At 46.8% G+C, this 71,179-nt stretch overlaps 1 protein-coding gene and 2 pseudogenes across 1 annotated transcript; all 3 read left to right on the forward strand.

The window, feature by feature from the left end:
* The first annotated feature begins 1,389 nt into the window (after positions 1 to 1,389).
* PDCL3 (phosducin like 3) lies at positions 1,390 to 9,992 on the forward strand. The gene is made up of 6 exons (XM_045828113.1): positions 1,390 to 1,508; positions 3,422 to 3,551; positions 6,282 to 6,372; positions 6,669 to 6,812; positions 7,562 to 7,770; positions 9,630 to 9,992. Exons 1-6 carry the CDS (start codon positions 1,503 to 1,505, stop codon positions 9,773 to 9,775), a joined length of 726 nt encoding a protein of 241 aa, XP_045684069.1. The 5' UTR covers positions 1,390 to 1,502; the 3' UTR covers positions 9,776 to 9,992.
* Positions 9,993 to 33,363: 23,371 nt separating this feature from the next.
* On the forward strand, positions 33,364 to 34,516 carry LOC123811268 (annotated as a pseudogene).
* Positions 34,517 to 67,517: 33,001 nt separating this feature from the next.
* Positions 67,518 to 70,915, forward strand: LOC123811269 (annotated as a pseudogene).
* The last annotated feature ends 264 nt before the right edge of the window (positions 70,916 to 71,179 follow it).

Here is a 71,179-nt window from a genome sequence, read left to right on the forward strand (position 1 = left end):
AGGTAGGACCTCGGAATGGTAACAGAGGTGTTCAGGGAAACAGTATTACTCAAGAGAGACACCCATTAAGCTGGTGAAGATTAATAAAGACAACCATTCAGAATCTTTAGAGATTGACCGAAGGGCTTACAACAGGTTGAGAAATGTCAATTCAACAAAATCAATGGAAACTTAGTTGGAATAGTGAAAATCCACAGTATTGAAGCTGGGGACTGCATCCATGTCCCTACAGCTCTGCCTTGTTGAAGAGTTGTTCCAGTGAGCTCAGCAATCAAGCAGCAGTTCACGATGTCCATAATGAATAAAGCCTCCATTTCCACCAAAGCTCTGTGTCACAGTAGAGATGCTCTCATGGGCTCAACAGATGAATGACACCTCACATCTTGCCTAGCTTTCTAGAGCTAAAGATGGGTAGGCTTCACAACCAGTGAATTTCAGAATTTATCCTCTTTGGATCTGTGCCACACAAGATCCATAGTGGGGACGTACTTGGGAGTGGCTGCAGCCCGGTGTGGGACCACTTTCCAGCACCACTCCCACCCCTACCTTGCCTCACCACCAACACACACACGCAGCTCCTGGTCTGTAAGGAGGATGCAGGTGGAGTAGTCAGTCAAGAGTGAGTTCCCCTCTAAGCCATGAAGGCTCCAGCTTCAGCATTAGAGCCTCCATGGCTTAGGGGTTCCAGCCAAGGGCAGGAGAGCAGAGAAAAATCTCAAAGAACGGCAACACCAGCCCAAATGTCCAAGGAGGGATATTGATTTAACTCAAATTCGTAGGGCTGCATAGGCAGAAGCCTGGCACCTATGCCCTTCATTTTACAATTCAGACTCCGTAGACTTTTACTCAGTGCCTCCTGTGTGCCCATATAAGGCTAAGGACTTTTGCATATAGGCATCACCTGAGGCTCAACCAGGTGAAATGACTTTTGCTTTCCTGTTTTTGTTTGTTTGTTTGTGTCTGCTATGATCGCCGGTACATTTGCAGAGCCTAAACAGCGCCTGGTAAAAAGCCGGCCTCGATAAATGTCTTAACAAATAAATTGCCTTACCCGACGCTGAAATGATAGTTTTAACCCCAGATGACTCTGTATTATCATTTTTAATTGTAACACTGCATCACTGAAACATTTCTAACTTCTTGAGCCTAGACGTCTTTTGCATAATTAGGTCTAGGGTTGGATAGATACCGGTACCTCCTCCACCCAGCCTACTGCTCTAAGGCCGAAGACCAGCCCTAATAAGGTAGCGCCCAGTAACTTGCGGCACTGACAAATTGTAGGCACCTCGGGTTTCGCCTGTGCTCACTTTAGCGCCGGTTTCCGGAAGAGCACGCGCAGACGCATTGGTCTCCCTTGCTCCTTGGCTCCGCCCAGCTCCCTTCTGGCGGGCGGGGTGAAACCTGGGCTGGGAGAAGGGGCCGGACGGCAGCTGCGCGCATGTGCAGAAGAGAACTGAGGGCCCAGGCACACTGACCCGCCTGGCTTAAGCAATTGAGACAAGATGCAGGTAAGCTGTGGGGCGCCGGGCTTGTAGGCTGCGGTCGCTTGCTTGCCCCGCCGGGTCTGCGCAGGCGGTGGACCGTCCGGTCAGGCCCAGTGGGAAGTGCCAGGACCCCAGGCACCGAGGAGAGCTTGCTAGTTGAGGCCCGGTGCAGTGCGGGAGAGCGGGCGTGGTCCCACCTGCTGAGCGTCTCCACCTCGGTGTATCCCAACCCCAAATATCTGTCCTTTGTAGCTATCTCTCCTTGAGATCTTATTCCACCCGACAAAGTTACCTCTTAATTATTAACTCTCTTAGTGAGCACATAAGCAGATGTGTTTACGGACCCTGTGCACGGACCGGGAAGCTGAGGTTTGGAGAAATGGAGGATCCCGCCTAAGGGTCCCGTAACTTAAAACAGTGGTGGAACCCCTGTTCCTGACTTCACTTAGAGCTGGGGGAGGGGTTGACTACACTCTTACCCCTAACATTGGTGCTCAGGTTTAGGTAGGCTCTCCTAGCTTCCAGAGCTCAGCCCGGGGGTCTCCTGTGTTCAGTTACTTTCTGGCTTAAAACAAGATTCCCTAGCATTGTCCTTTTATTGTCTCTGGAATTTGACCGAACCCCAAAGAAAAGTGAAAGAAAAAGAGTGAAGACACGATGGAAATGGATGCTTTTATGAACAAAAACATGCGACAACTAAGTTGTCAAGGACCGTCCTCCAAAGGTCATTCTGCTGCCTTCCAGAATTCTCTGTGGTCAGGAATTCTGATTTCTGGCTCAGTGGGAAATGGAGTTAGTGTGGGGTGGGTTGGGGCAGGAGAGGATAATCCTCTGCAAATAACAGCGTGTCTGCCACAAACCAGACCCTCTTAAATGGTGATGAGGAAGCTCCAGGGCTGCTTTCCATAGCACTCGTTGGTTACGAATTTCACATCGGGGCCATTATCGATGTTCTGTCAGGCTATGCAGAACCAGTGTTTTTGAAGCAGGGTTCTGGAGCTAAGAGCCCACTTTGCCATTTATCCTTCTGACATTTAATCCTGGCAAATTTGACTTGTTGCAGCATGTCCATGGCTTCCTAAATGTCGTGTCTGTCCTAAGGTTCTTAGGGTTAACTACGTAGATACAGGTAAAGGGCTTCGAAATGTACCCTGCACCTAGAATTCATTAACTGTTAGCCATTGTGAGCTATTCCATGGGGCCTCAGCTCTCTCTCTCTCTCTCAGGTTTGGCCATTAGAGAATTTGTCAGCCTAGCATCAGGCTCTCCTTCTGATGCTTCTGACCCTACTGCAGCCTCAGGACTTTGAGATACTCAGTATTGCTGCTCTTGGGCGGTTTGAACATTCTTGTCTCTCTGCTTGGAAAGTAATTTCCTAAGATCTCACTCCTCATGTCTGATTTCTTCTTACCCTCCAGAGATGGTTAAATGTCACTTCTCCTAGGGGAACATCCCCACCCATTCTGTGAAATTCAGCTCCCCTGTGACTCCATAGGTCAGCAGCCTGTTGGCCATTGCACTTGCCACAGTTTGTAATATATATCTGATGTTTTAATGCCTGACTCTTCATCTTGACTGTAGTGTAGATGGCTCTGGCATCCACCACTCTTCCCTACTGTTGCAATTATTTACATATAGTACATAGCTAATAAATATCTGTTGAGTATTGGACAAAAACCAGGTCAGAGCCTTGGTTCCAGCATTGAAGCCGATCTGCACATCATATCTTGATTTTTCACCCCAAGAATAACTACTCAGTGGTTGGGGGTCGGGGAGCAGAGAGGAAGATGGGAAGAATGGAACAGGAGCTATGGGTCTACAGATCACGGAATAATTTGAATTTTTTTTCCTGTCACCTTCCCTATTTGACCCCTTGCCCAATGTAACACTCTCCATAGTGGACTCATGGTCTGTATCCTTGGTCCCCCCTGCTCTAGGACCCCAACGCAGACACTGAGTGGAATGACATCTTACGCAAAAAGGGCATTTTGCCCTCGAAGAAAAGTTTGAATGAACTGGAAAAGGAGGCGGAAGAGCAAGAACAGCGAGTTCTTCAGCAGTCAGTCGGTTAGCTTGCTTTTACTCTTTTCTGTTCTGTGTCTTTCTGGACAGGAAACAATTTTCTAAGCCTCTAAACTGCTTTGATAGAAGGATCCTCCGAGCAAGAGTCAGGGTGCCAGGGATTGAAGTGCTGTAATGAACATTGGGACCAAAGCAAGTCATGGCATGTCTCTGCCTTCAACTTCCTGGGCTGTAGAATTAGGGGACTTCAGAGGCCTCCGTTATTTCCACAGTTTCTTGTTTGTGTCAGATAAGCACATGATAATCCTGAAGACTTGACTTTCTGGTCTGCTATTCACTTTGGATAAGGTCATGGAAATTTGCTCAATGTTTCTAGTGTTTGTATTCTCTCTTTTTTTTTCTTTAAAATTTCTATCCATTGAATTGAGAGAGAGAGAGGAAGGGGGAGACAGGGAGTGAGAGAGAGAGAAACATTGATTTGTTATTTCACTCATTTTTGCATTCACTGGTTGATTTGCATATGTACCCTGACCAGGGATGATGCTCTAATCAACTGAGCTTTCTCCTGAGCTTACACTGTATTGTTTTTGTGCTTTTATTGAAAATATTTAAATAACTTAATTTGGGGAAGGTTAATATGGAGCCAAGAAAAGCATTTTCTCAAAGGTAGCTGTACCTCCTGAATTGGTATCCCTAGGTGTTTGTAAAAACCCAGTTCCTACTGAATCAGAATCTCTGGGGGGTGAGGCCCAAGAATCTGCATTTTAAACAAGTTCCTCAAAGGATTTCTGATACACACCAGAGTTTCAGAACTGCTGATCACAGAACCAATATTTTTGTCCCCTGTTTACATATTAGACTAATTTAGAGAAGGATTTGTTACAAAGCATTTATCTAGTGAGTGGTTATTGAATGATTACTGTGTGCCAGATAGTGTTGTAGGCAGTGGGGCTTTAGCCACACACAGGCCAGACAAAAATCCCATCCTGGTGGAACTTACATTGCAATGAGACAGACAATAAATGATACATAAGTGAAATATAGGAAAATAAGGCAGGAAAAGGGCCTTGAAAGGGTTGCAGGAGTACAGGTCTAGATAGTGTCGGAGAGGATCTCACTAGGAAGACAGGCAGGTAGAGCTGAGGGAGGTGAACTGAGCTACGTTAGCAAGTGAAAAGCATGTTGGAAAATCTGGAAGGAGGCCAATATGATTGGGAGAGAGGAGGAGTACGTTCAGAGAGGTAACTAGGGGTCAGACCATTTAGGACCTTGCAACTTTTAATAAGGACCTTGATTTTATGTAATGAGTTGGAAGTCATGGGAGTTTGAACAGAAGAGTGACATGCGTCCTCCATGTTGACAGCACCATCCTGTTGCTGCCTTCCTCAGCATGGACAGTGGGGGGCAAAGCAGGAAATAAGGAGGCTAGCTTGGAAACTACTGCAGTAATGCAGGCAAGAGGTACCGTTGGCTTGGACCAGAGTGGTGGTGCTGGTGGAAGTGGTTAGAGGTGACCAGATCTGGACATTTTTTGAAGGTAGGGCCAACAGGATTTGCTGATGGATCGATCCTTTGAGGGGTGTGAGAGAAATAAGTCTAGGATGACTGCAAGGTTTTGGGCTTGAGCCACTGGAAGGACGGAGTTACCTCGCCTGAGATGAGGGCTTGGAGAGAGCAGGTTTGAGGTGAGATCAGGAAGTTCATTTGGGACATAGTAACTTTGAGATTTTTATTAGATAAATAGAGGTAGTAAGTGGGCCATTGGTCATGGTTTCCTTTAAATCAGAGAATATGGGCTGGAGGCATAAATTTGGGAATTGTCATCATATTGGCAGTATTTAAAGCCATGAGGTACAATCACCAAATGAGTGGGTATAGATAAAGAAGGAAAGGAGCCAAGCCAGCAGAGGGTCCAAAGGAGGGGAGAGTCACAGGGGGGAGCAGAAGAGGGCAGTCCTTCTCAGAGGAGGCAGAGTGGGGTTGGATCACAGGCTGTTCATCTCTTAAGAAATGAGGGTCATTGCTGAGGTTGATAAGAGCAGTTCTCTGTAGTGCTGGGATGGATGCAGGGACAAAAGCCTGATTTGGTGGCCAAAAACAACTGTTTATGGCAATAGCCCTGGCTGGTGTGGCTCAGTGGATTGAGTGCTGGCCTGGGAAGCAAGGGATCGCTGGTTCGATTCCCAGTCAGGGCACATGCCTGGGTTTCAGGCCAGGTCCCCAGTGGGGGGTGCTTGAGAGGCAACCACACATTGATGTTTCTCTCCCCCTCTTTTCCCCTCCCTTCCCCTCTAAAAATGAATAAATAAAATCTTTAAAAAAAAGAGTATTTATGGCAGTACCAACAAAATACAGATGTTATGGCAGGTCCTTGTGCTTGCTGTGGGAAGACACCCACTGGTGTCCTTTCACCTCCTGGGTGGGAAGAGAACTGTGATGCCTCTGCCCAATAGTGTGTGTGCTTGACGATCAGACCAGGTGAATTTGGGCAAGTACAGTGTTTGTTTTATAAACGTGGGGAACTTCTCCTCCATGTCCTCACTGTGGTGTGTAGGTAAGAGAGTCAGGCTTGCAGTTATCAACACACTAGTTCCATCTTTTAACACCCTCAACTGCTTTGTACTAGTATAATACCTTAAATGCTTTGCATTCTGGTTTTGGTGGTCTGGGAGTCTTTGGTGTTGCATGCACATCTTTATGAGAAAAGTGAAGGAAAAAATGCGTGTATGTTCATCCTTTAAATTTTCTGGTTTCTGCTGACTTAACTATATTCAGTGAAAACTTACGAAGATATGACTTTGGAAGAATTGGAGGATAATGAAGATGAATTTAATGAGGAAGATGAACGAGCTATTGAAATGTACAGGTTAGTGCCACCCAGAGGGACTGTTTGTTTTTTTGTGTGGCACTAGAATGTGTGTCCCTTGAAAAATGAACTTTTTGATTGAGATTTCATTTGGAAAGAGTTGTAATTAAATAATAATATTTCAGATTCCAGAGAACTGATCTTAAAATTTTGCCATGCAGCAAATAAATAAACCTGGACCTTTATGAAGGTTGTTGTCTGAATGTGTGTGTGTGTGTGTGTGTGTGTGTGTGTGTGTGTGTGAGAGAGAGAGAGAGAGAGAGAGAGAGAGAGAACTCACTCCTCCTGTTGTGCAGGCAGCAGAGACTGGCTGAGTGGAAAGCAACTAAACTAAAGAGTAAATTTGGAGAAGTTTTGGAGATCTCAGGAAAGGATTATGTTCAGGAAGTTACCAAAGCTGGAGAGGGCTTGTGGGTGATCTTGCACCTTTACAAACAAGGGTGAGTGATGTTATGCTCTGTCTTTAAATGCTCATTTGACTACATATCTTGAACATCCTGGGTTTAATTCACATCAGAGGGTGTTACATGTGTTTTTGTTGCTGATTTGCCCAAATCTTAATGCCCTATTTTTGTCCTTAGACTTTCAAATTAGTATTTGTGACTAACACAAATGCCTTTGTTACGGTGTAGCAATGAAGACTTGGCTTTTATTGATAATAAATTCCTAAGTTATTGTCCCTCTAGAGAAACTCTTGTTTTTTAAAATTCCATGCACGGATCAATCTCACAGGTGGCGAGGGCGACCTTTGCAGTGACTGTCCATGGCAGGTGGCGCGAGGTCTTCCAGCGTTTCTCACCTGCAGCCTCGTCCTCAGCCGCAGAGTCCATTGCCGTGCAGGACCCTTTAGAGCAGGAAATGCTCTCTGGCCTGCCTTACAGGTTCTAAATGTTGAATGTCTGCCATGCATACAGGCATAACAATTATCTTTTACATTGAAGCTGTTTTTCTGACTTATTATTGGGTCAAATTAAATTGAATTTGAGTTCTTCATTTTCCCTAAACATATTAGAAGCTTCTTTAAAAATGTTAATTCTTTTTGGCTGGAGTAACAAAACCACTTGTGAGGTTTTACTTAGGGTAGCAGGATGGCTAAGCTTTGTTTTGGGTAAATGCAGAATCATAGTTGCTTCTATTTCTGCTTTGTAGGATCTTCCCACTCACACCGTTTCCTGTTTCCATTTTGTAGGATTCCCCTCTGTGCCCTGATAAATCAGCACCTGAGTGGACTCGCCAGGAAGTTTCCTGATGTCAAGTTTATCAAAGCCATTTCAACAACCTGCATACCCAACTACCCCGATAGGAATCTGCCCACGATATTTGTTTACCTTGACGGTGATATCAAGGCTCAGTTTATTGGACCCCTCGTGTTTGGTGGCATGAACCTGACAAGAGATGGTAAGGGCCTCTTTGAGATGGTCTAGAGCACATGAGACGTGGCCAGTGCATGGTGGAGACGGGAGGAAGCACATTTAATCTCTCTTCTGAGACCAAAGGGGGCAGATACAACCGGGCTGTAATCGTTCTCAGTGAAAAGAGGCCACAATGGACTTTGAAATATATGGATTTAATACTAATGTCTAATATGTTTCTTCATCCCTGTATTTGAATGTTTTAAGTTGTAGCTCAGGATCTCATTATTTTTGTTTAATTCACATGATCATGTAAGGACAGATATATATGTATATATATATACGTGTGTGTGTATATAATATATAGGTAAATGATCTCTATAGAAAGGTTTTCTGAGTTGAATGTCTTAGTAGCTTTTAAATTAAATTAAAATGTTATTTAATTCTGCTTCTTAACTCCTGGCAGATGTCTTCTCCTTTTTACCTGTTACGCACGGAGGTGTCAGAAATACATATACACACGTAATGTGAGAGGGACTGAGGTCTGAGGGCTTCCTGCGAAGTCAGGTTCTTTATCTCTTTATTGAGACAATGTCTAACTGTGCTTTAGTGGTTTTAAAAGCATGTTAAAATATGATTATATACTATTTTATATAACTGTATAAGACCTTCAACTGAGAAAAGTATAAACATACATACATACATACATACATACACATATACACACATGTATGTTACATTAGTTATTCACTGTTCCAGTGTTCAAAGGCTTACAGCATTTTAAACTAAATACATGTTGGCATCATATTTTGGTCTTTTGACTGTGCCATGAGGGGAGAAAGGTAGATGAACAGTAGTAGTTACAGTCTTTATTTCCAGAACAAGTCTTATTTGAGGATTAATGAACTTACTAAAACAATGATTACTACATGAGTGAACAGTAACATTAAATACATACACTTACAGATATGAATGTATGTGTACATTTAAATGTACTCTTGAGTCAAGACTGAAATCTTCAGTTTGGGGTTTTTTTTGTTTGTTTTTGAAGAAACTGGTTGAGTTTTTGTAACATTTAAGTAGGTACCTAGAGCTGAAAATACTAGTGGTATTCATCTCCATGAGCACTTTAAATTAGTATGACTTCAGTCAATTTGGTTGTCAGATTTTAGTGGAAGTACCTATTTAACAGCATCACTTTAAACCAGACTGTTTGTTGTAGAATCTTTCATCCAGTTCCCTGATTCTGCATCAGTCCTCTCTGCAGTGGAAAAGTGCGTCACTTGATTTTGCTTCATAAAGTCTAACACCTGTGTGCGGTTCCACTGGTTATAATAAGAGAGGGAAATACAGGAACTGAGCCTTTAGTCACTGATTCTTCATTTCCTGGTATTTTAAAAAAAATTATTAGTTGGAACAAATGTGTCCGTTCAAGGATGTCATTTATCTTTTGACCCTAATAGATTGAGATATTGGACATGAGGTTTCAGAATTGCCTTTTGTTAACTAAAATTAGATTTGATGATTAGATAGTCAACAGGACTGTGAGAAGTATTTCCTTGAGATGTTTCAGGCTGATTTCGCCTCCGGGAAACCGTACAGTCTGAGAAGCTGCAGCCGTGAGAATACGCTTCAGTCTCTCAGTCCCCACACAGGTCCCGATGTGTGGCACATCTCCCTTGAGCTCATTGTGTGGCCATGTTTCAAAGTCCTTTTGTTTTCCTGCTTCAAGGTCTGATTTTTTCCCTTTCTTCTGGATACCTGATAATTCTGGTACTAAAATTAAATTGTCCTCAAATGTTGATGATTGTAGTTTCTACAGGGCAAAAACCCAACTTAACAGACTTGAGGGTGAGGGCCCAGTGCCGACTGTCTTAGGTAATTTGGTTTTACTTTATTGCTTAGACTTGGAGTGGAAATTGTCTGAGTCTGGAGCAATCAAGACGGACCTGGAGGAAAACCCTAAGAAACCCATCGAAGACGCGTTGCTGTCCTCAGTGCGGTGCTCCGCCCCCATGCGGAGGGGCAGCGACTCCGAGGACGAAGACTGAGGCTGCGAGGGTGCTGAACTTCCTGAGGTCACAAAGCTCTGGATTCTTTTAAAAAGGAAAAAGTAGGAAAGAATCCTTTGGTTTTTAGCCTTTTATAATTATGTTTTAAATCTCATAGATCTCAGAAATATCATTTCTGGGAATCCTATTGACTTTCTTAGAACTCTTTTTAAATTAATATTTTCTTAAAATAAAAACCAACTGTTGGTATGGCAAATGTCTCCGTTTTCCTCACTTATCTAACTACTCACTGTTTATTCACATACAGCTACATAAAAAGGGATATGGAGTTTTTTAAAAAGTGTGAGTAATTTATACAGTGGAAAAATTGCAAACTCTGCAGTTACATTATTTTTTTATAAAGTTAGCAACAGGATTACTCAAAATGAATGATTTATAGGAAAAAAATCTTAGTATTTATCCTATTTAGAAGAAATAGGTGATAATTTTTATAAAAACAAAGACTGTCTTAAAGCAATAATGGAAAGATCTCAATTTACTGCCATTTATGTTAAATATTTTTTCCTTGTTAAAATAACTTTTTTTCTCAAACTGTTGAGATGTCAGCTAATCTCAAATAGTGAAAAAAGCTCCCTTAGTTCTTTTGTTTTAAATATAAACATATAAGCATGCACACAGATGAACAATCTCAATCAATTAATAAAAACATCAAGATATTTTTCTGCCTAGACTGCTCTTAGCATTTCTCACTTCTTATCAAATCAACATTAACAAAATAGTTAGGGCAAATATTATTCCCTAATATTTGTGTTGGGTGATGTAGTATTTAATGCTGGATTGAATTTTAAAAATGTGAATCAGAAGGTGTAGAGTTACGCCTTCAGATTATACTGTAAAATTAATTTTTGCTCTAATTCAAAGAATGGCAAGCAGCTGTGACCCATTTAATCTGTCAGGAGTGTCTGATAGTGAATATTTGTTTTTCTACACACAAGAGCCAGCACTGCTGACAAAAAAGCTCCTCTGTGTAACAGTTTATCTTTAAGGATTTTTTTGCGAACCTTTAATTGCAGGGTTGGTACAAGCTTGGTCAGTTCTGTCGCTTGAATGCTGGTTCCGTGGGTTTTTGTAGGAGAGCTGATTTCGTAGGTTTCCGTCAGTGGATGTTGAGTTGGAGAGCTGTGGGGGGAGCAGGTGGAAAGCTGGAGCACTGACTGCACCTGCCGAAGAGCTGCAGTTGGCACAGCTGCCAGGAAAAGACAGAACTCCGCTCGGACGTTGCTGGCAGGGTGAGCAGTGTCCACAGTGGTGGAGCCCATACCAGGTGTGATCTCAGTATTTGCTGTGCCGCTTTGAGCTATGTGAGTATGTAAATTTCCTCATGATCTTGCCTCCAGGCCTGACTGAGGCACTTAGTTTGAACTTAATGAAAGCTCCGGTGCCCATGGACTTGGCTCATGAGCCCTGCGTGGCCACAGGGGACCCAGGCCCCTGGCTGCTATTTAGTCATGCTGACTGATCTTGATTTAAAAGAGAGAGACTGTCTTCAGCCAAAGCACCCTGAACACACCTGATCTCATGTAAAAAGAGAAGAGAAGCATCTCTATTCTAAAATTAGTACTGTGATTTAGAACCTGACCTGCAGATTTCTATAGGCTGGTAGTTCTGGGAGACTTTCCTACAATGTTCACCATTAACTTCTTTCTATTTCATTCGGAGCATTTGTGATGTGGCAAAGGTGATACAATTTGGTGCTTAAGCATTGAGTTCATCTAATTCTGCACCTGAAAAACGTAGTGACCAGGGAAAACAGGCAAGAATGGTACCTAGCGCCTCTCCGAGGAGTGAAATACTCTAAGGCTATAGTCAAATACAATGTATTCATTATTTTCCTCATTTGTAGAGGAGAAAAGGGGTGTTGATAGACCTAGTATACTTACTCCATGGCAAACCTGTTTCATCCTCACTTGCCAAGGATGCAGACTGTGGTTTTGCCAGAGGCCCCTCACACGGGCTTCCTGCGGGGTGGAGGTACACCAGGGAGGTTGGACTGGATGGGAAAGGCACTTTATGAGAGATGTGAAACGGCTGCTTAGAAGGGTGTCCCCTGTCACCAATGCCTAAATTTTTTTAGGGGGGGTGTCATTGATTACCTCCAGCTTTCAATTCAGTTTTCTTATGTACTGAGCCTGCATTTGGACCAAGTGCTTTTCCAGTGTGACAGGCTAAACATCAAGTGTGCTGTGACTGTGTTTCCTACTTCAGAAGCATGTTCTGGTGAAAGTGGTTTTGTCCTGCTTATGGAGACCGGTTGTTACTCATAAATGCAGCCTTCTGACAAGTGGCTTTCAACACACATTCCTGATCGCGTTTACATTCACCCAGCAGACGGTCCGGGCTCTCTACCCTCTGTGTGCTGCCCCCCACTCAGCAGCTCCACGGGGGCCTCGTCACTTGTGTGCTGAGAGGTCTTCCCTCAGCTCGGCCTCACCACCCCATGCCAGTATGGCAGCCCTGTTTTCTGTTTCATCAGTCTCAAGTGGAGATGCACCTACTCTCGAAGTCCAAACCCTCCTTCTGTGCTTTCAACCCTTTGCTCTCCCATATTCTTCACGATTTTGTTCCAGTAAATCATCATCTTGATTTCAGTCTCTCCCTGGATGCCTAGCCTCAGGCAGTAAAAGCATTTAGGCCCCGTGGCAGAGACTGCTACTTGCTGACCAAGTATCCAGGATTCTCCAGTTCCACTCAAGCAGCAACAGGACCAGGTAAAAGATCAAACTCCCAGGCTCCCTTGAAGCTGAGGATTGCCAGAGGGAGGTGGACAGAAGTGGGCTGGGAGTTCTGGGCAAGCTTTCTTAAGAGAAACAACTGGCATGTGCCCCTTTTGGGCTTAATCCCCTTCTAGTTTCTGGCTGAAGCGTACATGGGTTTGCAGCCTACTTGGCAAAGCAGCAAGGATAATATTTCTGATGACTTTGTGGGGCCCCTACACCCCAGCTCTTCACAGCCCTCTCTGGACTGGGGAAGGAGTAACTTCCATCCTGGACTCTCTTAGCAGCTGACGCATTTCCTGGTAAAGCCACCTGCCTATGCCCGAAAAAAAAAAAAAAAAAGCAGTCATTCTAGCTTTCCACTCCCCAGAACACCAGAGAAATTAGTAGAAGCAGCTGGGGAGAAAAGTCAGATTACCTACAACACAGTTACAGTAAGGCTCACTGACTTCTGAGCAGCAGCAGCAGCAGTGAAAGCCAGAAAGATTGCAACAGTATCATCAGTGGACTAAGAAAAAGCAACAGATAATAACCAAGAAATGTTAGTACTCAGTGAAGCTATATGTTAGGTATGGGACATTTCAGACATGATATGAGTAAGTTTGTTACCAATAGACTCTAAATGAAGGAAATTCAGAAGATTAACTATGTGCAGAAGGACAATGATCTGAGGAGGGTCTGAGGGTCAAGAAAGTAAGGAGACCAAAAAAAAAAAGGTAAATCTGCATGAACATTTACTTAATAGAACAATACAAATAATGTCTTATTTGTAACATTAAGGACAACATAGAAATAAAAAAAATAAAAGAACAAAAGTGTAAAAACTAAAGTGGGCTTAATTGGAGTTCAAATGTTAGACTCTTAAAAAGTACTCAGGTGGTTTGCAAAGATATGCATGTAAAAAATATTTTCTTCAAGGTAACAGTAAAAAAAATGATGTATAACTTTTCAAGTAGTAAGAGCAGGGGTGGGGGACCTTAATTAATTTAAAAGAAGAATAGAAGGAATAATGAAAAGAAACAAAAGGCAGAACCATAGAGAATCCAAAATACAATATCAGAAATAAACTGAAATATTAATCATGATAAATATATAAATGTATAATAGTAGTTTTAATAGTCTTGCCATACAACCCAGAAGTCATGTGCCTAGCTAATTAACCAAGTGATTTGAAATGTCCACACAAAAACCTGCACACAAATGTTTGTAGGAGCTTTATTAACCAAAACCAAAACAACCAAATATCTATCAACAGGTGAATCGTTAAACAAACTGGTGCTTTGATACAATGGAATGTTACTCAGCAATTAAAAAAAAAAGCTATCAAGCCATACACACACAAAAGTGGATGCTAAGTGAAATAAGCCAGCCTAAAAAGGCTGTGTGCTGTATCACTCTAATGATACAGTGTGCTGGAGAAAGCGAACCCTGGAGCTGTTGTTGCAAAGATCGGCGGTGGCCAGGGGGTTGGAGGGTAGGGGGGTTGAACAGATAAAGCACTTGGGATTTTGGGGGCAGTAAAACTATTCTGAATGATACATAATGGTGGAGATATGACAATATGCATTTGTCAAAACCCACAGACCTTTGCAGCACAGAGGAATCCAAATATATGCAAATTAAAAATTTCATTTAGGGAGTCCAGGCATCCCTGGGTGGAATCCAGGATGTGACAAAACAACCTAACTATATTATAAATGTATGAAACAACTGAAGGGAAAGGATTGAGGGAAAGGTTCTGACCTTAGTAACTGTGGAAGTAAGTGGAGTCTGTAAGATTGAACAGCAAAAGAAACTGCGTAAGCATTGTCCTCTGGTTGATAAAGTTATTTCTCACAACAGTGTGGGTTAACAATTCTGACACTGCAACGATGCATATACACTAGAGCTGAACAGCTTAAATGAGTGGGTAGGAGATGGTGGCAGCCACGCGTCCCACTGTTAGAGTGTGAGGTGACAAGACTGCCCCGGGAGGAGGTTAGAAGGACTCATGTGGTGAAGGGTTAGAGTTGGAGGCATCGTAACACATGCATGTTAGGCTTAATATAGACACAGATGATTATATATTTAGGTAGTGTGTATGCACAGGTTAGTAAACACATATATTTTGTTTCTATGTCAGCTGAGGGGGCTTAAAAACAATGACATCCCTGGAGCAAAGGCCAGGGTCCATGAGTCACATTGAAAAGGAAATAGTGACAAATGTAAGAAAGGTGCATGCTGTACTTGATTGTGTATAGTTTGGTTCTGCCCCACTGCTGAGCCAGAGCCAAGGTCTTGAGTGCAGAGTTCAAGAGGCGATCCTGGGGTGCCGGAGTGAGGAGCTGAGTGAGGGGTGCAGGGAAGGGGAAAGGCCAATATAAGGGTGAGAATCTGAGGTCAGCGCTGAAGGAGGTAGGACTCAGTCCCTCTGAAACCTCTAAGAAGCACAGTCTTCTACCTACAGATGGAGCTGAGTTATTTATCTCCCAATTCTGGCCCCCACTGCTTGAAGTCTGCTCCCAGGGGGTGCACGCCCCTGAACTTGTTGGCTGTGCTTGCCTAAAGACTGAGCAAGTGTCTGTGTGTGGGAGGGGGATCTGGGCAGACAGAGCAGACTCCGTGTACCTTTAGGTGCAATGCTGGTGGTACAAGGTGGGTTGGAATTACATGCAAGTTAGTTCTGTTTATACATTTGAAAGCTTGCTTAGACACATTGAAACATAGGTTTTTGTCATATATCTCTCTTGTGCATACATAAAAAGAGAAATAGAAGCAAAATAAATTGATTGAGGTATTCCTAAAATGTCCTTCCGCAAAGAAGTCAGCTCTGACACCATGTTCTGCTACATTTGATGCTGCAATTCCTAGATTCAGCCGGAAGGTGGCAGGCAGTGACCACCTGATCACCAGTTGCCTAGCTGCCTGGCTAACAGGGACTGAGAGGCTCCCTGCCTTCAGAGATGTTTGGAAGGAGAGGAAATGTGCTTGGAATTGATGAAATGAGGTAGTTACATCCCTCAGGGGATGAAAGTGCATTAGTTATTTTAGCTTGAACATTCTAGCTTTTAACCTTGAAAGTAGATCATTAACTCTGAATCTGCGTATCCACAATTAAAATGTTGAAAATACCAACTTGCGAATAGGAAAAATGCTGCTTCTGCTCCTTGTACACTTATTAAAGTGTGGGGTGAATGGATACGGCCCTTCCCCCTTCCATGACTGCAGACTGACAGGATGGCCACTGGCCAGAAGGAACGTGCATTGTTTTGGGGATGGATTGGAATCCCCTCCTTACCTCCTTTGGGGAGCAGCTTCTTGCCCTGTGACTGCCTCTTGCTGCATGTGCTCACTGAGGTGATGTAGTTTAGAGTCACATGTGGGGCACGTGCCTCTTTTGTCTGAGACCCATTATAGCAAACCTCAGACCGAAAGAGGTGCAGTCTCTCACACCAGCCACCCACCGTGGGTGCGCTCCCCTGTTTTGTGAGAAATGAACCGCATGTCCACATCAGCTAGTCCACCAGGTGGTATTTTAGGAATATCCATGAACATTTTAGCAGCTCCCTGGTTTGGGGCTCCTGCGCTGCATAAAGCAAATACAAGATTTTATAACTGAGACCCAATACTTCTCTTTTGTGAGCAACTTGTTCTGAGATAGTGATTAAAGAATTTAAAGAAACATTCCAAAATACATATACATTTCATAAAAAGTTGTAGTTTGTAAAAAGTTAAATAAATCCTTTGCCTTAAAGCAAATATTATACAAAACAATTAAAAGCTTGCAGCTTTTTGTTCTATCCTAGGATTTAGGACCTGAGAGACCCAAATGAGACAGAGTAACACTCACAGGCACACATGAAAGCAAGCCACACTGTGCTGGGCTGTACCGGCACTGAGTAACTAAGTCCAAGTCAGAGTAGATCTGTGGGTTCCCCAAGGGGACCAGGGGACATCTGTTGGTTTCTGATCCAGTTTTGCTTTCCCAGTGTGACATGGGGAGGAAAAGTGACAAGTCCGGGACACTTGGCAGTTATTTCTTAGTGTAAGTTAATGCACTTCCCAAACGGTGTGCTGAGGTGCCCCAGTTCTCTGCCGACGTTTACGGGAGTAGAATATGCTAAGCTTTCAAGGGAAACACAGCAATGCTGCACACTGACCGAGCACCACAGGGGCTACTGGCTCTGAGTAGTTCGCAGTCAACATCAGCTTCACAACATTCCATTTGATGATGTCCTGTCTTTGCAGACCTGGGGTTAGCAGTTTCTGTGATGAGAGCAGGTGCAGCCTAAAAGTCAACATGGAGCAGGAAGCGAGAGAGAGCAGCCGGATCTGATTGGACTTCACGGCTAGACAAAGTGTTCAGAACCCAACAGGCACTCACATCACATTAATAAGTAATAAAGTAAGCATATTATTTTTCTTTCAATTTCACATATATTTTTAAAATAGCTAAAAGGTTTGGGGACATATGTGCTTATTAAGTTGTTTAGCCCTAACTACTTAATAAAAGAGACCATTGGATATTTCTTCTGACTTAGAGACAACAGTGAGAAAACTTCTAAGATATGAGCCAATGGAAGTTTGGGAACCTCTAAATTTATAAATCGGTATTCTCATTCATAATTAAATCTGAAGTCATTTTGGTTCAAATCCCTGGGACTTGATTACATCTGGGTTAACTGAACAAATGATATTCTTGAATATGTCAGGCGGAGGGCTATACCCTCAAATCTGAGGCGACTCCAAAATTCCCCACCCCCCAAAACCAGCCTTCATAAACAAGTAGCTCCCTCTTTATGGTCACCTGCTGCAGGGCTGGCGGCTTCTCGTGGTGCCATTCAACTGTCTCTAACCTCCCTGTGCTCAGCTTTCTAATCTATAACAAGGATCTGACTCAGGTGGTTAGCATGAGGATGAAATGAGCTAAGATTTGTAAGGTACTTAGAAAGGTTCTCAAGCCCTGGCTGGTGTAGCTCAGGGGATTGAGCGCGGGCTGCTAAACCAAAGCATTGCAGGTTCAATTCCCAGTCAGGGTACATGCCTGGGTTGTAAGGCACGGCCCCCAGCAACTGCACATTGATGTTTCTCTCTCTTTCTCCCTCCCTTCCCTCTCTAAAAAATAAATAAATAAAAATTTTAAAAAAGAAAAGTTCTCATGTTTTATTGTAATTGTCATCAATATCACCATCATTATCATCACCACCTTCCTATTTTTTTTTTAGGGCATTGAAGCTTTGGCATCATGCTAGATTTGTTCATTTGAGATTAATTGCTAAGTCCTAATACTTGCAATTTTGAACCAGGCCTCACATAACTCAGGAACTCTTAAGGTAAGTGTCTCAATACAATTTGGGAAAAATCTTTTAGTTTTTTTTTAAGTGTTTAAAATTAAATTTATTGGGGTGACATTGGTTAATAAGATTACATAAGTTAAAAAACCTTAAATCACATCTTTTAACATCCTTATTTAGAGAACTTCATATACCCTTCTTTTCCTTTATATTTCCACCATTACATAATCCTCATTGCACAATCTACTTTATTTTCTGCTCTTTCATGTTTTTCTTGGGACATCAGGAAACACATCTTTCTCTTTTGAAGTTATCCTTTACTTTCTTGGTGTCCTAGTGAGTAGGAGTCCCAGTACGAAGCTCACAAGGCTCTGTGCTCTCACGGTGTGACACAGCGAACGCCCTGAGGCTACCAGTCCTTCTCCAGGTGGGCTAAGCGCTGTTTTTGTGCATTGATTCTTCTCTGTCTGCAGTCTCCTGCATAACAGGTGAGTGGGTTACCACAGAGTGTTCATCAGCCCTCTTAACAGACTCACCTCTAAATCACAGGAATGTCATCAGTGTGGAAAGGGAGAGGGCCTCTGAGCAGCGTCGGGTCACGTGCTGGGCCGTGTTGCACCTGGGCCCTTCTTGTTCTCTTCCAGGTGTCTAAGGTGTGAATTCTTTTAGGATAATGCACAGCTCACAGGGGCCTGGAACCACTTTCAGAGGGAAAGATGGAGGTTATTAGGTTCAAGGCACATTTTCCATTTTTCATTGTGTTGAACGAGTATGGGAGAGGAAAACAGAGCCAGGCAGGGCCAGGACATGGAGCAGAATGGAAGTTCTCTGACTGAGGACTCCCTCCCAGGCATCTTGTTCAACCTCTCCTAACTTGCCTCAGCAAGTCCTGCTGCTTTATTCTGCCCGACGTGTTCTTGGCAGGAGAGGTCTTGGGAGAGTGAACTTTCAGTGTTAGCAGATATGTTTATCAGTAAACAATGGATGGGGTGTTTCCTTCAATGAATTCTGAGTCACATATGATCTGCCTCTCCGGACCTCTGACATGCTAGGACTTATGTCAGACAGATGCCACCCTGCCGCACTCTCTCAGGCTGCACTTGTATTTGTGCCTCCCACATTCCTCACACTGAACCCCAAAAGCACACCCTCCAAGGAAAGAAGAAAGGAAGTGAGGGAGGCTGCAAAAGAAAGGTGGAAAAGAGGAGAGGTAGAAGGAGAGAGAGGGAAGAATCGATGATGTTTGGTGGTCCTGCATTGGCAATTATTTCTAAGTTAATGAGTTAGTTCCTCCTCTTCCGTAGGTAGAACAGTAGGTAGGTAAGAAGCTAAACCATTTTTATTCAGGGTTTTATTTGTTTGTAGAGGATCAACCTAAACAGTTTTGTTTGTTTTCGGTTGATTGCTAAAGTAGAGGACACTTCTGCACAGGACTTTGCATGACCTAATGGTACCACAATCAGTGTTTGACCCCATGGTTCTAGAAAAAAAAACTTTAAAATGGAAGAAGTATGAAAAAGAGTTTCTGCTAAAAGACCACAAAGCATTATCATCTTTAAAACAAGGATTTGCTACCTGGTGCATATAAATGGTTACCAAAGCAAAGAAACCCAATACCTTTGGAGGCCTCCATCCCCACTGTCCTCTTTTGGAGACAGTGGGCCTGCTGAGTGAGCACACAAGAACTCCAGGAAACTTGGTGTGGACCCACATGAAACGACTGCTAAGCAGGGGCCTGCAGCTCCAGAAACAGTTTCCAGCTGCTCAAGAGTTCTGCCCTGATGTCGGCTTGCCCCTGCCTGGGGCCTGCAGAAACCTGGGCAGGACCAGGGGTCCTCACGAGGCTGGTCCAGCAGATGTACAATGTACTTGCTCTTCCTTAGGCAGAAAGTGTTTTTTAATGAGAGTTTTCTCCAGGTGTGCAAAATAAGTGTGTTTCCCTGGAGCGCCTGGTCACATCTTAGCAACAGGCAGAGAGGAGCAAAGGATGCTGAGTGGATGCTAGGGCCCATAGGTGGAGTTGATGCAGAGAGCTCTGGCTACAAATGTGGGGCAGAAACAAAGTGCTTGTCCTGCAGTTAAAGAGTGTGCATTCCAGAGCTAGAGCCCCCATTGGAATGCTGCCTTTGCTGCTACTTTGTGACTATGTGACCTCGGACAAGTTGCCAAACTCTTCTGAGCTTCAGTTTCCTTAACTGTAAAATACAGATGATATTAGTATGGACCTCAGAGGGATGTTATAAAGGTTTTTATTATAATTATAATACACATTAATATTTGCATCTTACTTAGAACAGGGCCTCATATATAGTAAACACTAGGTAAGTGTTTATTAGGTGAACTCATAGATCAGACCCGGAGTTCCAGGTGCTATTACTGCCCAATAACCCAGCACAAACCAAGTGGCATAAAAAACCAGCCTTTTATTATGCTCACACATTTTGTGGATCAAGACCCAGTGGCTTGCCTTGGCTCCGTAATGTTGGGGGCCTCTGTGAGGAAGACTGGAAATGCTGGGAGGGACAGAGGTGGCTGGAGGTCCTCCGCTCACCTGTCTGGGCCAGCCAAGAGTGGCTCAAAGGCCAGGCTCAGCTGGGACCACTGGCCAGAGCACCTGTGGTGCACCTGTGGTTCACGCCTGGCTCACAGCCCCGGCTTTGCCCATCTGGGTAGCTGGGTTCTAAGAGTGAGTGTTTCAAGAACGCATGTAAACAGCTAGAATGAAGCCATGTGGTCTTTTGTGGCTGAGTCCCAGACACCACAGGAAGTTACTCGCACTACTCTGTACTATTTGAAGCTGTCACCAGCAGCCCGAGATTCAAGGGGAGGTGACATGGACTCCATCTCTCCATGGTATGTGATGAGATAGGAGACCCTCAATAGCCCCATCTGCCTTGGGAGTCCCCTGTACACTGCTTGAGTGGGCAGAGCTGCCACTTCGGGACATGCCCAGAGGAGCCCAGCCCTGGGTTGACTTTGGCCACCCCTACTGGAAGCGCCCGTCAGAAAGGAATCTGAGGATCAGTGCCCCTTTTCATAGGGACTGAGGTACAGGACTCTGGAGTGCCTTGCAAGGCCACAAAGCCAGGGTCACATCCTTGTTCTCCACGCCCTGCCTTCCAGCACCAGGGCCGAGTCTCCCGTTACTGAACCCGGTGCTGAGGGCTGATTAAGAACACCACTGAGGTTGCTAGTGCTCCACGGTTTTAGTCACAGGCTATTATTTCACTTTAAAAATCAGTGATAGGATTAAGGCAACTGTGGTTTTAAAAGCCAGCTCCTGGTCTGAATACCCATCAGTGAATCAGAGGACAAATGTTCCCATCGTGCTGGTAAAGAACAGAAGTTATGGGGAAAGTGTCAGATTGAGGCAAATGTCGTTAAAGTGTAATTCCATTCACTGTGAAGGCCAGCTTTGGGAAGAGTCTGTTCTAAGCAGCGAAGCTCTACTGGAGCCCAAGACACAGAAAACCCAAAGCTTCAGCCAATGGCTGCTTTTATGTTTGAATTTTTATGGTGTCTATACTTATGAATTGTACTTAGTGTCCATCTTACCAGGGCTGTTTGAAAGGACCGTGTCGATCCAAAGAAAAGTAAGAATCATACAGTTCACTTTGGATCTCAGAATGTGGCTTTTCCGTTGTTCTCACAAGGCAACGTTTCTATAGATCTATGCATCGGTTAATCAATATGCCTGTGTGTTTCTATACATCTTTATATCTCCTGCCTTAGCAGTCAAGTGTAGTAGCTGGATTGGACATATTTGAAAGGCAGGACTTAATTGTGTGTGTGTGTGTGTGTGTGTGTGTGTAAATAGCCTATGTTTTTCTGATTTTAAAAAATACTTTATTGCCTTATAATTTTTTTAAAAAATAACAAATAAAGTAAACTATCCTAAATCCAGTCACACAGAGGCAAAACACTATCAATATTTTGATGAATATATTTTCAAATCACAATCTTTTCATGGATTTAGAGATAGTTCTAACTTTTTTACTGCTGTTGTTAAGTGTGTTCTGGACTTATCTTACGATGATAAACAATCTCGTCACCATGCGCGGTGATAAACAGCGTTCTGCGGGGCCAGCCCACAGTCATTCACTTAACAACGACACAGGGTGTCGCAGTGAGCCGAGGAAAACTCGGCCCATAGTTAAAAATCATTCTTTCACATTATGGGAAGACAAGCGATTCCAAGTTTAAGTGTGTGTGCACGCGCACGCACACACATGCACACCATGCTTCACCGAATGTGCTGCGCATTCGCCCTCACGCAGCCGGCGGGTTCCGCGTGTGTCCTCCTAGCGGCGGGGCTGCTGCGTGAGACATGTGCATGTTCGCTGTTGGGACGGTTCGATGACTACACGTCTGCCCTGGAAACATCCCCCCGCACCCTCACACGCCTTTGTCAGCATAGGTGTCATAAACCGTGAGTGTCAACCAAGCAAATGGCATTGTTTATTTTCATGTAACTGGTCATTTGTATGACTTTGAAAACTTACCTGTTCTTTATCCATTTTCACTGAGGTATTCCCTCCCCCTGCAACCAGAGGACATTTTCCCCCCCAATGCTTTTTAGAGAGAGAAGAGAAAGAGAGAAACATCAGTGTGAGAGAGAAGCAACTGGTTGCTTTGACTGGTTGCAATTGGTTGCCCCCTGCACGCGCCCAGACTGAGGACTGTAGCAGCCACAACAGGGACTCCGTGACCCTCTGATTGTGGGATGACACTCTAAGCAACTGGGTCACACTGGCCAGGCCTCCAGGTATTCTTTTAAAATTTGTAATTGTTCTTTGCATACTAAGGGTACCAGCATTTTGTCATGTGTTTACTTGTATTTTTTCTCAGTTTATCTTTGTTTTAAAGTTGCTTATTTATGTTTAATTTTATTTAATTTTTGCCATATGGAAGCATTACAATGTTAAATGTCTCAGTTTTCCTTATAACTTTCTGTTGCACATAGAACTTACTTAGTCTATATATATATATGACCCTAGACTAAGGCCCATATATAGATGTATTGGGGCCTTGGTGTGTGTATGTACATATATGTGTATATATATTTCTAATATATATATTTTAAAGCCACTTATGCTTTTTTCCTGGTGTTTTAGTATTTCCATTTTGCTTTATTCTATTATAATTTCAGTATAAGAGGCTCAACTCTCTTTTTGCTTCCTAAGAGGTTGGTGGTCATCCAGTTAGGCCTCATTTGGGAAAGCCTTGGTGGGAGAGGTAGAGGGAGGAGGAGCTGGAGGACACCGAGACTACAGGCAGGCCTGGGTCCTCTCTCCGAGCCTGCCTCCCCAGCACCGGCTCAGCACAGAGGAGGAGGAGTGGGGAAGCCGGAGGAGCTGCTTCAGGCATTGACTTTCCAGGAATGTTGGTTGAAGCCAAAAATAAAATGGGAACCCACGTTTCCTTTACGGGAATGATAAACAGAATGGTGATGAGGGAGCTCATATGACAGTTTCTACTTCCCTCAGGGGCCGCCCTTCTCCGTGCTGGTTCTGTGGTGTCAGAGCCCACGTGCCCCTTGCGTCTGCCCTCCGCCACCGCCACCGTGTGGTGTTAATGCCCACACTGACGGTGCTGGTGAGCAGCAGCACGCTTCCGGCCTGCACCCCTCGAGGGTCAGCACTGACCAACTCACCCAAGTGCCTCCTGCACCCACATGGCCCCTGGCTCATAGGCGGCACTCTGAAGGTCTTTACTTGAACAAAAAGGAAGTTCTCTATGAAGTGATGCTGACTTTGTTGGGTCCACAATGGAATTAGTCCCCAGCAGGGGTCATGATGAGTCAAGCAAAATGTGGGCCTTGTACTGGATTCATTTTCATGCACGCCTTCACTTCTCAACAGGAATGGGCTGGGTCTGCCACACACCCAGCCCTGTGCCGGATCCCAGGAACTGGGAGGGAAGAAACCACAGTGGGAGTGAGATGAGGCAGAAGCCCTTGAAGACACACAGGACGGACCCCTGATCACACCTGAGGAGTCAGGAGCAACTTCTGAGAGAGGTGGCTTCAAAAACGAGTCTTGAAAAATAAGGACAGGTGAGAAGGTCAATTCATTATTTGTAAAAACACTTCCTCCTAGGTAATTCAGGGCAGAGGGTGGCATGAAAATGGGTCCAGGTTTTGTTTTGGTTGCAGACTGAGCTCTTAAACTTGTCAGAAAGGCTGGGCAGGGTTTGCTTCTAGTTTCTCTTTTTCCCATCTGGATACCTGTGGCAGTTCCCAGTTTGGATTCCTATGTTCTCACACTATCACTAGGACCATACTGGAGTTCACCTCGTTGGGCTCTGAGGAAGCAGTGGGAGAGGATGGGGTTGGAGGAAACCGTGTGGTCAGCTGGCTCAGGCTGGAGCCTGGAGGTCAGCACCAGGCTGGGCCAGAATCCTGGCTGGGGGCCAAGACCAGACACCCTCCGGTGGGACTGACCCTGAGGGCTGGTCCCACCACGGATGGGCACCAGGAGAGATGAAACAAATGGCAACTCTGAGAGCCTCAGCCCCAAAGCAGACAAACTCACTCCTGGGGGCCTGTGCCAGTGGGGGATCCCAGCTTCCCAAGGCAGCTCCTCCCCAGAGCCCTGAGTGTCAGCGATGGGGTACAGCTCAAGCTACTGGGGAGGCCCAGCTGCCTTTTCTGGGTGGAAGCTGAGCCCTTGAGACAGGAGGAGGCCTGTTTTAGCCCCTTTGCCTGCAACTGCACTATGCTCTGGGGGCTCCTACTGGCAGAGTTTTCGGCCGGAGCTGTGAGAGCCCCAGCTGGACTGTTCCTGACGAGATGCTCACCCAAGCTCTGTGTGGACCTTCCCAGCAACAGAATTCACCGAGACAGCCCACTCTAGTTGGTGCATGTGGTTCCCTCTCTTTTTAAAACTGTGATAAAATATACATAACAAAAAATTTACCATTTTTTCATCTTTTTCAAGTGTGCAGTTCTGTGGAATTAAGCACATTCACATCATTATGTAACCATCACCACCATCCATTTCCAGAACTTTTTTTATCTTCCTAAACTGAAACTCTGCCCATTAAACACTCATTCCCATTCCCCCTTCCCAGCTCTTCTGTTTTCAGCCTCTGTGAGTATGACTAGCCCAGGTGCCTCCTGGAAGTGCAATCACAGTGTTCGTCTTTCTGTGATTGGCCTGTCTCGGCACAATGTCTGCAAGGTTCATCCGTTTGTGGCCTGTGTCAGAATCCCCTTCTTTTTAAAGGCTGAGTAATATTCCATTGTATGTGTAGGCCACATTTTGTTTACTCATTGCCAGTGGACATTTGCATTGTCTCACCTTTGGCTCTCATGAATAATGATATGAACATGGGTACAGGTGTCTATTTGAGGCACTGCTTTCGATTCTTTAGGGTATATGCCTAGAAATGGAGTTGGCAGGTCATATGCTCACTCTGTTTTCATTTTTTGAGGAAGTGCATGCTATTATTTACCACAGTGGCTGCCACATTTCCCATTCCCACCAACAGTGCACAAGAATTACCATTCCCTCACATCCTCGCCAACACTTGTTATTTCCAGTTGTCCACATGCTTCTCTTAACTGAGCTGAGATCCAGTGCCCTTCAGTGTCCTGCCACTGCTCCCAGTTGTGAGCTCTGGGACCGTGTGGCTCAGTCTGGTCTTCACTCTGCTAGAGAGTGTCCAGGTGGTCTGCATCCTCTGGTAGGACCCACGAGACTGAGGAAGATTGCCCAACATTATCTGACCCCCAGAGACTGATGGAGAACCACAGCTTCCGTCGTTCTGCACACTTCACTTATGTTTTCTAAAAAATTGCATGTGTTTTGCCAGCATCTTGGAATGCGCTGGCTCATAAGGAGTTGGATCATTTAAGACATCCATCCTTTCAGACAGGAGTCCTGTTAGACCAGGCAACTTCCCAAATTACCTTCTATGATTTGATTCCTTTTACTTCCTTAAGTAATATTTGACACATACAGAGGTACACATGTGACAGATGTTTACATTCATATAAGTTAAGAGGCATAGTGATCAAATGAGTACTCACGAACTTGCCATAAATACAAGAACTAGAACATTACCGGTACGTTTGAAACTACCTTGTGCACCTCCCCAGTCCCAGTCCCATCTTCCCTTCAGAGGCAACCATGCTCCTCCAGATTGTTCTATTCATTATTTTGCTCATATAACAATAGCTTTGCCATAGATGTATGTATAACCAAATAATATAGCATGTCATTTTACTTGTTAAGCTGTATAAATATGTTATCTTTTGCAGTTTTCCTCCACTCGTCTTTGGTTGTGTGTGGCTCAAGTTCCCCGTTTTTCACCACAGTGTACCATTCCTTTGTGCATCTCTCACATTTTGTTAATTTATCCTTTTTAGTAGGTGAGCATCTGGGTTACTTGCAGTTTGGGGCTGTTGCCCACAGTGCCGCAGAGAGGTGTTCATTTATTGCTCCTCAACCCCAAATCCATGTTTCCCTGTCCTCCTTTGTGATACTGGCGCTGGACTCTATGAACACCCTTTCCTTTTGTTAGGTTTGTCACTAGAAGGTTCTGAGAGGGACCCCAGTGCAGAAGGAAGGGCTTCTCTGCCTGGTTCTGAGTGTTTTCCCACTCTGGGTCTACGGCATGGCTGCTAGTGGTGTGTGGGACACACAGGGCTTTCACCTTCTGACAAGCTTTGTTGAGACCCTGGTGGGGCTTCCTGCTCACCAGCCGTGGCTCAGGCTGTGCAGCAGAGGTGGCACAGAAAACCAGTTCTGCCCTCTCCCTGAGGCCCGAAGCCCAGCCCAGTTTGCTCCTTCCTTGGAACTGCCCCTTAGCCCTGTGGTATCTATTAGAGCTTGTTTATCCCTCCTCAGCAGCGAGTCCCTGTTACTAGTTAATACACCTTTATGTTATGTTTTCCCTGCTCAAATTGCTGGTGTGGTTTCTGTCTCCTGTCTGTGCCCCCAACTGCAGCGGGCAGTGGTGGGTGCAGTGTCCCAGGGCACATGGTGTCAGACAGACTGGCTCATCTCACTGCCCCTGTGTCATTGGAGCTGGTGGCTGGCACCCACAGGCTGGTTTTCAGCTCCAAGCTCTCAAACGGTATGTACTTACTGTTCCCTTTTGACTCGTCATTATTGCAAAAACTAAACTATTCCCGCGATCACTTTTGAATGTCCATCTTTTAAAGACACCCTCATTGTAGGAACATCTGAGACCCACAGGTCCCTGGATTTGATCACCTGGTAATGGTGATTCGCATGAGAGCATCTGTCCTGGAAGCCCAGCCCTGCTCAGGCCAGCATCTTCTGAATGTTGTCGCCTAGATCCTACTTCCTGCCAGGTGCAGGAGGAGGAGAGGGTCCCAAACAAACTCCTCTAGGAAAGCCAGGAAGGGAAATGTCCTCTTGCGTTGCTTGGGCTAATGGAGCACTGAGGTCCCCAGCTGCTCCCGAATTCTTCCATCTAGAGTTTTTGTTCCTTGTCAGTGTAAGCTTCATGTGACATCTCACATGAAGCTCATATGCTTTCAGAAAGGACCTCCAGTGCCCAGGCTCCCACGTCGGGCAGACCTGAATTTGCATTCAGGACCTGAACTTGCTTTCAGCAACTCCTCTGTCCCTCTGTCTGAACCAAGAGCTGCATGCTCAGCCCCAGCTCCCCTGAAGCAGGATGGCAATTGGATGGATATTCTAGATAAGTGTGCGCACAAGACAGTGGACAGAAGGAGCTGGGGAGCTGGGAGCTTTGACAGCACTGTGCCCGGTGTCCAGCACCAAGGAAACATTTTGAAAAGCTGTTTACCAAAATGCCATTTTATATAATTATTTCCAGAAATCTATTCTTCTGCATATAGGCCTGAGAGCCTCTGAAACAATATTCACATACAAAACATTTTTAAGGGATTTCTAAGTGGTGGGCTTTGGAGTAATTTTAACTTTCTATTTTGAATTTTTCCCCCTTTTCGAGTAGTTTTCCAGAAATAAAGTTAAATTTAGTAAACACAGAGATGAATGGAAAGAAAAAAAGCCTTTTTGGTGGAGGCTAAGTGAGCTGGGGCAGCAGAGTTTGGGGTGGGGAAGCATGGGGTCCAGATCAGTGGAAGGAAGGGGGACTGGAAGTCTCAGGGCGGGTGCAAGAGGAACCAAAGGGCGGACACTGACTTTTTGGAGCCTGGGGATCGCTCATCCTCTGTCCTCTGGACCAGCTCAGGAGCGCTTCCCAGCACTAACCGCTGTACACCCTTGGGCGGAGCTGTCGTTCAGCAAAGTGACCGCGCGAGGGCACCATTCACCTGCTGCAGTCTCTCTTCCCTCCTCTGTGGGCGGGTTCCAAGGCAGTCACTTGGTTGGAGCCTGGGAGGTTTTTCATCCCTTCTTTCTTGGCAGTTGTTGACACACTGGGTGTTTTTCGCACGACTGCTTGTGACTCGTTAGTCCCCCATAAACCCGAACTATTTCACAACGCTGTCCTGTACTCATAGTGCTTTACACTCCCGACAGCACCTTCAAGGCTGATGCTACATTTAAATGCCACATCCCTCCTGTGAGTTACCCCATTCTGCAGGAGACGGAACTAAATTTCAGAGGGATTAAAAATTCCATGGAGTTTTAGCAGAAGCAAATGTACAGCACAGGTTACCTGAATTGACAAATAAATGGCAAAATGTTTCTCATGTTGCATTTCATTCTTTAAAATTTTTCTTGTTCTGTTCCCTTTGCTTGCAATATTCCTTTCCCACTGGTCCCCTAAATTCTGCCTGTTCAAAGCTCATCTCTTTTATGCTGGTCTCTTGCCTCCCATCTTCCCCTGGTTTAGAAATCTGACAAACCAGTTTGCTTTCTGCACCTTAGCTTTTCAGAGCTTCCTTCTCCCCTGGAGGAAAGTGGGGCTGATGAGCCCACCTGGAAGCGCGGTGCTGGGGTGGTGCCAGCTGGTACACTGAGAGGCACCAGCAGACAGCACCAATCAAGACATCCCACTGGGAAGCTTGGGGTAGCAGCATGAGCTCAGCCCCAGCCCTGCTCTGAGCAGGTGAGAGAACCAAATGGCCAGTGCGAACAGCAGGTGCCTGGACTCATTCCTCCTTGCATGACTCAGTCTCCATCTGCACTCAGCACTGGTCTCTTTACCATCATCTCCCCAACCAGATCGTAAATGCAGGGGTGGGAGTGCTCCACCTTTCCCCTCTCTGCTGACCTGGAGCTTGGTGACATGGTCTTATACATTAGATGGCAGCTGTTGAGCACTGGACTTTGTGCCTCATCCTGTCTCCTAAGTTCACAAATGAGCAGCAACCCTCAGAGTCCTTATGGCTGAACTTGAAACAGAGGTGACAATAAAACCCTTCCAGGAGTCACAGGCCCTTCTTCCCTTGTGCTACTGGAGCAGAATGTGGCTGGGTGTGTGTGGTGCACTCACCAGCATTAGTGTCACTTCTGTCTAAATGTTGATGGTTTTTCCAGCACCAGCTGCTCTGCTGATCCCCCTTTATCATGGCAACACCTCGGTGCCATGGCTGGCACGGGAGGACTCTGTCTCCTGACAGCCATGACCATCTCTGAGCCTTGCAACCTCTGCATGTGGAGGCAGGTGGAGGCCCTCCTCAAGGAGGAGGACGCAGGCTCAGGTGCTCAAGGCTTAGAAGATAATACAGGACCATGACTTCTGATCAAAGGGCCTGGGGAGTGCTCACATGAGCTCCACAGAGGCTCCTGGAAAAGAGAAATGCTTGAGGGTCTAGGAATGGGGGCAAAAGGGAGGATTCTGCCCACTCTCCCAGCATCTGGGAGGCACTGACCTGAGGTACCATCTGCCTTCTGGGCCTGCAAAGGCTCCTCAGAGAAAGGCAACTGGGTGTGGGAGTCAGGGCTGCCCCACCAGCAAAGGGGGGCGGGGTGGGGTCTGGATGAAGCCAAGACCAGTTGAGGCTGCTTTGTCCTTTGGGCCAACTGGTTAGGAAAAGTGTGAGGTGGGTGAGGGGAGGAGACTCCCCATCCACAACCAGGAAGCTCTGGTCACACCACACTGGGGAACGCTGTGTGAGAGGACGCAGACATAAATGTGAGGGCCATCAAGCATCCCTGGCCCAGGCTTCCTGAGTTTTCCATGGGTTCCTGGACTCATAACTAACACTGCAGGCCCTGAGGAAATTAGTAGAATAAGCTTCCCTCTAACAATTGAGGACACAGACTCAGAGAGGTGGTGATTTGCCCAAAGTCACACAGGATTAGCCAGAAATCAAGTTTCTTCAACCTCCCATCTTTATTCTCACATTTCCTCTTTATGTTCCAAGGCCAAAGCCAGCAACCCAGCCCCCTTCCTGCCTGTTATGTCAACATTCCACCATCGTTTGTAACGTTGACTGACAGCAGGAACACAGTCTCCTTAGGGGCTGCCACGCAGTGCAGCTGCAGCAACTCTGTGCGCCTATTGGAACAGAAGGCCCCTGGCAACTCCACGGTCCTATAGGCCTCCTACTGGCCCTCTGGGCAGCCCGCTCCCTTGGTTTGCTGCTCTTGTCTCTCCCAAAGTCCTTCCGGTCACTGCTGCTTGAGCCGTCAGAGGCAGAGAATGAGAGTGTGGAGGTAGGCACCTGCCCTTCCATGACCCAACCTGGAAATAGCATAGGTCATTTCCACTCCTTCCGTGGGAGGGGATGAGATCACATGACCATGCTGCAAGGGAGGCCGCCATATAGCTGCCAGCACCTGCCAGGCCACGGTTCTGCTTACAGGGGAGGACAGTTAGGCTCTTCCTCCACAGAGGGTCCTACTTATTGACATTTTACAGATGAGGAAACCCAGGCACAGAACGATTAGAAAACTCCTCCAAGAGCAGTGTGGCCCTGGGATTCGTACCCAGGTCACTTGGCTTTAAGCCTATGCTTTGAATCATTATGCTATCTTGGATTTATAATACAATATTAATTTTAACAAATAATGCAGATCTGAACATTGACCGCCTGCTATACTATTCTACCTCAAGCATCAAAGCCACTCATTTGTCGGGAAAGTACCTTGAGATAGATGACGTTGGGTTGGAGAGCTACATCTCACACATACTCGTGACTTTGGAGTGAGAGCCAGGATTCAGTTGTGTTCAGAGCCTCAGAAGCTGGCAGGGAGTGGACAGGCAGCGGCCTCTTGCAACACTGCTGCTCAAGGGCTGGAGGGACCTGCTGCTCAATGCTTTGTAGGGAGTATTGCCTTGTTCTCCCTCAGCTCTGGAGAGCAGTTTCCCTTCCTGCTGCTTCCAGAGATGCAATTGCTACAGCAGCAACTGCTGGGGTACAAAGGAAGTGACAGCAGCTCCCAGCCACACAGCTAGTGCGTCCTTCGGCAAGGCAAGGGCCTGGGAGGCATCTGCTCTCCTTAGAGGAATTTTTAGAGACTCAGTGTCTTAAAGAGCTCATCGCTACACTGTTGCCTCATTTTATAGTTCTCCTCCTCCCTTTGTACACTGTCGGTCGTTGTTAGCACAGCAGATGGAGAAACTGGGAGGTCAGAACAACAAAACAGCATGTGCCATTTGACGTCAATGTACAGTTATAAAGGCACATCCCACGTGCTCCTTACAGGTGGTCGGTTCCCATCAGACCCATGGTCAGCGGCAACGGAAAGGCCAGAAGAGGCTTGACGGCGACCACCGATCACCAGAGAGTGGTAGTGGCAGATCCTCCTGTGCTAACTACAGAACACACTACCCAGCGTGCCCGGACCAGCCACCGTTTTCTTGTTAATCCGTTCGTTTTCCCTGCTAGGCATTGGCAGGGCCAGCACAGTGGATGGCCCTGGTCACTTCAGGAAACCTCCTGATCCAGTGACTTCTAACTGTTAGGAGTTAAGAAACCAGTATTGCCCAGAACGAGCACCTCCATACTCACGTCCCGAGGTAGTCTCCTGTGCACTCTTGGGGCTCTGACGCCTCGAAACCCGCCCATGAGTTCCCTGTGTAAGGATGAGAACTCCTCTCCTAAATTCCTCCACTTAATTTATCTGTTAATCACACCTGTGGAAATGGAGCAGCTCAGTTTTTTACCAGAGAAAAATTAAATGTATGAGGGCAAATGCATGGGATGGGACACTATGCAACAATTCCAGAGGGAGAGATAGATATTATACACAACAACATGGAAAAACCTCCAAGACAGTAAAGTTTGAAAGGCAAAATAAAAATTAATTTATTTAATTAAAATATATATGTCGAAAATGTGCTGGAGCTGCAGCAATGAGCATAGAAATGTCTCTGTGGGAGCCCACGCTGCTGGGGCCCTGGTGGGGAACAGGACGGAGAGACGTGAGGGGCAGGCCGCACGGGGCTGTTGGGTTTGTTCCCAGGACGGCGGTGAGGCTTGTGGGCAGGCGTGATCGCTTTCACTTTTTCAAGTCTCAGTGTACCTACTGTGAAAAGCGTTGCTGGGGGGGAGGGGGGAGGGGCGGGGTCTGAGGCCGGAGAACAGTGTAGGTGGCCGGGGCGCGGAAGGCCAGGCAAGGGGGTCTCTGAGGCGGGACCGCAGGGGGGAGAGGTGAGCCGGAAGACCCGGGAGCTACAGGCCCTGGGACGTGTGGGCGGAGGGCACTGTGGAAGGAAAAGAGAAGAATGCAGGAGGATTCCCGGTCAACAGTGCGCAGACTGGGAGAGGAGCAGGCTCGGGAGGGACGATGTCAAGAGTTGTGCTTTGGACCCGTGGGCAGGCCTCTCAGAGGTCCAGGCTGAGGTGTCCGGCAGGCAGGTGGTGGTCCGGCTTCAGGCTGGAGGAGCGTGTTTGAGAGCTGACGTCTTCTAAACACCATGTAGAGCTGGGGTTGGGAGATACCCAGAAGGGAAGGGAAGCGAGCCCAGACTGAGCTGGGGGCCCTCCCTGTGTAGGAGGAGAGCCTGCAGGGCTCGCGCCCGGCAGCCAAGGGCAGAAACAGTTGCAGAGGGAGGGAGTGACCACCTCTGACAAAAGCTGCGGACCCCACTCACATAAGGTAAAACGTGTGCAGGCGACCTTTGAACAACGCGGGTGTGAACTGTGCAGTCCACTTACACACGGATTTTTTTTCAAAAAGTGCATACAATGCTGTAAATGCATTTTATTTTATGATTTCCTTAATAACATTTTCTTTTCTGTAGCTTAGTGTATTGTAAGAATACAGTGGGTAACACAAATAACATACAAAATAAATGTTAACTGCTTATGTTATTGGTATGGTTTCTGGTCAACAGTAAGCTATTACTACATTTTGGAGAACCCAAAGATGCCCTCAGATTTTTTACTGTGTAGTGTCTATGCCTCTAACCCCCATGTTTTTCACAGGTCAAACACACACACACACACACACACACCCCACACACAACACCAGACATATAAGCGCATGGAGAGTTTCGGAAGAACACAGACTGAAGGGTTAGGGGTTGGGTCGAAGGAGGCGGTAAAGGGTGGTTCCCCTTCATACTCCTGTAACAGACGTCTGGGTCTGTGCACCACTCGTGTAACTTATAGGCCTCCTGCCTGTCAGGACAGCTCAGGCTGCCCCAGCCTGCCTTCTCGCTGTGCTGTGAGAGCGCCTCCCTCCGTACATACCAGGCACTCCCCTTCCTCCCCTGACCTGGGCCTGACTCCGATACTGGTCCTCACTCTGAAGAGTACACGGAGCACCTGACGGATGATGCACAGGTGTGTACCATTGTTGGCCATGTGCAGTGCTACCTGGAAGAGAAAGGTCCACGAGGGAGATCTGTTGAGGCACGTAATTGCAAGGCTCATTGGTGGCAGCTTGCACTCCCTGAGGGCTCCTCATGCTCTCCCTGAGATCAGGCAGAAAATGAGGTTGAGGTCTCCGCTGTGCCAATGGAGGTACCTTGCAAGTATCTCTATGCCAAGGACCACAAGACCATATATTCACAATTGCGCCATCCTCTGCCATGTCTGTCATTGTGCCCTGCCCTCCCACTCATACCAGGCCTGTGATTTTATGCTTACGAGCCACCTGCTAGACAACATGCAGCATGCAGACCCTCCATTACAGTTCCTGTACAACTGCACCATGGCGCTGCTGGATGTATGTGCCTTCTGCCACAGCCTGGCCAAGGATGCTCACAATGCCCTGCTGATCATCTGGTCAATTGGCCAGGCCAAGAAGCTTCTGGGCCACGGTCTGCTGCTGTGTAGGCTGCAGGAGTGCAGCCAGAAGCAGGAAAAAGTGGAGCAGGGGCAGCAGGTGCCCTTCTACCTGCATGTCAACCTAGAGCTGCTGGAGTGTGCTTATCCCATGCCTGCCATGTTCCTGGAGATCCCCTACATGGCCGCCCATGAGACTGATGCCTGCCGAAGCATGATCAGCAATCGATCGCATCACCAGCTGCAGTTGGGCGAGTGACAGACCTTGCTGAGTCTCTCTGAATCAAGGAGGGAACATGTGGTCACTTCCTCCAAAGCCTTGAAGATGGTGACTGGAAGACCTGCCACAGTCTGATCATCAATGATAAGATTAATGGCAAAGTGGGAGACCTTTTTTTCTGAGGCTGATAAAGTGTTAAGCCACGCTGGTTAGGAAGATACAGAAAGAGTCACTGCAGACCTACCTCCTCACCCACAGCAGTGTCTATGATTCCATCGGCATGGAGACATCGTCTGACTTGTTGAGCTGGACCTGCCCACTGTGCACCCTACAGTCAGCAGGTCGATCATTAACAAGCTGTTGAAGGCCTCCTTGGATCAGCCAACACAGATAGTGGTGATGTGCCGTGCTGAGCCAAGATTTTAATCCAGGATTGTTTATATGTGGAACAGCTGAGTGTCCCTCGATATAAGGCTGTTTTTAAAGTAAAGTGTAGTGTAAGGTTTTCTTAGACCCTGCTGAGGAAATAAACAGCCAGTTAGCCATGGAAACAGGCAGATGAGCTTTATTTTGGAAGTTTGTGCTCCCGGGTGATGTTTTCGCACCCGGAGAAGGGGCTAAGAAAAGACCCCCCAGGAGAAGGGAAAGGGTGGGAGTTTTATATGGCTGGATTTCTCGCGGGAGCCAAGGATTGGTTCTTGGTGAACAAAGAAGCAACATATCATTGGTGGCTCCTGGTCTGACATCAGTCACCTCTTCTGGGTTAGAGTTCAGTCACCATATTCCTTGTAGTCCAAACGGTGGCCATATTTGTAGTCCAAAATGCTAATTGTGACTAGATTTCCACTTGTCCTTCCCCGCTCATCCTGACATGTAGTACATAGCTACTATGGAATATTAGGCAACAATGAAAAAAAACAATGTAGACCTACATTCATTGATGTAGATGCCTGTTAATATTGTTGAGTGAAGAAAGCAGGCCATAGACCTGGAATATAATATTATTTTACGAAATTATAGGCTCTTGTCTACTTGGCTGTGTGTGCACACAGTGCTGTCCAGAACGTTCACCGAAATATTGGGAGTCATAATTTTGTACAGTCAAGCTTTGGATTACAGAAGTTTATCTTGTGTTATGAGCATACATTTTTTATATAAAAAGGTTTAATTAACAATTGAGGTTTACCTATTTATATTGTGTTAGTGTCATATGCTTCCTATTTAGATAGAACCTAGCATCTGAGACTTTTTTGGAGATAAAGTTTGTAGAAAATCATTTGATGTTCTGCTCCATATATTTTGATTAGCTGACTCATCAGGGACAACTTTAACTTTATATGAGTTTTCTTTTTATAATGTGTTTTCATCTTGATTGATAACTTGATCATTTCATTGAAACATACTGTAGTCAAAGTACATAGTTATAAAGATATTTATTAGTCTTAGGAGAGTTTGTTCTCATTTGAATGATGTTTCTGGAGATACAGTAAGTGCTTTGACATGAATGAAGCCTGAACAAGAGCTTCATTTACAAAGTTCTGTTTGTAAAGAACATCATAGTTATCGAAGCCTTGTCTTTACAAGTTAAAAAGTAAATGACCAGATTTCACATTAATATTTTTGTTGATTATATTGATTCACAGATTGAAAGGTTTTTTGGTTTTTGTTTTTGCTTTTTTACCTGTTGCTTTCCCTTTAGAATAGTAAGACATTTAATGAGAACAGCGGGATTAATAGGAAATACTGTGCTAAGTACTCAACCAACACCTTCTGTTAAGCCATTTACAGTGCGATGGGAACTGCAGGCTAGTGCTTGGCATAGCACGCTTCTTGGTAACTTAGATGGTGAACTGCTTCTTATATGTAGATACGAGTTCTATGAAAAGCTAACATGAGACTACTGGATATAGAAACAATTGAAGACATACTTTTTGTTTTTTCTTTCTTCCCCTTTCCTATGAAATAAAAAATTATTTCAAACTGACTGGTGTGGCTCAGTTGGCTGGCATTGTCCCGCAATGCAAACGGTCTCCAGTTTGACCCCACCTGGACAGGGCACATGCTGGGACCGGGCTGGCCGCAGTCTGCAGCCTGGGAGAGGAGACCCATCAGTGTTTCTCTCCCACATCGATGTTTCCTTCCTTCTCTTCCTCCCTCCCTTCCACTCTCTCTAAAGCAAATAAATAAATGAAATCTTTAAAAAAATTTTTCAAAAAATATTTAGAAAGAAAATCTGTTCTGTAAAATGAGTCATGATGATTTCATTTTTTAAATGATTTGTGGGGAAAGGTGTGCTTGGTGGTTTAGTTGCTAATATATTTAAACTGGTATAACTAAAATCATTAATAAAATGAAATTTTTTGGTAAAAAATATAGCCTAGCCTTTTAAAGTAGTGTTATTCCTGATAAGGTACCACTAGAGATAGTACAACTTCCATCCTTATATTTTAATTGCAGTAGTTAAAATACTAACAGCTTAACTTCCCAGGATAAAAGCAAAGTAAAAAATATCAAAATAGCAACAAAACTCAATGTACTTTTATACTTATATATCAGTACCTCCATTTGCTACAATTTATAGCCACACAACTCATTTCCTCTGAGCAAAAAAGGTTGTAATCTTGGTTTATGTTAATCCAGTTCATTGCTTTTCCCTACAGAAAATTGGATTTTGGGAGAGCTCTAACACTGTGCTATTGCTGGGCTCTCATCCTTTCTTTTTCAATAATGCAGGTCCTTTGATGGAAGCCCAGAGAAGCTCTTTGCTGATTGTCATGTAATTAACCAAAGTAAAAAGTCTTGAATTTGCCAGGTGAATATAAGGTCACCAGCATGGGATATGCCTCATTAGATCTGCTACTTGAACCACACTAATTTGGTGAGTATGCTGTAGTTTAAGGCTGGCACTGATGCTATTTCAGAGGGAAAATCACCCAGCCCTACTGGCTATTTCTATTCCTAGAGCACTGTATGCCCCTCTCTCCTCTGGGTCTTTGCTGTTCCTTCTGCTTGGGAAGGTGCTCCCTCCAGACCTGTGCCAGGCTCTGCTTCTCACTTCTTCCCAAACCAGGAAGAGGTCTAATCTGACCCTCACTGGAACAGTGACCACTCCTGTTATTCCTATTGCTGTTTTCTTTATGAAGCTCAGTGCCACATGGCAGTATATATTTTACTTGTTTATTATATTACATGTCTCCTGACTAGAATGTTAAGCTCCATGAGGACAGAGAGGCTTTAAAATTGGAAAGCCTTCAGATACTTTTACTGATTTTTAATTAAGTTAAACTTGAACAGTTAATCATTTACCTGGTTGAAAGTCGAAATTATGTAAAAAGGTATCTATAAATCTCATTGCCATTCCTGCTTCCAGCTATCCAGTTTCACTACCCCTATGAGAAACCACTTTTACTAGTTTTCCAGTTTTTCTTTATGCAAATACAATACATATTTGCATATATGTACATATTGTCTTATTTTCCCACTTACACCCCAAATATCATTATATATATAGGCTGCACCTTGCATTTCTGCCTTGAAAATATTTCCTGCACATCATTCCATATCAGTTTATAGAGAACACCTTTTTTACAGCTGCATAGTATTCCCTTTAGGAGGCATACTCTGATTTAATCAGTTCCCTGATAAACACTTGTGGCTTCCAACGGGAAAGGCGGGTAGGGGGTCCCTCCTCGAGAACCGGCAGCACGGGGCCAGGGCCAGGGCAGGGTGTGGGCATGCCTGTCCAGTCCCGCCGGGAACTTGCAGCCTCCCTTGGATTGGCAGCTGTGGTGGGCAGCTGAAGGGTTCGTTCCATTCGGTAGTCCTGATGCAGCTGGGGCTTGGGGAGGGTGAACTTGGGCTTGTCCCGTGTTTAAAGCGGCCGGCAAGGTTGGGATTTCCCTGGTATTTGCGCTGTTGGGGCGGCCGGGAGGGTCGCCCGAAGGGTGTCCAAAAGGGTGGGACTTGGAGAGCCTGGCAGTCCAGTGAGAAAGCAGGAGAGTTGAAAGCCTCCGTCAGGTCGCCTCTCAAGACGAAGAGCCCCAGTGCGGGCTCCTTCCCGAATTCTGTGCGCAGCTTGTCCCCTGTCATTCCATCCGGGCACGGGCACGGGTTTCACACGTTCCCTTGCGAGGTCGGCAGAGGGCTGCTGCGCTGAAGGTGGAAGCCGGGGAGAGCGCTGCAGGTCGTCAGCAGCAGCGCCCAGGTTTATTCAGCCAGGCAGCGAGGGGGCGCTGCGTTTCCAGGGCTCTTGCCTCTAGCGGGGTGGGTGGGGGGCGGTCCTTAAAAGAGGGGGGAAGGGACTCGGCCCAGGGATTGGGTTCCTGGGAGGGAAATTACCCCGGGAACCCATATACAACATGGTGTTTATTCAGCAGTGACTGAGTACAAGGATGATTATTAAATTGTGGTTGGTTGGTTGGCTGGTTGCAGGAAGAAATAAGATGGAAAGATTCTCGTCAATGTTTATGAGGATCCCTGGAGTTGCCCCGACTCAATCTTAGCTGGTCAGGGTGAGTTTGGACTATCCTAAAGAGAGATGGCCGCTGGAATCCTTACTCACTAGGAGGGTAGCTGTCCACCTGGTTTGGTTGCAGGAATGATTCAAACACAGCTCCCTCATTGGAGAAGAGAGGTGACATGTGACTCAGTCCTTGCACTAACGGAGCAACAGACATGAATAAGACTTGGAGGAAAAGAGATGAGCAGACATCGAATTTCCTTTCAAGAATGTTTCACGCAAGTATAAATAAATTTACCAATTCATTTGGCTCTTTTTGTAATATGACTTTTTTTTTTTTACTTGAGGTGACTATGTTTCAACAAGTATAGTAGGGTGGAATATGTATCTCATACCACTAAAAGTAATGAGGAAAAACTTTGGGTTAAGTATCCATATTAGAACTTTTATGTGATGTGGAAAAAGATCAGCCGGAGTGCCTGTGAGCTCAGTTAACTGTACATTTTCTGATACTCCCTTGATATAGGAATTGGAGTCTCCTTGTCAATCCTGTCCTTTGACAAGACTGAATTAACTTCTAGTGTAGATAGGAATATTACTACAGTTATATTTGTTACAGAGAAGTAGTTCTGCCTGGGAAACCTACTCAAAACTTTAGTAAATCTTTGGGGAACGCAAAACAGTGCAGCTTTAAATATAATGAGCTTGAACCTTGAAGTCAAACAACCTGGAGTTTGCCATCAGCCTCTGCCACTTGGCAGCCTCGCATCCTCTCTGTATTTGCTTTCGCATCTGTTCAGTGGAGATACTATGTTTCTTACAGAGTTGTTCTGAGGAGTAAGTGAATGACATCTGTGAAGTGACTAGCATCATGCCGGCCCAGAGAAGGGGCTAGGGAAATGGTAGTTATTGGCATGATTGGTAGAGGGTACACTCCTTTAATGCAGAAAATTGTTTTAAAAATATTGAGAAGGGAATTAGCTGGGGTCATTTCCTTCTTTGAGGCTCTGTATGTATCCAGCTATGGGCTGCAGTAGTAGATCTATGGGCTGAGGCAAAGGATCACATCTCCTGCAAACACATTTTTAAAAAATTATTTTTAACAACAAAACTTCTGGAAAGCTGTTGAACTCAAAGCAAACCAGTGGTTCCACTATTATTTTAACATTAGACTATTCTTTTTCAATTATAATATGTGTAGGTTCTGTTAAGAAAAAAAATCTGGACTATAATTGACTATGTATTGGTTAAGATGCTGGAAAAGAAGAGACCTCAATAAATGTCATACTTTTTCTTTTTAAACCTCAGACTCCAACCTAATCTGTGATTTTCGTGGAATATATTGAGGCTGAAGGAAAGGTTAGTAATTAAAAATGATTTTATAGATTTTTAGGTAGAAATATTATGTCTGAAATAGTAAATTTAGCATTGTCTTTTAAAAAATCAATTGTATGTTCTTTGTATTTTGTATAAAATATTTGTTTTATAGACTCAGAAATACAGATGAGCTGAGCACTATGTGTCATTTTTATTCAAATTGAACCAGTAACTTCCTGGATGTGAAAAGCTTCAGGTAAAGCCTATTTTCTTTGGGTAAAAGTCAACTCTTTTGTAAACATTAAAATGTGGCTATATCTTCTGCCTTAAAAGTTTAAAAATATAATAGATGTTATTTAACTCACTCAAATGGTTTGTGAGGCTGAAATACTTATATGAATGGTTTGGTCTATCCTGAAATTAGGGAGTTTACTTATAGAGTTTCAATCCTAAAATTCATATTCTTATGGTTTTAAAACTGAAATGATGCTTAATTGTACCTAATATTTCATGTAGAGGCACTTGATATGCAGTGTCCACTTTGTTTTAGACATTAAAAAAGAAACATGTCTAGCCTTTAACGTCTGACTCTGTTGGGGAACACATAGTGACTGCCCGTTGCTAAGTGTTCTTCTGGCAGACACTGCACAATTAATCACGTGCTCTGTGCGTGAGATGTGTGTTGAGCAATCTTTATTTTCAACTGAGACTTTATGAGGGGGGACCCAAAAAAACAGGGAATTGCCTTCCGGAGGGCAGGCCCCTTGTAGTAGAGGCATTCCTCACTAGGTGAGTGTTCTAGGAACCCATCTGGATCAGTGCACCAGCTGGCATTGAGGTGGGAGGCTGTTTTTGGCTTCAGTGAATTTTCTTTTTGAAGACTTTTAGTGTGTTTGCCCATTTCATGATGGGTGATATACGAGTGCACTTGCCCACACTGTGCTGAGTGTTCAGCAGTTTTTGACAAAAAACAGCATGACCCCTATGGCCCATCCTCCTCATCTCACCCTGAGCAACTTTTGTTTGTTTGTTTTGTTTCCATCCATGAAATGTCCTCAAAGGGAAACATTTTGCTGATGTGGAAGAGGTGAAACAAACAATGGCAGAAGCACTGAAAGGCATCGATGAGTTCAAAAACTGTTTTGAGCAGTAGGAAAAAGTCTTGATAGGTATGGGAGAGTACTTTGAAGGTGGCTAAAGTTTAACATGTAAGAATACATACACAATTTTAATAAATTCCATTTTGGGGGGGTCCCCTCTTATAGATGGGTTGTAGAATAGTTAACTAAGAAATGTTTAACAGGATCTACTAAAATGTTACATAATAAGTTAATATTGTGTGATGTGTCACAGCTGATCACGGCCAAGTAGCATTTGAAGCTATTCCTTCTATAAACATACATTGGGCTTCGGGCACTATGCTGAGTAACTAGGGATATAAAGCCAATAAAACCTTGTCTTCCTGGGAAGGGCTCACGGTTTAGTGTGTTTGTTTAAGACAGTGCAGGAGGGTGTCAGTAAGCACGTTCACATCCAAGGTCAGAACCTGAGTCTGGGGACCCCATCGCCTCTGGAGCCTCTGGGAGAGGGAGTGAGAGAAGGGAGCCTGAGGTCTCTGACCCTCGTCTGGCTCCTCCTGCCCCTACAGCAAAGGTGACTCCCGCAGCATCTGGAAGGCTCCAGTGCTGACCTTGGAGCCCAGGCCCTGGGTGGCAAAGACAAGCTTAACTGCTCTACAGAACCTGATGGACATCAGTGCCCACTGAAGGCAGCATAGACCCCAACCCAAGGGGAACGGTTGAGACTTCGAGGGGATGGAGCTTCCGTTTTGTCTCTGCACTCTCCAGTTTTAACAAGAATCCTGCTGAGTCGGCTTAGCTGGACTCAACCTCCATATGTGACTTCTCTCCATAGCTAATCCAGTTTCCCACCCACACTGGCTTGCCTTAAGCAGCATTCTGTTGGGTTGCTTTACCCCAGTCTCTGCATCCCTGATGTTTCTTTAGTGATTTTGCCTCCACTGACCCTACCTACTCCTCCCTGTAAGTTCCCAATTGCCCATGATGTTCAGAGTTGAGCTTGATTCTGTTCCAATGTCTCTTTTTTCCTATTTTATTCCTTAATAAAATGTATTTTTTTATCACTTTACTGTCCAGCTCTGGTTTTTCTTTGAGACTAGATGAGACTGGTAAACAGCTGGTTTAATCCCAAGTAGAATTATGTAAGGGGTAAAACATGAAGGGTTTCAAAAGGGGTGAAGGATGTTGACCAGCAAAGAGGCAGATGAAGGCACCTGGGGAAGTCTGGAGCTGGAAACAGTGAAGGCAGGTGGTGGGGCAGGGAGTAGGGGTTCTGCTGAGGGGTGTTGTGAGCATGGCCAGAGCGTGGAGGAAGCTGATGGGTCACAGGGGACATTGAGGAGCTGAGGTGTGTCCGTGACAGCGAGGGGGCACGAGAGGGTCTGCGTGTGCTCGCCACGCACAGGAGCCTGGGTCAGAGGAATGTTATTACCTGTTCAGTTTGCCCGGGAGAAACGGGACCAGAGGGCTGTTGTACTACCTACGGAAATGGTCAGTCTGTAGGATTAGAGAGGAAATCAGAGAGGGATGAGGTGGAAGGAAAAATGAGGGCAGATGTGTGAGATGGAGAAGGAGACATCAGAGACTAGACCCATCTAAGCAACCCAAGAGGACACGCCAACCAACTACTTCTGTTATAATAAACATGCCTCAGAATCCAATCTTCCTTAGAATTTCACCTTACCACCTCCTGTTTTCATCAGCAAAACATTGATAATTGACATTGGTGATTATGACCAAGATTCAGAAAAAGAAAATTAGTTTCAATAAAACTGGTTTTATGTATGTTCATCTGCTTTCTAAGTGATTGAAATCAGGACCTCGTGCAGGGCAGCCGCCGAGTGAATGCTGTGGCAACCTCTGTCAGCCAAGCACATGTCCCAGGGCCATCCCAGTGGCCAAAGGGTTTCCTAACTCCCTTAAACAATTATAACCAAAAAACCAGCACCCTGTATAACATAAATTGTTCTTGTATGTAAATCAGCACCTTCCCCCATGTCCTCCCTTCTATAAGTAAAACAATTCTAATTTATTTCTACTTCCTTCTGTGGATAAACTAATTTTTCTTGTTATAAAAGAATGAATTTTAATTTGCTGCCATGGACCCAGCTGAAGAACAGACCTGAGTCTGCAGAGCAGAGTGGAGGCTGTGGAGTGGAGTTCGGCTGACCTCACACAGCAGTCCGGCTGCGGTCCACTTGAACTGCCAGCAACGAGCAACTCAGGGACAGTGCCCAAAGGACACTGGGGTGGCATTGGGCAGGATGGGGGTCTATTAATGAACGGCACTCAGTCCTTGCTCCCTCTGCCATCCTATGCGATGGGGCTGCCTCTTGCCTATCCCCACAGTTCATCATGTTTTGACTCCCACTTTAGTATCACCACAGAGATGCCCCTAGGTGGTGATATTTTTTATTTCTCTGCTCATTTGACAGTGGGCAGGGGTAAGGGTGATAAAGTCAAAGAAACTGCTATTTAAAAATAATGTTAAAATGTTCCCAAGTGAGACCTGTGTGTAGTCAGAGGTGGGCTGACTTCCAAGACATATCTGTGAGGGTAGATATTATTTTTCTTTCAATTTTAGGTCATTTTGTCTGGCACTCCCTATTTCCCTAGGGCAGTAATGGTTTTCCTCACAAAGTGACCCAATGTGTAGAGTAAAAGTCTTGAAGTGGGGGAGCAGAGGCCAGCAAACCTCAGAGTAGTGAAAGCTTTCCTGAGCTGGTTACATATGCCATACTCTAAATGCCTCGAATACAGTGGAATCTGGCAATAAGTTCCAGTCTTTCCCCCAGCAAATTCTGTTATTCTGAGCTCCTGGAGAAGACAGAAGTTCTCACTTGTCTTTCTCTTTTTTTTCCTGCCCACATCCAGGCACGTGTGGTGGCCTGTGGAACAAGTCACCACAGCACACAATAGGGTGAGTGGGATTAAAGGCAGAAAAGGGACCGTACAGGTATACACGTTAGTTCCCATGTCCCAGTCATAAGTGTGATTCTTTGCTAAACCGCCCCGCATGCCATGGAAGGCGAGGCATTTGGGGGACTCTTGGAGCAGTGCCCTGTGGGGGCTGTTACCCGTGTCCCTCCCCTCCCTGCAAAGACGCCTAGAACAGATTCTCTCTCCCTTTAGTCATCAGCAGCTTGGACAAGTCAAGTGAAGCCCACCTGACTTAAAAGCAGGGCGCCACTCCCTGAATGTATTGCAGGGGCATGGATTTGGTCACAGCACCTTCACATTTACATCAGAGCCATCAGAACCGGGAGGATTGGTGGGCCATCAGCAAGCAGAGTCTGAGCCTCCTGATGCACACAGTTAACAGCACAATATGAATGAAGACTGGTCTCCTGGGATGCTGAGTTCCCGCCGGGCCTGTGCACTCGCTGGAATCTGTCCTGAATTAGCACCTCCCTCCCGCCAGCCACTCAGAGGGCTGAGAGCTGCTCTTCACTTGCTTATGTTTTGTTGGAGTCCACCCTGCCTGGTCTCAGGAAGCTGTAACCCCCTCTTGACTTAGGCTGAGTGAGAGACCTCTGGACCAGGAGCCACTAAGGAGACAAAACTTATTTCCCTGGCATGAACGCTGCCTGTTCTGTGCCTGGCCTCCTATACTTGATCAGTTAGCCAATGACAGGTAAGATTTCCCACGGCGGGGTGGGGGGGGATCACCTAAGACAGGTATGATCATGTGGAGGCTTCTGGGAAGAGACTAGGGACTGTGGAAATGAAGGGATGATGGACATCAACCCCTGCCCCCTCGGCTTTGTCAAAGCCTGAGTCCTTGTTCTTAGGTGTGAGAAATCCAAGTCTCCTGGCTGCCTTTGTCTCCTCTGCCCGACTCAGGCCTGTGGAAATAACAAGGGTGGTGCAGTCCAGACCAGAGTCGGCAGACCCCCGGAGTAATCAGGTCTGGGACATAGAATGTGCAAGATACGGTGAGACCTGCTTGCTGGAGGATGCTATTGAATTAGAATATGAAGGCACGGGCAGGAAATGAGACTAGCCTTTTAGGTCCTGTAGTCTTTTTAAGTGATAAAACACAAACTCTCAGCCCAGAGTCCCAGCAGAGATCTACCAGCACCTTTGAAAGCTATCTATTCCTTTTGATCTTCCCTGACAGACTGTAATCCACAAACTGTATCTGTATTCTTAATAAAAGCCTACTCAGGTGGCGACTCAGGGCACACTCCCCTAGAGAGGGTGGCCATGAAGCTCTCCACTAGAGAGCTATTTCTCCACAGGACTTGGTTGTCCATGTGTTATGTTTTACTCGTGTTTCGACGAGCAATCTGCAGCGTTCCGCAGTCACTGCAGGCCGGTGGCCGCAACAATATTTACCTTTAAGATAAGCAATTTAGTCCTTAACAAGGAAAACATAGAAAAACAGATAATGTAAAAGAGTAATACATTTATATGCAAAAATAAATTGCTTCTGGAAAATAAAATCCAGGGCACAGCGGTCTGCAGGCTGGGGCTCTGGAGCTCTGGCCTTCTTCCACTTGACCTCTGTGCCTATTCAGATTCAATTATTTTCTCCCTCCAAACTTCAAGTAAAGCTCACATTGGATGTGCTGCCCTTACCAAATGGGATTCTATAGCCTGTCCTCCCACCACGGAATGGCAGCGTTCGAAAGGCCACTGTCTAAGCCTGTGGAGCATGTTAAGGTCAGATGGCAGTTCTGTCTCAGCATCTGTGGGGGTGACCTCAGCACTACGTGGCATGGAGCCTGCACTGGCCTCCTCACTGAGTGTGCTCTGTGCTGGCCCAGCTCGTCGTCAGCACGTCTTCTCCAGGAGTCTCTGCCACATTCCTCTCTCCATTGGCTAGAAAATCTGGATTCTCTCAGAATCTTAGATTCCTCTTCCCCCATGCACTGAATTGAAGCAAAATGGGAAGAGGAGAAAAAAAGAAAATAAACAAGATTCCCCCCAAATTGTGAATCTCAGAGGCCCATTTTCCCAGGTGCTTCCAAGAGATATGGTTTTTTTTTTCCCTTGGCATTTTAGGAGCTTATGCCCCAGAGACATGTTTTTTCCTCCACATTTTAGGAGCTCATGTCCCAGGCACGGCTGCAGCTTCAGAGTAGCAGCAGAGCCAGGAGAAGAGAGGGAAGGGTCATCAGCAGTCCCCCACTCTGGCTCCAACTGGGCCCTTGCCCAGTCCTCTCTGCGTCATTCCCCTACTGCCCATGGAGCAGGGCTGAGACTCACCGCCTTCAGGACAGAGCTGAGATCAAGGTGGGGACGCCAATCAGTTCACCACCATGCTGGTCATTCCTCAAGTGCTTCTGTCCCCTAGTCTGCCCACTGCTGCTTCCTTCCAGAATTCACAGATACTGGCTTTTCTATGCTGTCCAGCTCGAGGTTGTCATCAGTGGGGGGATGGCTGGTGGTGGACCTGCTCCATCCTGGTGGCTCCAGAATGATGTGTTCCCTTTTTTTAAGAAGAAAGGAGAGGAAGAAAGTGAGTCTGGATAACAAGCAGGCTTTCTTTAGAAATAAATGGACAGTGTTTTCTTACTCACAGGCCTTTGAAATGCTATGATGGTTGGCACAAGTTACTTTTGTTTTATTCTTCTCTCTCGACATTCTTCCTGAAGAAGGTGGACAGAGCTCACTGCACACATATGGGGACAAGAGGGTGGATGTGCTGTCTGGGGTTCTGAGATGCATAGAGTTTGTGCTGTTCTGCATTTCCAAGACACTCTGGCCATGCAGTTCAGATCTGGCAGGAGGTTCTGGCAGGAGGCAGAACCAGCTCTGAGTGGCTCCTACAGGGCCTTCCTGACACCACCTGTCCCTCTATCCTACATGCTGTTGGTCTGTGCTCATTGCCAGCAGAATGCAGAGGGTCAGCTGGCCTCCAGGGCCTTTGGTGGAGTGACACATTGGAGAATCCCTGGGTTCCTGAGTATGTGGAGAGGATGAGTCGCAGTGGCTGCCATGAGGTGAAGTAGAGAGTTCACTGGGCTCTGACAGTGAAAAGTCCATTATGAAATCATGACATAATTACCCTAACTGACAGTCTCTGATGGGTGATTAGAACTCTCCTGACTAGACCACTGAGTAAGTGTTGGACTTTGATGGGTAGCTTTCTCTCTCTTATCTCATTCAACCCCCTGCTGAAAGGTGTGTTGATCTCACCCACCAGCATCACCTTCCCCTTCCTGCAGTCCAGTTGAGAGATAGAGTGGAGTCATCTCTGAAAGGGAGAGCCTATGAGGACAACAAGGTATTATTATTACCATAATTTTGAGAACCATTCTGCCAACTACCCAGAGAAATATTATGAATCATCCCTTACCTTTGACAGAGCAGAAGTATCATCTATGCAGTTGGGATGTGCAGACCATTAAAAAGCACAGGCTCCTGCAATGGTGCCTCCTTCCCTCTGATGACCTTGCATCCCTGAGTAGCATTACTCACGGGCACCATGACGGCGAGAGTCACCAGGACCAGCCAAGGCACTGAGAAGGTCTTTTATATCCTAGGTTAATTTTGTTCCTAGGATCATGTCACCAGCAAATAATGACAGTTTTATTTCTTCTTTCCAATTTGAGTGCCTTTTGTTTCTTCTTCTCTGATTGCTGTGGCTAGGATTCCAGTACTGTGTCAAATAACACTTGTGAAAAACAACATCCCTGTCTTGTTTCCAATCTTAAGTAAAACAACTTCAGTTTTTGCCCATGACCGTGACGTTGGCTGTGAGTTTCTCCAATGTGGCCTTTTTTATGTTGAGGTATGTTCCCTCTATTTCCACTTTGCTGAGAGTTTTTATCGTAAATGGGTGCTGCATTTTATCAAGTGCTTTTCCTGTGTCTGTTAATATGATCATGTGATTTTTATTCTTCCTTTTGTTTACAATATAATGTATCACATTTTATTGATTTGCAGATGTTGTAGCTCCTCACATCCCTTGAATAAATCCCACTTGATCATGGTGTATGATCTTTTTAGTGTATTGCTGGATCTGGTTTGCTAACATTTTGTTGAGGATTTTAGCATCTCTGTTCATCAGGGATACTGGCCTATAATCTTCTTTCTTTCTGGTATCTTTATTTGGTTTTGGAATTAGGATAATGCTGGCTTCAGAAAATGAGCTTACAGGTCTCCCCTCCTCTTGAATTTTTGGAGTACTTAGAGAAGGATATTTTTTGTTCATCTTTAAGTGTTTGGAAAAATTCACCTGAGGATATATCTGGCCCAAGTCTTTTTCTTGTTGGGAGTGTTTTGATTACTTCTTCAATTTCATTTGCTGTAATCAGTCTTTTCAGACTTTCTGATTATTACTGATTAGGTTTCGAAAGACGGCATATGTCTAGGAATTTATCAACTTTATCCAGATTGTCCAATTTGTTGGTATATAGTTTTTTGTAATATTTTGTTACAATAGTTTGTATTTCTGTGAAATTAGGTTTTCTCTACTTTTCACTTCTGCTTTTATTTATATGGGTCTTCCCTCTTTTGTCTATTTTTTTCTCTGGTCTATTTTTTAAAATTGAGTTTTAGATAGAGAAAGGGTAGAAGGGAAGGAGGGAGGGAGACACAGAGAGAGAAAGAAACAGACAGACATCGATTTGTTAATCCACTTCTTGATGTATTCATTGGTTGCTTCTTTATGTGCCCCAACTGGGGACTGAACTCACAACTTTGGCATGTTGTGACAATGGTCTAACCGAGCTCTGCTGTGATCTTCATTATTTCCTTTTTTTCTGCTCATTTTGAGCTTTGTTTTTTGTTCTTTTTATATTTCTCTTTTTAAATTTTTATTTAATGATTTTCAAGAGAGAAGAAGGGAGAAAGAGAAACATCAGTTTGTTTTTCCATTTATTTATGCATTTATTGGTTGATTCTTGTATGCACCCCGACCAGGGACTGAACCTGTAGCTTTGGCATATTGGGATGATGCTCTAACCACCTGAGCTGCCCAGCCAGGACTTCTAGTTCCTGTAAGTATAAAGTTACATGGTTTATTTGAGATTTTTCTTGTTTCTTGAGGTAAGTCTTGAATGCTATGAATTTCCCTCTTAGGACTGCTTGCTCTGTGTTCTGTAAGTTTTGGGTTGTTGTGTTTCATTTATTTCCAGATATTTTCTGATTTCTTCCATGATCTCATCATTAACCAATTCATTGTTTAATAACACATTATTTAGCCTCCATGTCTTTGTGTGTTTCTCAGTTTATTTCTTATGATTGACTTCTAGTTTCATATCACTACAGTCAGAAAAAATGATCCACATGGTTTTACTCTTCTTAAATTTATTGATACTTATTTTGTGTCCTAATATGTGGTCTATCCTTAAAAATAGTCCATGTGCTCTTATAAAAGAGAATGAGTATTCTGTTGCTCAGGATGAAATACTCTGAGGATATCAATTAAATCCATCTGATCAAGTGTGCCATTTAAGGCCACTGTTGGGTTTTTTGTTGTTTTTTTTTTTCCTTTCTGTTTGGAAGATGTATCCATTTATCTGATTAAAATCCACATAAAACAGTGTTAAATTCCCCTATCATGACCACATTACTGTTGATCTCTCCCTGTATGTGAGTCAGGATTTGCTTTACATACTTAGGTGCTCTTATGTTGGGTGCATAAATGTTTACAGAAGATATTGTCTTGTTGGATTGTTCCCCTTTATCATTATATAGTGTCCTTCTTTGTCTCTTACTATAGCCTGTGTTTTAAAGTCAGTTTTGTCAAATAAAGTATTTCTACCCCAGTCATTTTTTCCCCTCTGCATGAAACATTTTTTCCAACACTATACTTTTTTTGGTCTCTTTAGCTAGCTTTCTTTCTCGCTCTTTCTTTCTTTCTTTCTTTCTTTCTTTCTTTCTTTCTTTCTTTCTTTCTTTCTCTTTCCTTCCTTCTTTCTTTCTTTCTTCTTTCATTCTTTTGTTCTCTCTTTCTCCCTCTCTCTCTTCTTTCTCTCTTTCTTTCCTTCTTTCCTTTGTTCTTTCTTTCTTTCTTTCTCTTTCATTCTTTCTTTCTCTCTTCTTTCTCTCTTCTTTCTCTCTCCTTCTTTATTTCTTTCCTCCTTCCTTCCTTCCTTCCTTCCTTCCTTCCTTCCTTCCTTCCTTCCTTCCTTCCTTCCTGTCTCTGTGTATCTTTCATTATGAGATGGGTCTCTTGTAGACAGAATATATGTGGGTTTGGTTTTCTTATCCATTCAGGTGTCCTGTGTTTTTTTCATTGGATCATTCAGGCCTTTACATTTAAAGTGATTATTGACAGGTACATATTTATTGATATTTTATTCTTTTAACTATATTCCCTGTTTTTCTCCTCCTCTTCCTTTTTCTTTTTCTAAAGGACCCTTAGAAGTTTTTGTAATACTAATTTGGTGGTAATGAACTTTTAAAGTTTTTTTCTTGTATGAGAAACTCTTTATTTCTCCTTCTATTTTCAATGATAGCCTTGCTGGGAGCAATAGTCTTGTTTGTATATATTTTTGCTTTTTGTCACTTTGAATATTCCTTGTCCTATAAAGTGTTTCTGTTAATAAATCAGTTGAAAGACTTATGGGAGCTCCACTGTAGGTCACTATCTTTCTCTTGCTGGTTTTAAGATCCTCTCTTTGTCTTGAACCTTTGCCACTTTAATTACAGTGTGTCTTGATGTGGGCCTCTTTGTGTTCCTTTCGTTTGGGACTCTGCACTTCCTGGACTTGTCTTTCTCCTTCACCAGGTTAGGGAAGTTTTCAGTCCAGCAGGTTCTCCACCCCTTGCTTTTTCTCTTCTCCTTCTAGGACCCCTAGGATGTGGACGTTGTTATCATTTCTGTTGTTCCCAAGATCCCGATAAGTTTGCCTTAAATTCTCTTCATTTTTCTATTCTGATTGTTTCTACTTCATCTTCCAGATCACTGATTCCACCTTCTGCTTCCTCCAAAGGACCCTTTTTATTTCTCTAGTGTATTCCTCATTTCAGATAGTGTATCCTTCATTTCTGACTTTTTGTGCCCTTGCTCATGCTTACTCTTTGTTCAAGTTCTTGCTGATTTATCCATTCTCCCTGAGTTCTTTAAGCATCCTTCTAACCATCGATTTTAATTGTATGTGCTGGATTGCTAGCCTGTTCTTCATTTAGCTTATTTTCTGGAGATTTTTTCATTTAGGGCATGTTTATTTGTGTCCTCTTTTAGCATTTGTTTGTTTGTTTCTGTGTATTAGGTAGATCTGCTCTGACTTCCAGCCTTGGTAGGGTGGCCTTATATTTTAGGTGTCCTGTGGTGCAGGTCCTTGGTCACCTGAGCTGGAGGCTCCAGGATTGTACCATGTGTGGGTTTTGTGGGACCTCCTGTTGGAACTGAGTCTTGATTGCCATGGTTTGTTCATGTGTGTTGTCAACTGTAGGTGGGGTGATTGTGACGACCACCCTGTATGAACAGCTGTGCAGGTGCTGACCACAGGGAGCAGAATTTCCCTTCACAGGGTCCGGTGCCTGCCACAGTCTCCCGCTGGATGTGCTGTTCTGGAGCTGACGGGATGGTGCTGTGCTGTGTCTGAGGCTGGCTGCAAGGTGCGTTCATTCTGGGGCTTCCTGGAGGGACTCTGGTGCTGACCTCTATCAGATGCTGCATGTGACTGACCTGGGCAACCAGTTTGTAGCTACAAAGCAACCCACAGTGTGGGGCTGCCTGTACGGGGCCTGGTTGAGCACAGGGAGGACCAAGCAGCACACCCGGGTGACTTTTATCACCAACAGACCCAGGGACAGGTCAGCAAAGGTCCCAAGGCACCCCAAGATCCTCCTTGCCAGCCCCCACCTACTGGCTGCATCCTAGGCTGTCACTAAAAGAGCGTCTTGTGGTACAGGAGCTGTGTGAGGTAGGTTCTCAGTCACCAGGCAGGGGTGGGTGGTGTTCACCAGACTGATGCAGTTTAAAGCTTGGTGTCAGTGCTGGGTCTCAGGCCACTCAGCAAATGTCCCAGGATATACCAGGTGTAGCCTCCACCTGCTTGGGTGTTCGTGCACCTTTGAGTAGTGTACAGTGGACCCAGACCTGGCTTTTGTTGTTAAGAGTGGCATGAAATACTCAAAACAGGCAACATTCCAGGGCTTAAGGTGTCCAGGATCCATAGTCTGAGATCAGGTGTGAGCGCTCAAGGGCTCTGCAGAGGGTGTGTGGACTGTCAGTGGTCAGGGAGCTGCTTCCTGCTGCGGGAGATTCATGGGGCCCCTGGGACGTGGTGGGGAGAGACAGCATAGCCGGGTATGCAGCTGTGGTCCCGTCACTGTGTCATGACAAGTTAGTTCCCTCATGTGCGGCTGATTCCTGTCTTCCTCCGTTTCCTTCCTAAGAGAGCTGCAGTTGTGCTGAGATGTCCAGCCAGACGCATGTTTCCTGGCTGCCCAGGTGGAGCTCTCCCAGCCATCCCCCCCCACCGCGTGGGGAACCAGACTGGCGGAGTGCAGGAGAGGGGAGAGGGGAGAAAAAGTTCCTGAGGTGGGGACCACTTAAAATGCTATCATAATCTTCAAGACATTTTTCTATTAATTTTTTTCTGTGTCTGCTCCCACACTAGAACTAAGCAGCCATAGTGAATACTTAACATGCTCACAAGGGAGCAGAGCTCTGCCTTGCACCGGCGCCTGATGCCACCCGACCTGAGACGGAGGAAATGGAGGAGTGAGAAAGACACTCCTCCCCCACCAGTGTGACACGCCTCCGCCATGATTCTGCCTGGCAGCTGACTTCTGCTGGAGCCATTAAGGCTTTTAGACACGAGAATGATGTGATCTGATTTATAGTTTTTAGAGTTCATTATGACATTTAGTTTTTATTTTAAATAATTTAAAATGTATGTCAGTTGGAGTTAACACTCAATATTAGTTTCCGGTGTACAGCACAGTGGTTAGACATTCATGTTATAGCTGACTAGTTATATGCTCAGTAAGTCTAGTTCGGGGTCTCTTTTAAAAGAGTATTAATGCTATTCATGAGGGCTCCACCCTCATGATCTAATATTATTGAAGACACACACATTTTACTTACTTTTAATAATGTATTGGGGGGACAGTGTTTTCTAACATTATACATGTTTCAGGTGTACGATCCTATACTGCATCATCTGTGTACTGTATTACGTGTTTTCCACCCCAGGTCAGGTCTCCTGCCGTCACCATTGATCCCCCTGTGCCCACCTCTACCTCCCCCCACCCCTCCCCTCTGGAGATCACTCTGTGACTTGACACCTGAGTGATGTTTGAGATGTGTCTGGAGAGCACAAGCAGGAGTTGAACCCGCGATTTTCAACCCGTGTGCCCCTGCAGGCACCCTGGTGGGCGGCAGGGATACTTAAGGCGTGCAACACCTAACCGTGTATTCAGGGGCACTGGCCCCTCTCCAAGGTTCCTGTCTGTGTTATTATTATCTTTTAAATTTCTTTTTCTCCTTTTCTCCCTTCCTCTTTTCTCAGATCTTTCTAATGAATCAATGATTACATTTCCTAAGTTCAGAAATGGCCAATAGGCCATAGAAAGAACATTCTTTGACCTCTCTTTGAAACCATGCTGGCATTTTTTCATTTCACACCCTAAGGGAAAAGAAGACAGTGGCCCCTGACAGTGAAGTCAGGAATTGCATGTTTTGAAGTTGGTGGGGCGCTACAGTGTGCCTCAGCACACCGGTTGAAAATCGCTCGTTTGGGCAGATGACGAGGGTGAGGTGTGGTTCAGGTACAGAGAGTGGGGGGCACACAGCCAGGAGGCAGGAGAGGTGGGGACCAGAGGCCAGAGCACCGGCCCATCAGAGGCTTGTGAGTGAGTGGCCAGGGCAGGACCACAGAAGACCTGGCAGAGGGGAAAGGGGACAATCCACGGAGAAGGAAGCACAGGAGGAGAGGGGACCCTGGAAGAGGCAGAGCAAAAGGGACAGGGGACCCTGAGATAAAGGAAGGATGGGGAGACAGGGGACCCTGGGAAGGGGACAGAGCAGGGGGAGAGGGGACCCTCCATGGGAGGGTCAGGGAACCACTATGGAGGAGGCAGAATACCTGTCACCTGTCCCTCCTTCCCTATCCCTCCTCCATGGAGGGTCCCCTGTCCCCCTGCCCTCCCCACTCCATGGAGGGTCCCCTGTCACCCTGCCCTCCCCCCTCCATGGAGGGTCCCCTGTCCCCCCACCCTCAACCCTCTACGGAGGGCCCCCTGTCCCCCTGCCCTCCCCCCTCCACGGAGGGCCCCCTGTCCCCCTGTCCCCCTGTCCCCCTGTCCCCCTGCCCTCCCCACTCCACGGAGGGCCCCCTGTCCCCCTGCCCTCCCCCCTCCACGGAGGGCCCCCTGTCCCCCTGCCCTCCCCCCTCCACGGAGGGCCCCCTGTCCCCCTCCCCTCCCCCCTCCATGGAGGGCCCCTGTCCCCCTGCCCTCCGCCTCCATGGAGGGCCCCCTGTCCCCCTGCCCTCCCCTCCATGGAGGGTCTCTTGTCCCCCTGCCCTCCCCTGCCATGGAAGTTCCCTATCCTCCTGCCCTGCCCCCGCCATGGAGGTTCCCTTGCCTCCCTTTCCTGCCCACCCCCTGTCCCCTCTCACCCCTGCCCTATTCCCCTGCCCTAGAGTGTCTCCTGGGCCTTCTGCTCTGTCCCATCCATGGTGGATCCCATGTCCCCTTGGCCTTGCCTTTTTCCAGGATCCCCTGTCCACCCTGCCCTACTCTCACCATGGAGGGTCTCCTTTCCCCCCTGCCCTGCCTTCTCCCAAGGTCCCCTGTCTCCCTTGCCCTGTCTTGTTCATGGGGGGTGCTGTCTTTCCTGTCCTGCCTCCTCCATGCAGGGTCCCCCATTTATCCTTTCTGCTTCTCCCAGTCTCCTGTTCATCCTGCATTGCCCCTGCTGTAGAGGTTGCCCTGTTTCTCCTGCCCTGCCCGTCTTAAGGTCCTGCCCCTCCCTGGAGGGTCTCCTGTGCCTGCCCTGCTTACTCCTTCCATAGAGGGTCTCCTGTCCATCTGCCCTTAATGGAGGGTCCCGTGTTCTTTCTGTCCTGCTTCCTCTCCCAGTCCCCTGTCTGTCCTTCCTTGTCTTCACGGAAGGTCCTTTCCCCTGCCTGGCTCCCTTCATGGAGGACCTCCTGTCCCCCCGCCCTGCCCCCTCCATGGTGGGTGCCCTGTCCCCCCTGACGTACACCCTCCATGACTTCTATTCTGCCCCCCCTGCCCTGCCCCCTCCATGGCGGGTCCCCAGTCCCCTCTGCCCTGTCCCCCCTACCCACTCCCCTCCATGGAGGGTCTTCTTTTCCTTTCCCCGGCCCGTCACTCACAGGCCCCTTAGGACTTGAGCTCCGGTGTCCTGTCCTCACGTCTCCTGCCTCCGGGCTGCGTGCAGCGCCCACTGTCTGTACCCGAAGCACGTTTCCCACCCTCTTCATCTGTCTAAGCTTTGCCTGTGCTCTCAGGGCACATGTCAAATATTCCAAATGTCAAATCACAGAGTGATCTCTAAAATATATAAAGCAGATCTACTCATTCTCCTGTCTAAAAGCCCCACTGGTTCTGACAGCGCTGTGAGCCCACCCAAGGGCCCTTCATTCTCCCTGCCTGCCCTGTCCTGCACCCCAGCCAGCCTTGCCGTCTCCGTCCTGGGGGCTCTTGCTTTGGAGGAGGTTTCTCCAGTTCTCCACGTGTCCAGCTCTGTCTCAACAGCCACGTCTGAGTTTCAATATGACAGGATCTTGAGGAGCCCTTCCTGAGCCTGCTTGGGAGTCACACTGCAGAGGCCTTAACCTGGCACTGTGGGGTATCACATGGCAACAGGTCACAGAGCTAAGACAGGTCACAGAGGTAAGACAGGTCACAGAGGTAAGACAGGTCACAGAGGTATCCAGGCAACCATCCCTGGTCAGCCAGGTGGGCCAAGGTGACCAGGTGTTCTTGTAAGTGGGAGATGGGCAGGAGAGTGGGGCAGAGGTGAGGTGGGAGGAACTCAACCTGAGTTACTGGCTTTCAGGTTGGAGGAAGAGACCATAGGCCAAGGTTTGTGGGTAGCTTCTGAAGCTGGGAGTGGCTTTGGCAGGGACTTGGAAGGGAACCGTCCCATAAGGAGCGGATTCTGCCAGCACCTCTTGAACTGGGGATGGGCCTCCAGGAGCCTCCAGGGAGGAGCGCAGCCCGCCTTGGCTTTCTGACTCACAGCAGCTGCGACCGCACACGCTGTGGTCTGGGCCACTCTGTCTGAGGCCATGTGTCAGGGCAGCAGCAGGAAACTGATGTCGTCCCTGTCACTCCCCAGGCACATCCCCTAGGTCTGTTTTCTTCCTGGCTCTTAGGATCATCTGAAATACAGCGCTGTTCTTGTTCCCCTGTCTGTCTCCCAGCTCCTCTCAGCTCCTGGATGGTGGTGGTGAAGGCCCCGCCCCCAAGGCCCAGACCCAGGGAGGGCCACAGAGGAGCCAAAGGCACACATGTTCTGACTCCATACAGTTTTATTTTTGGAATAAAACTGATTCATTAACAAATACATATGATTTCTTCACCCTCTTTAGGACATCCTGAATAAATTCTCAAATAAGAAATATTTTTTATTTTTTGCTCCAAACTTCTGTCTGATTGTTAGTGTAGAAACACAGTTGCCACTCCATGAGCTGCCTCAGGGAGGGAGAGGTCCTGTCTGCAGACCAGGTTCATGCTGGGATTTGCCTCCTGTCCCCCGTTCCCCACAGGCCAGCCCTTGGGCCTCTGGTGGCCAGGTAACCTGTGGTTCTCCTGACACCTCATCTCATGTTCACCTGCCTGGTGTTGCTTGCAGTGGGGCTGTGACGGCCCTGTGATCTTATCTCCCTAGTGATCTCAGTTCAATTCTTACTTGGGGACCGGGAATTGTGCCCATTGGAGGTGGGGGCACCTCAGGCAGCTTGTTTGCCCAAGGCTGCAGGCCTGTCAGGGGACATGTAGTGTGAGGGGGTCCTTCCTGAAGCTGCCACTAGCAGTGCCACTGCCCGGCTGTCCCGCTGGATGGTGGCTCCCCTCTGGTTCCCTTTGAGGGTCCCGGGGACCATGTCACGGACAGAGTGATGCAGGCGTCTGGCCGGTCTCCTGGGATTAAGAAAGCAGATGCTCTGGAATCAGGAGAGGCTGACAGGGCCGCCCGCAGAGGAGCACTGCTGCTGCTGGGCAGTGCCTCCTGCCAGGGGACACCGGTGAGTCCCAGGCAGTTCTGCAGCGGGACAGGTTTTCTCTTTCAAAGATGAAGTTATAAAACTAAGGAGCAGCGTGCACTCTGTTGGGAAAACCCAAATAAAACCGCTCTGCAGAGTGTGTCTGTTCTATGAGCTCTGCACCACGTGAGCGTGCACAGGAGGCGGGGATGGCAAGCACAGTGGCAGATGTCAGGCCCAACAGTGTCCGTTTTGCTCACTGATGGTTCAGCCACTGCTAGGAATCCCTGGAAAGAACAGCAAATGTCAGGGTCCCTGTGGTGTTTGTTGGGCCCAGGTGGCCCCCTCGACTCTGGCAGAAAGGCACTGGAGCAGGACTCTGCGACTCGGGGGCCTGAAGACTGCTGGCCCACGAATGACGGGAGAGGATCCCTGCCTGCCCTGCCTGGTGTGCTTGTTTCTTCATGTGGCTGGGCCTGGCCGAGTGGAGGCCACGTGCCCCCATCTGTCCCGTGTCACCGAGCAGCTCGCAGCGACTGACACACAGAGCTCAGTGCAGAGCAATGCCTGGGGCCACCTTCAGACTCGGTTACCATCCAGGAGTCGGGCTGTGTTTCCGAGATGATAAAGGTTGTCACACTTACCTGGGCTGGGGCAGACTGCTGAGGAAGCCGAGGGGAGTTGAGGGCAGGTTGCCGTGGTGCCCGTTGTGTCTGTGTGTGTTTGTGCCTGTGATGCTTCTCACCTCCTCCCCTCGTGGCGCCTCACAGTGCTGACAAGTCCTGTCTTCACCATGCTGGGTTGAAGAGGTGGCAGGAGTCATGATTTAACATTATCAATGTGTGACACAGAATCATACTTTCAAAATTATGTAGTGTCTTTTAAAGTTTTAACACTCCACATGGTCAGAAGGGAGTCTCACAGCCTTCAATGTGAAATTGAGAGTTGGCCAATTTTTGTACTCATAAATAATACTTAAGGGGGAAAATCACTATTTTTAAAATAAGACATCTCTTTTTATCACGGAATGTAATGCAAATTTCAGCCAAAGTTTCCGGGAAAAAAAAGAGGACTTGAAGGAAACTCAGTGCCTAAGATGGTTTCCTGTGGCCCGTTGGGTCTGGGACAGAGACACTCACAATGTCCCCCCTATTGGGGGGCTTGCTGGGGAGCCTGGGTCAGTCTGTCCGCTTCCTCCAGCTTCATCTCCGTTGGTGTCCCTAGGAACTGCAGACTGGGAGACAGGAGGGGAAGCAGTCTCCAGGTGAAAGCCTCGGGGGCGAGTGGGGTATAGAGCTCGACTGCTGGCCTGGGAAGGTGTGGGCGCAGCCGCCTCTGCCACAGTGCTCCCGGCAGAAGGAGGCCCAGAAGCTAGTGACCCTCAGCCTCAGGCATTAGGATGGAGCAGGCTGTCCTCCCACCCCCAGTTGTGCCACCATCCTGTAGTCAAACTCAGCACACACCTTCAGACCCTCAGTCCTCGCAGAGTGATTTGACAACAGGCGGTTCATCTGTAACTTATTTTCTGCAGAGACCCACTTAGTTTTCTTGGTCCCTCTTTCATCTGCCCTCTGCACTCTGTCAATATCACTTTGTCAATGTCACTCTGTGGCCCTGGGCCGTAGCATTTAATACCAGACCCTTCAATCAGTCCTGCCACCTTCATGCCCAGCTCCTCAATTTTTTTTTTTTGTTTTCAAATATTGCCTTGTGTGGTGAATCTGATTTCAGGTTTGCTGCATCACTACCATTGCAATTAAACTGGAGATTCTTTGCCATTTATAATCATTAGTGAGAGCCCAGGGGAGGCTGGGGTGGGGGACCGTGGGGTCCCAGACCCTGATGAAGGCAGAGGGAGTTTCCCATCCCCCATTTCCATCTGGGCTCTTTCATCTCTGGGCTCCAGCAGCTTTCACTGGATGTGGAAATAAATAGCTCCTTTCAAGGTGCCGCAAGTGCAGAGGCAAAGCAACGTGGCCATGAGAGTCGGCTGCCCTCTTCCCTGTCCATGCACCAGTGTGGGAGCTTTTGAAGATGAATCTAGCATGTCACTTGCTCACATCACCTTCTAGGTGTTAAAGGGCTGAAGCATTTACATAGAGGAATGCCTCTTTGAAGAAAAAGAATGGGTTTCAAGGGTACCCTGTGCTTTTAGAGATGTACTTATCCCAGCTTTAAATTGTAGCTAAATTGTAGCACAGGAGGACCAACGCCACCTAGGTGCGGATGAAGTGGGAAGGACTGGAACACCATTACCTGCAGCTGAAGCCACGTTGCTGCACCTGGAAACAGGAGCTGTGCCTGTTGTGACGTCTGGCAGCTGAGCTGCCCCGAGGAGGAGCCTGGTGGTGCTGGGCCTGCTCCTCCACTTACGTCAGGTTAGTCGCCTCCCCTGCTCCCAAATCTGACACTCAGAGTCCTGTTCTTCAGAGGCCGCTCAGAGGAAAGGAAGAGGCATGTCGAGTTTACTCTCTTTAGGCTTTATGTCTAGAACTGAAAGTCCAAAGCCTGGCAGGTTGGAGTCAAGTGTCAGCCTGCTGCTTACCATCGGCCCTGCCGTGGGTGAGTGAACTCACCTGGATGCCATTCTCTGGTCTGGATCCTGTGTTGTCCTCATTGTATGGGGAGCATCCTGTTCCTTCTCTGTGGTGACAGGACCCAGGACACAGAGCATATTGCCAGCCTCCCTCGCAGTGCAGAGGAGCTGGACAAGTGGACGCAGGTGGAAGTGGTCTCTTCAGCTTCTGGGTGGTGCCCATAAATGAGGGCATGCCCCTGACACCTGTGTCCCTGCTCCTCTGGGAGCAGTGTGCTGATTTTGTCACCCTTCTCTTGTCTTTCCATTCTCTTAGCAGGATCGTTTGCAAAGCGAATTTTTTCTTTTTTTTAACAGACTTTATTTTTTTGCAGCAGTTTTAGGCCCACAGCAGAACTGAGAGGAAGGAACAGAGATTTTCCATAACCCTCAGGCTCCCACGTGCACAGCCGCCCCATGATCAACGTCCCCCACCAGAGCAGGCACGGTGCCAGCCACGGCCTCTATGGACACTGCTGTCCTCCTTTCCCGCTGTATGGCCTCTGAATATCTTTGAGAATATGATCGCTCTTTCACTGTCTAATTGAAGAGAAAAATCTTAATACTCTGAATGCCTGGTCTGTGTGGCGTCAGTCCTGTACGTCTATCAGTCAGCCAGTGTGGGCGGCCAGTGCCGATGAGTAGTGATGGGGCTCTCTGGGATTCCCCACAGCACTCACAACGTGCCTTCCCCACAAGTAACAAAGGCTCATGAAGTATTCGGCAAACCATCAGTCCTCGCTAATTTTGAAGTTGTCTCTTTAATGAGAGATGCAGGCCTCAGAACCCTCTGCTCTGGCTCCCTCACCTGACAATGAGAAGAGGAAAGCTCAAGGAAGCCAGGGACTTTGGAAGGACACAGTTTGAGTGACAGATCTGGGACTGCACTCAGGCCTGGCTCCATCGCATTGCCCACAGGTGTGGCCGAGGCCCCCATGTACCCACACTGTGCCAGCCCCCACCCTCAGGCCCCAGAACCTGTGGGCTAACATGTGAATATCTTGAATGGTCAGTAATATTTTGTCCTGTGAAGGCAGATTTAATTTTTGAGAACACCCAAGAGAGCTTATTTGGAACAAAATCTAATAAATAGTATAGTTTACCAAACTTTGTGAAGCCGACTAGTGGAAAACCTGTTAAAACTCCAGGAAATCTGTTTTTCTTTGTGAGACGCATAAAAAGACATTCCAGAACATTTTAAGCACTGTCTGCATCCTTCCAATAGCTAGGACCTTTACAGCCATAGCTCTCAGAGAGCGATCACTACAATTTCTGTTTTAGGACATTTGTTTTTTCAAAAAAGCCATGATTTTAAAGAAAATATGGAGTTGATAATTATTAAGTTGAAAGTCTTAATATCATAGCATGATAGTTTTATATATATCTATATATCTATACTTAGATATATCTTTTGATTTGGTAAATATTGAAAACAACTAGTATTTTTTAATCGTCCAGTTAGATCTTGGGAAAAACATCATTAAATACCAAATGGGCCAGGAGTTGGTGTCTGTCTAGCAAGTGAGTGCTGTTTCCCAAGCTCTCAACAGACTCATTTTCAGCAACAAAAGGTAAATAATACATTTTTAAAACAAAGTATATGTAAGAGAAAGCAGCTGCCCAGCCTGGGGAGGGCAGCAGGGCACACGTCCTGAGCACCGGGGCTGACTGGCCGCCAAGTCTACGGGCTGAGTGAAGGGGGACCCACGGCTGAGCTCTGAACACAGATGCAGCCTCTGCTGTTTTGTAAGTTGTTATCCACCTGTAGGGCCTGCAGCATGTAGACGATGCCTTTAATTTAAATTTTCGGGCCCCGCTGGAATAGGCTGGGACAGGTGTGGGCCTGTGGCTAGGGGGAAGGGAGTGCTGAGGACATGAGACATGGGAGGGAGACGCCGAGGCTGCTGGTTGTCTGGGGCTGAGGCAGCACCCGAGCTTCAGAATCAAGTCTCGTTTCTGCCACTCACAGCGTGGCTTTGGGCAGACTTCTTCACCTGCCCAAGCCTCATTGTCCATGTCTATAAAGCAGGGACCGATTTCTGCATCTATGAAGTAGAACAGTTTAACAGTGGATGTTATGTGAGGGCAGCATCCCCCATAATGCAGTGCATGGCAAGCAGTTGATAAATGACGGTGAATGGATGGGTGGGTGGGTAGATGATAATGAATGGATGCATGGGTGGATGGGTGGGTGGGTGGGTGGATGATGATGGGTGGGTAGAGGGAGGGATGCATGCATGCAGGGAGGGAGGGAGGGTTGATGGAGGGAGGACACATGGATAGAGCTGCTACAATACATGGTCTGCAAAACCGGATTGTGAATGAGGGTCGGTCACCTGATAGGATCCCAGTGCAGACAAGAGGTTCAGAGGACTGAAATTGAGATGCCAAAAATAATTCTCTCTTTACTTCATAATTAAATTACTTTCTCCAAGATTGGCCGGTGATGGTGACTCAAATGTGAAGGACACAGTTCAGTTTTGTGGTGCTCCCAGTTTTTTCAGCTTTCATTATTCCTTGTAAAAGAACTTTATTTCTTCTCCAAAGAATCACCTGTAAATTAAATCTATCTCTCCAACAGATCACTGATGTCTTCTTGGTGTAGCAGAATGTTTGTTATACATCATGCCTCAGCACTCCTTGGCTTCAGAACCTGTCAAACCATGAACTTGTCACATTTTGATAAGAAAAAATAGTGTTTCAACATTTGGCCTTTGCTCGGGACTGGTCTCACTTGCTAGAACTTGTCTGAGTCATGATGCCACCGCACAAGAGAAAATATTTCATCACTCATCATGTTCAGTGCTTGTTGGTGTCAGCACTCATCACCAGTCCCAGAACTAATTAACGACAAGTACCCAGGTACCACTGTGTTCTAATTCATTTGGGGTACAAAATCTCCACCTGCATCACAGAATGAGGGTGGAGCCAAGGTCAAGGAGCATTCGGGGTGTAGGTCACACATTTTTGTCCACAAAGAGAGGCTGGGTTTTGGTGCAATGAAGGGGAAAAGCCCTCTCAGTTCTGTTCTTCCTACAAACAGAGGCCTGTTTGAAAAGAATTTAAAAATTTAAAATGACCTGCAGTTTCCTCACCAGTGTGGCCCCCAGTTCCTGTGTGCGCCGTGCACACAGGGGGACTGTGTCCAGGAGGCCTCTCTCCAAACCCTCCTGCATCTGCTGTGGACCCCGGAGCGCCTCTCCCCGAGACAGTGTCCTCGCTGGCCTGTGGGTCCAGTGTGAGCCATGCCCAGGGGCCAGGGCACCTTCCTGGCCTGTGACCCTGGGCATTGTGGTGGGGGTTGGGGCAGCAGGACCATCCTCAGCCCCACCTCAGGCCCCCTTGTGCACCAGCCACCACCATGGGGATGGGGCACATGCCTCAGTAGCCAGGTGTCTTGCCACGGTGGCCAGTTTCTCAGTCAGATTTCTCTTCCTGGTTTCCTTCTGTGTTCTGAGGGCAGAATGGGCCTCAGAGTGACCTGCCAATTCATTTCCACCAGCATAGTTCTGAAGCCACCCCCCGCCCCCATGCTCCAGAAGACGGAAGCAGCCCTGCCCCTCACATCCTTAACCCTGAAAGCAGATGAGAGCTCCAGACATTGTCCCCACTCTTTAGGGCTACAATGTCATTTTGTCCTCATAACCTTGGGGCGGGGGCATGAGCAGATGCTTTAATAGCTCCCTCCCACAAGGGTGTTATAGGAGACAGCTGACGAGAGACTAAGCCACAAGAAAGTCACTGTACAGGAACGAGAAGTGAACCCCTGCTGGGGGCTCCCGTTCAAAGCTGAGGCTGGAATTCCCAGCCAGAGAGAGGGAGACCCTGCTGGTGTCATCTCGAGTGGGCTTTGCAGGTGTGTTGGATGGGTAGCATGTGGCTGCAGGACACGAGAAATGATGTAAAGCCCGAGGAGGTGATAGCACCTGACACTGAAAGAAACAGGAAATAGAGCCACTCCAGGGGCTGTTACTTCAGCGTCACAACCATTTCAAGGACCCAGCTGTTCTGTACGTTTCTGCTCTGCCACAGCCATGTGTCGCTGCTGTCTCCACCAAGACCGCAAGGTGACTGCATTGGTTCCAGCCATCACAGCCACACTCCCACAACATCAGCAAAGACAGCATATTTCTCCCCTGAATGAAAAGCATTTCCTGAAAGTCCCTGTTCCCTTCTCAGAAACAGCCACGTGCCCCTGTGTAAACCAGACACTGGCATGGGGAACGAGCCCATCGTGTCTTGTCTAGAGCTCCGTCTCAGGCCCCAGGGAGTAGGGCTTGGGCAGTGGTCACAACAAGAAGGCGGGAAGGTGGTGCATTCTCAGCGGGTGGTCAGCAGGCACATTCTTTTCTCTTTTTTTTTAGTTTTATTTTAATCATTGTTCAAGTACAGTTTTCTCCCTTTTACTCCCATTCCAGCCCACCCACCCAACACTCCCCACTTCCCTCCCATTACCACCCTCCCCCTAGCTTTTGTCCATGTGTCCTTTAAATTTGTTCCTGTAAATCCTTCCCATTCTCCCCCTGAAATTCCCTCTTCTCTCCCCTCTCATCACTGTCAGTCTGTCCCCAATTTCAGTGACTTTGGTTATATTTTGCTTGTTTCTTTGTTTTATTGTTCTGGTTCCTGTTAAAGGTGAGATCATATGGTATTTGTCTTTCACTTCCTGGCTTGTTTTGCTTAGCATAATGTTTTCCAGCTCCATCCAAGCTGTTGCAAAGGGTAGGAGCTCCTTCTTTCTTTCTGCTGCATAGAATTCCATTGTGTAAATGTACCATAGTTTTTTTGATCCATTCATTTACTGATGGGCATCTAGGTTGCTTCCAGCACCTAGCTATTGTAAATTGTGCTGCTATGAACATCGGGGTGCAAAGGTTCTTTTGTATTGGTGTTTTAGTGTTCTTAGGATGTAGTCCCAGCAGTGGAATTGCAGGGTCAAAAGGCAGATCCATTTTTAGTTTTCTGAGAAAGTTCCATACAGTTTTCCATAGCGGTTTTACCAGTGTGCAGTCCCACCAACAGTTCACTAGGGTCCCCCCCCTTTCTCCACAACCTCTCCAACACTTGTTTGTTACTTTGTTTATGATGGCCATTTGGACTGGTGTGAAGTGGTATCTCATTGTGGTTTTAATTTGCATCTCTCTGATAGCTAGCGATATTGAACATTGTTTCATGTGTCTGGATCTTCTGTATGTCCTCCTTGGAGAAGTGTCTGTTCAAGTCCTTTGCCCATTTTTTTAATTGGGTTCCTTGTCTTCTTAGAGTGGAGTCGTGTAAGTTCTCTCTATATTTTGGAGATTAAACCCTTGTCTGAGGTATCATTGGCAAATATGTTTTCCCATACAGTTGGTGCTCTTTTTTATTTTGATACTGTTTTCTTTAGCTGCGCAGGCACATTCTGACTCTGTCCTGTGCTTGGTGTGGCGTCCTCCAGTTGAGTCCCCCACCAGCTACTGTCCTCTGTCAGCCCTTGTCTTTGGAAAGCTGATGCCAAGACCCTTCCTGACTGCCTTCCTGACTCTACTCGTTGGAGTCCCGCCTTTGTTCACAAGAAGGTGGGCTCTTTGCTCCCATCCTGGCCTGAGCTTCGTCCCTGCAGTGCAGGTTTGTAGTGGCCTTTCATCATTCCTCTGGCCTGGGAAGCACTGCATATTTCTCTCTGAAGCTGAACGGCGATGGCCCTGTGCACGGCGCCCTCAGTTCTGTCTCCATGTCACCAAGACACCGTGCTGCCACCCAGAGGGGCCCTCGGAAACAGTGGTGACTCTCAGGCTTCCATGAAAACTCACCTGGCAGCTGTCCCTGCCCGTGGTGTGAGTCTCCACGGCCTTGGCAGTTCACACATGAGAGTGAGCTGGAGATGGGGCCTGCTCTGCATGGCGAGCTCCGTGTCAGGGGCCAGACCCTGCCCTCTGGGATGTAGTGCTCCTGTCTGTGAGGTGAGGACTGGACCAGCCCCACGTGTCACTCTGCAGTGGCTCCCCGTGGCCCGGCCTTCATGGCCATGCAGCCGCTCCTGCTTAGGCCTGCTGTAGTTCGCCCTGCTGACCTCCAGGCTCCTCTGCGTTGTTCTGTTTGCCGCATATGCCCAGTCGCTCTCGCTGCCTTTCTGTGTTCTCGGCACACCCAGGCCTGTCTCGCACATGCTGCTGCTGGGCTCCTGCTGTCTGTCCTCCAGAGGCTTGAACAGCATCCTCTGTGTCCACGGACGCTGGGCCCACTCTTCCTTCTTAACTGTATTCCAGGGATTACTCCTCTGTCTGGTCCTCTCTGTCACTGCCATGCCTAGCACAGTGTCACCCATGTAAGTAGTAACACAACACATATTTCTTATGTGGGACAGAAATCCTCCTTTACATCCTGTGGACTGAGGGTGAATAAGTCATTCCTGATCCATGTAATGACATAGCAGAGACTTTTACTGGGATGTTACAATACAAAAGCCCAAGATTTTCCAAGGAGATCTGGTCCTGCCTCCCACCATGTCATGGGGTTGTGGGAAGAAAGGCTCAGCAAGCAACACACTGCCTTGACACAGGAGCTGAAATTAGACATAAAACTCAACTGACCACAGCAAAGCGTTTGTCACCCACAGCACAGCAAGCAGCAGCAGCAGCAGCCTGGTGCATGGGCCTTGGCCCCAAGCTCCTTGGAGCTGTGCCATGGGCCCATTTACTGAGGGTTCTCAGGCTGGCAGCTGGGCACCCTGTGCAGTGAGAACAAACAGCCCATGCCCTGTACAGTTGGCAGTGGTCTCACCGCTGCCACTGTGACCAACTTCACTGCTTCTGCGACCAGGCCCAGTATGGCTCAGGGTCAGGGGTGGTTAGGCCTTGCAGTTTGCCTGCTCAGCAAGGATGTGCAAGGACGCTTGGGCCCGTGTGCATGCCTCTCTGGTAAAGGTGGTACTTGATCTGGGCTTGAAGTAATCTTGATGAGTGATGATGGAAGAGTTCCAGATGGAGAAAGATAACAAGAGATGAAGCACAATGTGACAACTTTCAGGGATTGTGACTCACTCAAGGCCCTGGAACATGAATGCTTGTAGGGGTGTGTAGGGGCGAGGTGTAAGGGGGAGCTGGACTGGAGAGTCACGGCCATGTTTGCAGGGCCCTGAGAGTTGGCCAAGGCATCAGACAGAGTTTGGTAGATGGCAAGGGAGCCAATGGGCACCTGGAATTTAGGAGTCCAGTTGGAGAGATGTATATTACGGAGGTGGCTAATATGACTATTACCCTTCCACAAATGAGAAAGTTGAGTTTGTTTAAAGCAGCCTTCAATCTGCCTTCTTTCCACCAGAGCATACTGCCCACTGGCAGGTCACTCAGAAGCTCACTTCTGCTGCTCACTGAGAATGTAAGGACGACCCTGTCCCCGACCCCTGCAGTGTGACTAGGGGAGGGGCACACTAGCTGGGAGAAGAGGGCAGGGGTCCTGAGGGCACCCCCATCCCTGAAGGCAGCCCTGATTTCTCCTTTAAGCTCCAGATATAAATATTAATCTCATCTAAAAAATACCTTTCACAGCAACATCCAGGTGGGTGTTTGACCACATGTCTGGGTGCCATAGCTACATAAAATTAACCATGGACATATTCAGTGAGTGTTGACTGAATAGCAATCTGTGCTGGAACCGGAGGTACGTCAGTGTGTCAGAATGTCAGGTGCTCCCCATTTTATCAACAGAGATGGCACAACCTCTGTGTGCAGTAAGGACTGTGGCATAAATGCTAGTTCTATTGCATAGTAACAAAAAAAAGCAGAAGGGTCTACGCGTGAAATTATGACTGCCTCCCTAAGTACCAGCCAGTGCCCTTCCAGTGGAATGACATTTTTAGGGCAGACTCCAGTCAAGCCAGACGGAGTCCAGCCAGACGGACACTCTGACTTGATTGCTGTGAGGTGTACCGATCATGGCTATGGTGGGAGCACTTGGCCGAGGACAGAAGTGGGGGGCGCGGCTGAGTGATGAGGCCTGGGTGGAGAGGCCGGGCAGGCCCCAGACAGGCCCCCTTCTCACCTGGGAGAGGAGGAGGGTTGAGGAGATGCTGGCTTCTCTGCGATGGGGTAGATGGAAGTAGCACAGCTTCTTGGCAGGAGAAAGGATGGGGGACAGCCACACCCACGATGATGTCTAAGCTTGTTACAGTCATTTTCAAGCTCCCATCATTCAACTTTTACCAAAACCGCTGTTTTCCAATAGGACAGTTGAAAGTCATTCTTTTCCTTCTGTTGCCTCAGTTGACCTTCCAGGAAGCAGCTGATGAAAATAGAGGGGACAGAAGAGGGCTTAGAAGTCCATGATTTCTTGTGTCTCATAGTAAAGCATTACAGGCTGCTTTTGGCACCAGTCAAACCCTGAGTGAGAGAGTTGCAGCTGTGACAGAAGGAGCCTCACCTCCCCAGACTCCCGTCCAAGGGCTTTGTGCGGGTGCCTGTGGATTAGCGGCGTTTGCACTGTGGCTGGGTCGGGGGAATCAAATCTTAGAGGGCGGCTCCTTTTCACAATGCTAACTTCTTAGGATAGTACAGGAAGGACAATCATTCTGTTTCAATTCAATAGGAATTTTTTTTTCCCTCTGGTTGGCAGAGGGCAGTGATTACTGGTAGACAGTTAAGGTCCTTTGTACTCCTCCTCTGGCATGGGTGGCAGCTCCTTCTTAGAGGGAGACAAGCTGAAGGGCAGGAGAGATAAAAGCCCTATGATGACAATGATGCAGCCCAGAGCCTAATGCTCTCACTGCCACTAACCCTTAGCTGGGATGCGCACTGTTGTCACCTCATTTCCAGTCGGTCCCTGCTGTAGTGCAGTGAGAACAGTGCTGCCACATTTAGGGCTGTGACCTTTCCAGTCATTGCCTCCTCAGAGATGCTGGGTCATCCCAGTGAAAAGGTCACTTGTGCTGAAATCATGCTATACTTTGTGCATTGTGATGGTTTGTGACAACAGAAGAGTTAGTGGCCTCACTTTACTTCGGACAAATCCTCTGATGCCGCTGAGCTTCCTGCTCATGAGCTGCAATGGGAGGCAAATACAAACACACGAACAGCCAACCCTGGGAGAAGCCTGAAACCCAAAGTGAAGTTGACACGCCCTCTGCCCCTTCACGTCTATTTCTCAGATGCCCTTCATTTCCGAGGGGCAACAGTTGGGCACAACTTCATCTCTCAAAGTTGTCCTTTCATTTCCATTTTTAGAGAACTGTTACTAAATCCACATCTATCATCTTTATGAAGGCAGCAGAACTGGATATTTTTCAAAGAGATTCCCAGTCATGGCTCCAATAAGGGTAGCTTTTGTATGCACTTTTGGACCTTTGCTGGAAGTAACCTGTGGGTGGATTATTGCAGTTATGCTGAAAACTTGGCTTTCAAAGGTATCCCACAACTGCTGTGTCACTTCCAGATTAAGAAACTCCTCGTATTTATGGTGCAGGCATTTACTACACCTTTCAAACTATTTTTTATTCCTTTGTCCTCACCTTGATATTTTTAGAGAGAGGAAGGGAGGGAGTGAGAGAGGAACACTGATTGGCTGCCTCTCACATGCCTCCCCCTTCCGCCCACTGGAGACCCAACCTGTGACCTCTCAGTTTACAGGATTATGCCCCAGCGAACTGAGCCACACCAGGCAGGGCACATTTACTAGATCTTGATGAAGACATCAACCCTTTTTGGTTCTTTTTTTCTTGATATCCTTTGCCTTCCAAATAAAAGCTCAAAATTCAGGTCCTCCTGGGACCTGACCTAGTTTCACCTGAGAAAGTATGGGCATGGGGGTGGTCATGGCTGGGGGACTCTTTCTGATGGACTTTGGCTGTCTGCCTTCCAGGGACATGTGAAAATTTTAGCAAAGAAGAGGAAGGTGAGTAGCTGTGACACTCCCTGTGGGGCAGGGGAGGGGAGAGGCAGTGAGAGACGCCCTGGCCAGCACACGGCTGGGCTCCATCCCCTGCATCTGACATTTACTGGGAGAATCTGAGAATAGAAGTGGGAGACCCCTCTAGTTGGTGGCTGGGGGTAGCAGGATGGCATCAAGGATGGCATCAAGGATAACTTCCAGCAGGAGGGGCTGGCGATGCCCATCTGTGAGCACAGGCAGGGCCTGGGTGGAATTCGGGGGAGGAGGGCGCTATGTGTGCAAAGGCCCAGGAACAGTCCCCTGCCCCACCCTCACCCCCAGCTCTGCCACTGTCTGCATCCTCCCCCTCCCTCGGGCCCCAGGAACTCAAAGTGTTGGAGGAGATCATGCTCCTGCAGCAGGCTGCTCAGCTCTACAGCATAGAGCCCAAGGAGCGATTCGGGGCCTGGTTCTGGGCCCTGGAGCGGCTCAGCGAGAAGGAGAGGTGAGGCTGGGCAGGATGTGGGCAAGGGTGGGAGTGGACTCCCCTGCTGGCCAGTCCAGAGAACCTGTGTCTGTGGCTCCCTGCTCAGCCCCAGATCTTGTGCTGTAGCATCTCCTGGGGCACCTGACACGGGAAGGACACCTGAGGTGTGGCTCCTGGGAGCTCACAGGTGCCTCTCTGTCCTGTAGTTACACCCTGTCCTGCCAGCTGGAGCCCTGGTCCAAGTTGGTCTGCAGGACATTCAAGGCCAAGAACTCATTTTAAACATTTTGAACTCTATTCTGAGGCAAAATGAAGTCACTGAAGGATTGATGCAGAAGTAGAAGTGATTCATTATTGTCCTTGCATACTCATGAACTTTGTCCTCATTGAAAACATGTTTGGATACAAAATCTCTCTTCATAGAAACTATTAGCTCTTAGGTAAAAGTTTGCTGGACAATAGAAAATATTCTTTTTAAGAATAGCACAATAAGCACCATACATTTTGCAGGATGTGTGTACATTTCCACAGAATGAGTAGGAACCCCTTTAATGCTTGTTTGGATGATAAGAAACTAGGAAGATAGTAATGATGGAATGTGCCCTCAGATCCTTGCTCCAATGTGACCAAGGAAAGATGGAACAAGGTTGTGCCAAAGGAAGGCCACGGCCATGTGCAGCCTATTCGCTGCACCTGCTGTGCCCAGTTCCTGCCCAAGGACAAGCCCATTAAGGAGTTCATCATTGAAACATTCTAGAGGCAGGAGCTGTTGGGAACATTCCCAAAACAAGTGTCTTCGACACCTATGTGCTTCCCAAATGGTATGTGAAGCTACCTGACGGTGTGAGTTGTGCCACTCGCAGGAAGGTCATCAGGAATCCCTCTTGGGAAACCTGGAAGGACCACACACCCCCATTCTGTTTAGACACATGGGTGCTGCCCCATGACCACCACCAAACCCATCTGAGGAGCTGAGTCCTTAAGGATTTAAGAAAAGTTTTCTGGAAAAAAATGAAATGGAACTTATATTTTAAAAAATGATAGAACTGAACCAGAGGCAGGTCCTCTGAGATACACTACATGCTAAGGTAATAAAGGGAAGGGGGAAAACTAAAAGAAGGAAAGGTAAAGTTTAAAGGTAAGGTAAAAGAAACAGAGTAAAATGTTTAATACAAATATTGAAAAACTTTAAGAACTTAAACATAATTAGGAAGTTGTGACTTTTTATATAACATTAAAATAGATTT

This window comes from Phyllostomus hastatus, unplaced genomic scaffold (assembly GCF_019186645.2).
Source record: "Phyllostomus hastatus isolate PE091 unplaced genomic scaffold, TTU_PhHast_1.1 phas_scaffold_78, whole genome shotgun sequence".
NCBI lineage: Eukaryota > Metazoa > Chordata > Mammalia > Chiroptera > Phyllostomidae > Phyllostomus > Phyllostomus hastatus.

Excerpts from the sequence above, each read along its gene's own strand:
- PDCL3 (XM_045828113.1), top strand. Across the intron at positions 6,813-7,561 it reads TTGCACCTTTACAAACAAGG|GATTCCCCTCTGTGCCCTGA; the intron begins GTGAGTGATGTT and ends TCCATTTTGTAG. Across the intron at positions 7,771-9,629 it reads CATGAACCTGACAAGAGATG|ACTTGGAGTGGAAATTGTCT; the intron begins GTAAGGGCCTCT and ends TTTATTGCTTAG.